This window comes from Lygodium microphyllum, chromosome 9, assembly GCF_053477565.2.
Source record: "Lygodium microphyllum isolate KBCC chromosome 9, Lygodium_microphyllum_v1.1.10, whole genome shotgun sequence".
Lineage (NCBI taxonomy): Eukaryota > Viridiplantae > Streptophyta > Polypodiopsida > Schizaeales > Lygodiaceae > Lygodium > Lygodium microphyllum.
In genome coordinates, this window is record NC_141143.1 from 88,894,316 (window position 1) to 88,966,404 (window position 72,089).

General features: G+C 41.0%; 2 protein-coding genes across 3 annotated transcripts; both read right to left on the minus strand.

Annotated features, from left to right (window-relative positions):
* Positions 1-24,107: 24,107 nt before the first annotated feature.
* Positions 24,108-26,241, minus strand: LOC148031267 (endo-1,3;1,4-beta-D-glucanase-like). 2 transcript variants are annotated; one of them, XM_087685715.1, is made up of 7 exons: positions 26,035-26,241; positions 25,633-25,654; positions 25,255-25,390; positions 25,066-25,156; positions 24,618-24,707; positions 24,427-24,548; positions 24,108-24,349 (listed from the first exon to the last, which is right to left on the minus strand). In XM_087685715.1, the coding sequence occupies exons 1-7, from the start codon at positions 26,183-26,185 to the stop codon at positions 24,209-24,211; spliced, it is 753 nt and encodes a 250-aa protein (XP_087541841.1). In that variant the 5' UTR covers positions 26,186-26,241; the 3' UTR covers positions 24,108-24,208. The 2 variants fall into 2 exon arrangements, with proteins under 2 accessions (XP_087541841.1, XP_087541842.1); XM_087685716.1 differs by having other exon boundaries at positions 24,427-24,527; positions 26,035-26,240.
* A 1,940-nt stretch (positions 26,242-28,181) lies between these two features.
* Positions 28,182-29,198, minus strand: LOC148031268 (uncharacterized). The gene has a single exon (XM_087685717.1). The coding sequence runs from the start codon at positions 29,196-29,198 to the stop codon at positions 28,182-28,184; it is 1,017 nt and encodes a 338-aa protein (XP_087541843.1).
* Positions 29,199-72,089: the final 42,891 nt, after the last annotated feature.

The following is a 72,089-nucleotide window of genomic DNA, read 5'->3' on the forward strand; positions in this document are numbered from 1 at the left end:
CTCAGCAGTGTTATGTTGGCTAGCAATCCTATCTACCATGCTAGGTCCAAACATATTGAGATTCACTACCATTTCATGAGAGAAATGGTTCTTACAAGGCATATTGCCTTGATTTATGTGAAGACTAAAGACCATGTAGCAGATATATTTACCAAGTCTCTTGGTAAAGAAAAATTCACATACTTCATACAGCTACTTGGAGTTTATCAAATGGTTTGAGCTTGAGGGGGAGTGTTAGAATATCAAGCTCCCGTTACTCTTCAGTCAGTCTATCTTTATGTGTGTGACCAACATTAGTTGGATACAGATATACACGTGTGTGACATTCAATAAGTTGGTGTAGTCAGTGACTTAACCACAGTTAGTCTTGGTTAGTCATACCTATGTGTGTAAGTCTCTTTCAGTTGATGGAAGATAATGGAAGAACAACAACAATGGGCTGAGGCTCATCTTCTATTCTACTCTGTCTCTCCCCCTATCTTCCAACACACAAGCCTTGCTCGGTGAACTAAAATATAGCTCGACTTTTTAAAATTGCACTAATGATGATGCTCAAGCCTAAATCTTCTCAATAAGTTCATCCAATGTAAAAGCTGCAACAACAGACTCAAAGAAAATAATGGATACATGTTGATACCCATACCCAGCCCATGATCAACGGCAGCCACCTAGTAAGGATAGAAAAAAACCTGGAGCTTTGATGGTACAAGCCTTTAAACTTCCAAAGTTTTGCCATTGTTCACAACATAAGAAAATTTACGGTGAATCATTTCCAATGACACTAGTAGATTAGCACCAGCAAATGGCCAATTATGTCAAACCTAGCACTAGCTCCATAATCAAGCTCCTCATATGGTTCTTACCTCCCTTCCAAGCCTTGATTAAATCTTTTGCGGATTCAATCAAACTAAAATTTCCTTCATGTTTCTTCCGTGCAATGTGTCCTAAAAATATGCTTTGGGAAAGAACTTCGTGCCCAATCACTCATAATTTTAGATCAAATGCAATGTTGAATCCATGATATGCAACCAATCAAACGATCTTCACAAAAATTGTGAATGCACTAAGGAGAATGTGCCTAGCCTAACTATAGGTGCTCGTGTGTCATGCAAATGCAAACACAAAAGATACACACACAATAGAAAACAAAATCCTAGTGACACTGACTAATATGTTCAAATTCTTGGCAAAAAACTCCGCCCTCAAGTTTGTAGTGGTGGATACAGCATCACGACACCGTGCATGTGAACAACCACTAACACGGGGCACACACTCACGAACACAAAAACACTGCGCATGAATAGGTGCTAGCACAAACATGCAGAAACGCGGCAGCATAATCCAGCATGTGAAGGGGCACGAGGGAGCCGACATAGGAGCAATTGCATGGAGGGTAAGAAGAAGGCATGCATGCGGTGGAGAAGGAAAATGAATTTGGGGGAAAGGGGGGGGAGGGTTAAGGGTTTTGTGGGGGATTAATTAGGGGTAGGGGGTAAGGTTTTGTGGAAAGGGTTAATTAGGGGTAGGGGGAAGAATGGTTGGGAGGCAGGAGGGATAGGCGGGGTAGGGGAGGGTAATTGGGTGGGGACTGGGTGGGTGGCAGGTGGGATGGGCAAGGAGTGGGGAGGGAGGGGTAGCTAGCTAAGTGGCAGTGAAGGAAGTGGGCTAGGTGGCAACAAAGGGGAGGGAGGGGAAGGTAAGAAGCTGTGCAGGAGGTAGGTGAGGCAGCCAAGCAAGAGGGAGGCCAAATAGGTGGTTGTGTCGCAGGATAGCGGTAACAACGGGCGGTGATGGTCGCAAGGGCATCAGGTGACTTAATGCAAGTGAGCGGGAATCTTGGCACTAGCAACATCCACCTAGCAAACAACAGTGGTGACCTACAACACAGTTGCAAGGTGGTGGAAAAGGGGAAGAGAAGGGAGAAGGATGGAGGAGAAAAGGGAGGAGGTAGGAGAAGGGAGGGGAAAGAGAAGGAGGGAAAAGGAGGGAAGGAGGAGGTAGAAGGGAGGGGAGGAGAAGAATGGAGGAGGGTGGGAGGAGGTAGACAAGAAGGGAAAGCATGCTCAGGGAGAGAGAGAGAGAGAGAGAGAGAGAGAGAGAGAGAGAGAGAGAGAGAGAGAGAGAGAGAGAGAGAGAGAGAGAGAGAGAGAGAGAGAGAGAGAGAGAGAGAGAGAGAGAGAGGGGGGAGGGAGAGAGAAGGAGGGGAGGGACATGGTGATGGTTGGGAGGGTAGGTTTTTTTTTACGTTTTTTTAAGTTGGATTATTTAGGTTTGGTTTTGATTTTTTTAAAGGAAAAGAAAAACAAAGAATGGTAAGGCATGCCCCCTATCCCATGCACAAACACAGGCGAGGGGTAAAAAAAATTGCACCGACGGGAATAGCCAGGGAGGACAGGTGAGAAGTAGAGCAAGTGAATGCACATAACAAAAGCTGGGCATGCATATTGAGGCAAAAACTAGCAATTTATGTGGCATGTAGGGGGGGCGAACATGCAACAATTGAAAGGAAAATTTAATTTGGAGAGATCTGAGCATCGGATGAAGATGCCATAAAAAGAAAAATTGGGTAGGGCGACGCGAGAAAGGGCATGAACAACACGTCCAGGGTGTTTGTCAACAAAGAGGGTGTTCACGTTGAAAAAGATAAAAAATGGACCATAAAAAATCACACAAAATTAATTTTGCAAAATTCATGAATAAAAAAATGGAAATTTAAGAAAATTTATCCGTAAGGAGTCAGATAGGCTTGTCACATCATAACAGAGTTTTGACAAGAATACAACCCGTTTGCATGAAAACAAAACCCAAAAATCTAAAAACAAATTAATCGCAAACAATCTATAAGGTAGAATAAGGGGAAAAAAAAGGAAAAATGTTTGAGGAATGGTGAGTGATAGGGCTGTCATGTCAAAATGCAATTTCGGGGCAAAAAATGCATGTTCACATGGAAAATGAGTAAAAATGCATAAGGAAACACAATTAAAAATTAATAACAAAAAATTGGATTCTTAGAACGAGGGGGAGGAAAAAGAAAATATATCCGAGGGGGCTAATAGCTTGAGAGTATCCAAACAAAATGCCATTTCAATGAGAAAGAAGCATGTTCACATGGAAAAAATAGAAAAATCGCATAAAAATAAATCGATAAACACGCAAAAATATATAAGGGCCAATCTATGTATCGAAAAGAGGGGTAAAAATAAAAAATATTTATAAAGGGAGAAGATTAGGGCTATCACATCAAATTGCATTTCCAACACAAAAAGGTGTGTTTGCATGGAAAAATATCATAATTAGAGAAAATTCTTCAAAAATCAATAGCTCATGAACTGTGTCTTGGAACTAAGGGCTCTAAAAAGGAAAAATGGCCAATGTGAAGGGAGAAATAGGTCTATAAAGTCATATTGCAATTTTGGTGAACATAAGATGCATTCACATGGAGGATCAGCAAAAGGATAAATCCACCAAAAGGGCAAGCAAAGACCGTATAGAAACGAGCTAAAATAGGGCATGTGGGTGAGGAAGGGATCTCAACAAGGCATAACAAAAATAGGAGATCATGTAAGGATCAATCAATCGGATGCTTACGGAGAAAGGAAGTGGGAGAGGGAGAAGGAGAGAGAGAGAGAGAGAGTAGAGGAATAAGAGAGAAGGAGAAGAGGAGAAGGAGAGGGAGAGAGAGTAGGAGAGTAAGAAAAAAGAAGAAGGAGAGAGAGAGAGAGAGAGAGAGAGAGAGAGAGAAAGAAGGAGGAGAGGAGAAAAAGAAGAAGAAGAGAGAGAAACAGAGTAACTTCTACAAGTCACCCAAACCACTCTCTCGGCAACGAACCCCATCCAGTGGTCTTTCCCCAACTAAACATGTCAACCCAAAACCCGTCAAGGACGCGTCCCCACACACTTACGACATGAGTATATCAATTTGACTAATCAATTAGGGACCTAACACGTGACCACGACCCATACTTGTACATCCCCACACTTAAGACATTGCATGCATATAAATGAACCCAAGAGATAGGGTTAGAAACACTTGAACACTATATTAGGGAATTTGGGAATTCTCATATAGTTTGGGAATTTCTAATATAATTAATATTTGGCCACATGGTCAAATATTTTCCCCTTATTTGAAAGTGGACTCTACCCTAATTACTATATAGACTGTCTTTCCAAGTCCCACTTTGAAGAATGGGTTAATATTTAGCCACATTGCCAAATCTTTACACCTTATTTAAAAGTGGGACTTGGGAGATTCCCAAATTCTCTAATATGGTGTTCTTGGCCCATTCACTTGATTGATGGAGATCGTCATTGATAGAGGAGTCGAAGTCATCCACAGGAGATACAATGGCTCACCAGAGCATGCTTTGGGACACAATGGGGACCATGCAGCAACACCCAGGGAGGTAGCGTTGTCGATGAAGAGCTGGTTAATTCGTCGATGGCGAGGTATTGGCATCACTCAATCTCGACAATCACTCATGTTGGAATGATAGATCTATCACTCGCTCCATAACTCACGTCACTTGATGGATAATAATTGAAACCCATATCTCACACCCGATTTAGAAATCAACAAGAGGAATGGTTCAAAAGGAATATGCTAATGTGCATAGTTGATGGTGTATCAATGCATTCCAACCAATCTAGCATAGATGCAAGAAGGAAGGACAAGGAACCTTCTCATGCAGCGCACCAAACAGAGTGAGGTGTGTAGTGATGATAGTGGAGGCCCGTCCCAAGCATGTATAGGGAAACGAGAACATATCTGACTCCAATTGTCGTAACGTCCCTCAAATCTCAACTCTCAATAATTGATTGAAGAAAATACCAGTCACATTGAGTCCCCCCGTCTCATGTTCTGTTGATAAATACAAGAGGATAACCCATTCCTAAAACCATTGATATAATCTTCATCATCACTTGTGCAAAGGTTGTATGCCTTGTGCCAAATTGATGGTGCAGTACTGCATCCGGCCTTGTGTCATCATATAGTGCGAGAAGGAAGTCCAAGGAGCCTTATAGTACTGTGCACGAGAACAAATTGTGTGTTGTGCATTGAGAGGCCCATCCCATTCGTGCAACATTCCATTCACACATCTCACCTCTCATTTGAATATAAAGGGCAAGGATTGATCACTCAATCCACCCTCTGGCTCACACTCATTTAATAAACACAGAGGGCACTCCATACTCACATCCCAATATGGTTAGGATGAAAGCTCACATCACTCAAGGGTTGTCGATGAATATCACTTATTGCTAACATCAGGATGTTGAGGATGAGACATACCTAAGGAGGTGGCCATCAAATTTTTTACTTGGATTGCATATGGAAAATGTCGTATGATGTAGGAGTTAGATGCATTGATGAAGTTACAAGATACAACACACCAAGGGAGGCAGCTTTAGAACTGCATCCTAGAAGTTCAACTAATGATTCAGCTATCCTGGACTGTGGAGTGTTGCCAACTTTTCCACAGCTAGCTTATTATCCAAGGGTGTGTGCCATCTTTTCTTGGAACAATGCTTACTATGACATGAAATTTTTTCATTTTCTCCCATAATAGTTTTGATTTTCATTTTCTTTTTTTTTTCTATTCCCGAGGGTATTTTCACCTTTTCTCGAAGAATAGGTTAGCATGATAGGGATCGAAGTCCTTTTCTCAAAGAATAGGTCAGCATGATAGGGATCGAAGTCATTTTCTCTAATGATTGATATTTTTTATTTTTTTCTTATTTTTTCATAAAAATAATGGCACAAGTATAATGTATCAGAACTATCCTCACCACCTCTATTGGATTAGGCAGGAAGGGAACAAAGGAGGGGTGGAAGGTGGCTGTGAGTGGCTAGAAGAATGAGTCCACCTCATCAAGATAAGTAGGAGGGCTATCAGAAGCAATAGGCAAAGCCTTACCAATCGACGTGTAAGGAATGAAGGGGTTATTGTTGGCAGTGAGTGTCAGGATCCCCCAGGGTAATACTTCTTTAGACGATATCCATTAATTAAGAAGGGATTATCAGAAGCATCAATAGCCTACACTTGGACAGAGCCATTAGATTGACAGAAAGTACCTTATAGGAGCCCATCTAATGTTGTTGAAGCTTACCTAGAAACTTGTCAAAATGTGAATTGTAAGCAAGGACTAAGTCACCTTCCTTAAACTCCTACTTGATGAAGCTATCATGATAGTCCTTTTATCGAGCTTGTGTGGCTTCCATACACTGTAGGGCCATCCTCCTACAAGTCTCATCTAGACATTGTAGGGATGACACTATAGGGACTTGTCATCTCCCAAGCACTCTTTGATAGCCATGTGTTAAGAGGGAAATTTGAGTTCAATAGGGAAAATGACATCTATACCATGGATCTATCCTATGGCAGTCTTATAGGAGGTTCTGTATACCTAGAGAGTCTCTGTAAGTCGATCATCCCAATCAGGCAATGTGCAACAATTGTCCTTGTCATAATTGAGCAGAGGATGCAATTGGTAACTTCAACTTGGTCATTGGCTCTTGGGTAGTAAGACATGAACTTGCGATAGCGGATCTTGTACAGCTCTGTTAATTCTTCCATAATCTTGTTGAGAAAGTGAGTACCTCTATCACTTACTAGCTCTAGGGGATTTCCAAAATAGGTGATGATGTTCTCATACAGGAATAGGGCCACGCCGTTTCCATCATTCCTCTTCATAGCTTTGGCTTCACATCACTTTTTCACATAGTCCATACAAACCAAAATGTATTTGTTCTACTTCCTTTTAGTTGGCGGGTTAATGGAGCCAATGAAATCGGTGGCCCATTTCTCAAACGACTTTAGGGGAAGGATGGGTTGCAGTGGCATAGCACTAAATTTAATAGGCTTTCCCATCTGTTGACAAGCATCACAATGTTTGCATTAGTCATAGGCATCCTTGTGGAGGGTTGGCCATTGATGGGATCTAAAATGGGCCGACACTAGTTATGGCACTGGCCGGACCTCATGCACACAACAGAAAACCCCACCACATGACCTCGCGGGCCAGGAGCATCTAAGCCTCACTCTATACTAATCAATTTTGTGTTTGTATTGAATCATCGTCCAACGTTTACAATCTCTTCTCCTCAAAGGGAGATCCCATAACATATAGGCATAGTGCCTCGTAACACAAACATAAGGAAGCACCTCTCGTTTTATTGGCATGGCTCCACTACGACTCTCCTACACCTCGGGGATTGGCCCCAAGATGCGACGCTTCAATATAAAGTATACACAAGAAAAGCTCCACTTTTTCATTTTGAGCATATTCTAGGAGATATCTTTTCATTTTGAGCATATTCTAGGAGATATCGTGTGTCCTTACCAAATAATTCCCAAAAAACCCGATCGGCTAGTCTATGGATTAGATTGTCTCTCACACTCTTAAGCATAGGTCATCATAACGGAAAACACATGCTATGCATCTAGTTCTTCATATCCCGATACCATAGTTGATATGCACATGCAAAAGTGGATGATCCTAATGTGCTCAAACATAATTTGCAGTCAGAAACGTGTCCTGCACAACCAAGATTTCCAATGCTCATTCACTAACTTGTTGCGGCGATGTAAGGATAGCTCCGAGACAACACTCATGCTACTATCCTCTTAATTAAAATACAACAAACCCTATATCATGATATGCATCATGAAAATCAGTAATAATCAGTACTCAAATCGCATCATTCAAACCCCCCACTCCCTATGTTAGGTATTTCTTCCGTTGCATAGGTATAGGGGTTCATTTTGTCATGTTTTGATGTAGGAAAAGTGATAAATCACGAACTTTGACAAAGAGATAGAAAAAACTAAGGCTAAACCTCATGCTCCACTACTACCATACATTCACAAACACTCATTATATTTTTTCTTATTTTTATAAAGCGTATTTCTATTTTTTCTTATTTTTTAGCATTTATTTGACAATAATCACTTTTATTTTTTTATTTTTTCATGCCAACCATTCCAGCATACTATAGTTCAATTTTATTTTTCATTTTTCCCCATACGAACACATTTCACCCACCAAAACGACAAAACCATCATTTTACCCTTGAAAATCGCATTTCAGATTTTGCGAGATTTAAATAGCACATGTAAATCATTATGAAATTAGAATTGTTTTTATAGAGAGAAATTAAACATGATGCAACCAATACTCAAACAATTTCTCATCGCATAAGAACACCATTTCCATCATAAAATGTCAGAAAAACTTCATTTCCTTCATAAAAAATAGTCATGTAGAGTTTCTATGAAACTCGAGATGCATTAAATGACTGCGTGACCAGTGGATGGAGTGTTCATTGCTCTCAATTCCATGGTATACATCAAGCTTCAGCATCTTCATTAATCTCCATCATCATTTTCTTTAATCTCCTTCCCGATTCTCCCTTCAAGATAATACGCATGAACAACCCATAGAGGGGAGAGAGAGGGAGGAGAGAGAAAGACTTAAAAATGAGAGTTTTAAATCCTCCATTAGAACGGGCAAGCTTACAGCCTTCTTGTTCCTCTCTCTACCCTGATCGAGAATCTTCCTCTCTCTCTCTAAACGGGTTTGAATAGGAGAGGCATCCAGTAAAAATAAGGAGGCGCATTGACACTTCCCTCTGTTTCGATAGTTTTTGCATTAGTTTCAAGGCTTTTATTAAGCCTAAGGTTTAAAACATTAAAATAACCGGTTCATCTTTTTGTGTTCACACTGTCCCACAAGCGGATATTTCGGTTTTGAGGGGGCAAACAAACTCCGATTTGTAATCCGACTGGATAGGCGGCTTCGTGGAGTCGAACTCCATCAACCTAGCCTCTCCCACACACTTTATGGATTCTCGATCCAATAGCTACTTTATAACGCCGAACCTTGCGGGGATTAAATGGGAGGTCAAAACAACCTTCAATTGATGAACCGAGACTTGCATTGGATTCCTGATGTCAAAATCCATCTAGGAAAACTCTAGCTCGGCCATCCGCCTCCATTTGATTTTTCATGAAAATTGGCTCCTTGACTTGTCCTAGCCATGTTTCTGCTTTAAAATGAGCTCAAACCGCTTCTAGATCGGCTTAAAGTCGGCTCCTAAAATGCAGCTCTCATTGGCAACCACAGGATAGGGTGATTCAGCCCGTTGAACTCCACAAATAGATCTACACATCAACACAACCACAAAGAGCATCAAGCTGATACAAAATAGATACATAACAAAACACATCACAGCTCTCATCCTACCCCCTAACAAAACCAAGGCATGAAATCCACGATGAGTAGGCCTAGCATAATCCAACAGAAGGCCAAAACTAGTCACTAATCGATTGCTCCAACATGGCCAAGCTAAAAAGAACTATCAGAGAGCTCATCCTAAGTGGTGGTCTGAACTACCTACCGAACTGAGGACAACTCAATCATAGGAGCTCCTCCTAGGCAAGGACATAGCCTGATCAAGAAATATTATCTTTTAGCACATTGTCCATTTAGTCTTCAATTTTTCATACTCAGGTGTGTAAAAAGGAGGGAGCTGAGTGTAGTGACCCAAGGAGAACAGGGCATCGACCTCAGGTCCTGACTTGGTACCCCAGAGCCTACCAAGCCCTCGCAAGAAGGCGACACGTAATCCTTTTCTAATGCTCACTTTTATTTTCGCTCCAACCTTCTCTTATTCTTATTTTCAGCTAAATGCCACCCCTAGGAAGACAAGGCATAGGGTCTAGGTCTTGTCTTGTCCCCATGAACCTACCAAGACGTCGCAAGGTAATGCACAACTGCTCAAGGATTTTCTTTCTTTCTTTTGCTATTTTTATAGGGGTTAGAACCCCTTTTTACACACCTCCGTATATACATATATTTTCTTCGAGATATTTAGAGATTTTTAATTTGTATTATCATTTTGTTTGGCAGGCTTTTACAACTGCCTCACAACTAATAAAAAATCCTAGAATGGTCGCCTAGTAGGTCAACAGTACAGGGTCACTAGAATTTCCTTCTAAAATAGGTCTTTCAATGCCTGACAATGCCTTTGCAAGATTCAATGACTACTCAAACCTCCCCCAGAATACTAACCTATATCTAGGACTTCATGCCTTGATTGCCGGTCCCCAACAAGAAAAGAAATCCCTCACAAGTAAGCACACATATATAGTATAAAAACAAGGTACTCATAAAGAAAAGATATCACCTAGATTGGGCCACGAGAAGTGTCGGCGCAACAAAGGCTCCCCCCATGTTCGACGTAATCTGTCTGGCACAGCATTTAAACAAAAACCGTTTACACTAAACAAACAAATGGCCCTCTAAGACCTGGGTCATAGGCACCTTCTTTTCATATTCATCTAAAAATTTATCATGCAACTCCTTGAATGATTTAATTGACCTTCTTGGAGGCTCTAATACCATTTTCTATCCTCTCCCTTCAGGGTGCTAGAAAATACAAGCATCCGATGAATATCATTCAACCCACTTGCAAGACAAGTTAGGCCGTATTCTTTTAAGTGCAACATTGGTCCTCATTTAACAACCCATGAAATACTAGGAGATCCCTATAAGGAGGAGGGCATTTAGTCCTCTCCTTTGGGATTAGCACTAGGCAATTAAAATCTTCATATTCATGACATAACTCTAGTATCTTAGGGTCTCCAACCTCTTCCATTTCCACCTTTACTAGTGTAGGGAGGTTAATATTATCCTTGCCATTCCTTTCTGCCAACTCACAGAGTGGTCTAGGGAGTCATATAGCTCTTAGTATGTCATTCTGATCCTTTCTTAGAGGATCTTCCATATCTTGCCCCTTCCTAGGCAGTTTCATGATGGCTTTGCTTTATCTAGGAGCTTCTACCCCTCATCAAAAGCAAACTTATCCTTAGCACTTAGGACCTGGGGACCGTGCCTTTTAAGCAACAGTTTTCCCTTTACAGCTAGGGCTTCTAGCATCCTTTTGATACCTAAAATTTTGGCATGATGCCCCACCACATGGGATGTTTCAGCCATAACTGCACTCCACTACTGTATGTTGAGGTTTTCCCCATGGCACTATGGCTTTAGCATAATCACTTGTTGATGCCATGACCGCCATAGCTTCCAACATACTTGTTCCATGCCCTCTAGGTTGATGGATGGTTATACATGATTTCTCTTGGGTAGAGACCACACCAAGGCGAACCTCGGCCCATGCCATCGCATTAGAGGATGGGATAGCCACTATAACTGGTTACTCTTCTCATCGCATTAATTATCTTATGTAGAGGACTCATGCTCTACATAACTAACTAAATCCATAAGTAAGTTTTGTATAGGGAAAGCCAAGGTTTCCCATCCTTGAACGAACCCCATTTTATGGGCAGCTTAGCACACTACTAATGGAAATTATAAACTTAGGTCCCTTTACAACCTAGATTCAAAACTTATACTTGCATTGGATTCCTGATGTCAAAATGCATCTAGGAAAACTCTAGCTCGGCCATCCGCCTCCGTTTGATTTTTCATGAAAATTGGCTCGTTGACTCGTCCCAGCCATGTTTTTGCTTTAAAATGAGCTCGAACCGCTTCTAGATCGGCTTAAATCTCATACAATGCATCTCTCAGCCACCAATATTTTGCGAGCAAGAACTTTTTGGATGTCACTTCTCCTACAAAGTGTCATTCACAAGGCTCTTCATGGGATGCTTTGGTACTATTCCAATCTCATCTCCTACAATACATCTTCGCAGTATTTCATCTTTGCCTTTCCTATACAGAGCACCACCTAACAAAGTGTAGGGAGATGATTCCAATAGAAGCTTCTTCTTCTCATGGTTACCCAACTAGAGATACCAGCCGGATACTGTTGAGTAGCCAAGAGGTTGGCTACATCTGCATACCATGGTGTCACATTTTTTACTAGAAAAAGAGAAGCATCAAGGAGGTTAGGGTCATCCTACTCCTTGTCATTTCTCTAAGGGATCTACAATAAATGATCAACTAGGACATGGGAGCGACCAAGCTTAGTAACCACTTCAAAGTCAAACTCTTGGAATAGAAGGAGCTATCTCATCATTATTTCCTTCATATCTACTTTGTTCATCAAGAAGGATAGGGAATCATGGTCCATATAGAATTTAAAATGTGTTGACAATAGGTAGTATGAAATTTCTCTAAGGTAAACACCATTACCAAGCACTCAAGCTCTATCACTATATAGTTTCATTCTCTATTGGTTACTTTTTGGCTTGCATAATAGATAGGTTGATCTAACTTTGAGGAGCCCTTTTGGCATAAGATTGTGCCTCGGCATTTGACTGATGCAACAATGTGCACATGAAACTCCTTTATCCAAACAAGAGGCTACAGGATGGGTGCTTCAATCAAACACTACTTCAAGGTGTTGAATCCTTCATCACAATCAGCAGTCCACATAAACTTTGCATCTTTCCTTAGAATCTTATGCAAAGGGGTTGAATTTTTTTCAAAGTGGGCAATGAATCATCTATAATACCCCACATGGCCAAGGAATCCCCTCAATTATTTGAGGTTGGTTAGCACTATTAGAGCTACAATCTTCTAAATCTTGGCAAGGTTTGTTGATATCCCCTATGCAGAGATAATGTGGCCCAGAATAATTTCTGACAAGACTCAAAAGATGTATTTTTCATGGTTGAGAGAGATCCCATACTCTTGACATCTATCAAAGCACTACTCTAGGTGTCCCCAATGCTCACAGATTAAGCTATAGACACAATGAAATCATGCAGAAAGCAGCCATCACTCATTAGAAGGTAGCAGGAGTTTTACAGAGCCCTAATGGCATTACTCTGTAAGCATGAGTCCCCCATTCTATTTTGAAGGTTGTTTTGGATTGGTCTTCTTCTACGATCTAGACTTGGTTGTATCCATCCACTGAATCCATCCAAGAGGAAATAGAGTTCATGTCCACCATCCCAACAGTTGGTCTATGAAAGGGATAGAAAAATTATCCTTCTTAGTTTTGGAGTCAGCTTTCAAAAGTCCACACATATTCATAGCTTTCCATTCTTCTCAAGTACTACCACGATGGGTGAAACCCATTCACTATTGGCCATTGGATAGATAAAATCAGCTTCAAGGAGCTTCATCGATTCAGCTTTCACTAGGGCGGAGTAATTTGGATTCATGCACCTCTATCTTTGCCTCAAAGGCTTAGCATCAGGCTCTAGGTCAATATGATGTTGACACACCATGGGATCAATCCCCTTCAGATCTTTGTACGACCATGCAAAAACATCCAATTTCTCTTTTAGAAGGTCATGTAGGACCAACAGCTCTCACCTTTAGGTAACGTTCAATACAATTACCATCTATGAACGTTAATCGCTTTTCACCTTCCACTTCGCATGGATACAGATCAGACTCCTTCAAGGGAGGAGTCTCCTCTTCTGATGCTTCACTAGAACCAACTTTCTCTTTCAATGAGGGCTAAGTTAACTCCTTGGTATGCTAAAATGGTATAATTGTTGTTTTGGGTTTGGTTTGGAAATTAGTGGCTTGACGACTTGTCTTCCGAGGATGCATCCAAGAACATTACATAACAAGGACCTTTGAAGTTCTCCTTGGGCTATCGGACTGGTAGTTGTTTGGCAAGGTGATTCCTTGTCATTCTCTCATGAGAAGCTAAATTTGGGTGACAAGAGCCATTGCTGAAGGAAGGCTTATTCTACTTAATCCTTTCCTTGTGGATATTTTGCATATGAGAATATCCATTTACTAGTCCAAAGCATACCATAGTCATTTTTTCTAACAACATGGGATCTTCAGCTTCTGTAGCCGCTGGAACTTCTTCCTCATTTGTATCCTATTCAAGCTGAATGGATTCTTCCAATGCACTTTTATAATCTTCTTTTGCACTATCATCATTGTCCTCTTCAAACTCTATTTTCGTCTATGTAGGGGCTCTATAAGAGAAGAATATATTCTCTATTGTATCTTCTACCTCTGTGCTTCTACACCTGTCTCTACGCTTATCTTTGGCTCTACTTCTATCTCTATTTCTATTTCTGACTCTGTTATGGCCATGTAATAAGGAGAGCAATACATCCATGCCTCTATTTCACTGTCAAAGGTTTCCAAAGTCATCATTCTTGGTAAGGCAACATGTATTCACCAAGTGACAAAGACTTTGCATCTTTTGAGAGTTGGCTTACAGTGCCCATTGTCAGGGATTGTGCCTCTATTTTCTTAGGAAAGCTCTCTTTGACAACTTCTTTGTCTCTTGACATACCATCTATTATTTCATTGAAAGAGTTTGTTAAGAATTCAAGGGAAGTGGATCCATTACCTTTTTGCGATCCATACAACTTTAGCACCACTTTATTATGTCCTTTGCCTATGGTTAGGCTTTGAATTAATCCATTTGTGCTTCAAAAAGCCATGGTCTTCCCAGCAACATAGGATATGAGGTCCCCTAGGAATTTGGTTTTACCACTAGATAGGTTAGTCAATAATCTCTTCCTGCGAGGGTTATCTTCACACATGGGAGAATCCCCAAAGCCTTAATTCTGCTTTGGTCTACTAGTTTGATAAGCCACTGCGCAAGCTGCATACCTTGCAAGCCTAGATTCTTCATTGTCACATCTATCATTATGTTCATTGATGAGCCTCCATCAATCAATGCATCCACTATAAAATAACCTTCAATCCACATGCTGATCTCTGGGATACCAAGATCTAAGAAGGTGTTAGCCACATCTACTTCTTTTATAGGCTCTGGGGCTTTGTTAGACTTAGGGACAATGGTAAGAGTAATTCTTAGGCCTCTTCTTCTAGTCATTATTCTTTTGAATTTCTTTCGATAGCTAGGAGGCAACATCAATAACTATTAGAATGTTAGGTTTGGTTTGAGAATGTGTTTAAGTCTTTGACCAAGTCAAATTCTTTAATAGGATCCACGAGCTTCTCCATTCGGCTAGGAAATGGGGCAATGCCTAGTCTTACCTTCTCTCTTTCTTCCAGAAGTGGCAACATCTACACTTCTTCTACTACTGGAGGTACTTCTATGGCCTCTACCTCTCGGACCTCTGGTCCTATCTTAGTAATTATCTCTATATCCTCCTATATTGTTGGATGGCTCTATACTATACCATTCTATTCTGTATTGCTCTTTTTCTCCTTCAAAATATTGAACTTCACCATTTTGGTAGAGACAATATTCTATTTTGGGACTATGGGTTCTCTTTTCTTGGCAGGCATTATTGTGGCAATGTCCAATTCCACCAATTTGGAGACAGGATTTTGGGTCCTCTATTAGGTATCAATGGTAGCTTTCATAGGAGCTAGACTACTGGGACATTCTTTTGCAGTGTGGCCTTCTCCTTTGCATCTACTACATAAGGGTTTGTAGTCCATGGACCTTCTAGGATTTGGGTAGTTTTGTGAGATATGTCTCTTTTTTCCAGATCTGTAACACTCCACTTGATTGTGTCAGATGACATAGTGACAAGAGTCACTAGATTAGTGTCAACAAGAGACACAATGCTTGACTATGCTTCAATCTTGCCAAAAAAATCACCAAGACCTCCCCTCCTCAATGATTTATTGTGAGAATGATGCCAAATGTAATGATATTTGAGTGATAACACTATGGCTTGAGTTGTAGAGGAGAAAAAATGAAGAAAATGAAGTAATATGGATGATTTAAGAAAGATGGCTATGGAGGTCCTGAGTTTAGGGTTTCTAGCCCGTCTAGTTTTGCGGCTGCAGTAGAGCATACAGTGAATTATTTTGAACAAGATTTGGTGAGGATAAAGCTTAGGTGATAGGCTTCATTTTCCCCATGAACAGCAATAGATTCGCGTAGCATAGGAGGAGAATAAATAATACGACCACACACGGATGTGCAGATAGGAAGCAACTGCGAAAAAATGCAATGCTAATTTAGAGAAGGGTTAACGTTGTTGATTGAGGTGTCAAGGCAAAGCGCCTAAGTGGAGGAATGTTTCCCTAGAAGAAAGCCCAACCTAAAATGGCCTGGTTTGAGAGATTCAAGCCCTCCAATGAAGGTGGGTGGCTATGGAGGTAGATGAGAGATTCATGGAAAAGTGGAGGGAGCCAGAAATTCAAACTGGATTTACCCAATCAATGGCCTAATGACTCATTAACTTGAAACCCACTCTGATACCATGTAAAAATATTGAGGACGCATGCTAAGGATGATCACCGATGAGCAAATAGATAATCATAATGAGGCATAAGCAATGCCAAATAAGAATAGCTGATATTATCCAAGCATAATGCAAGTACAACGAAATGATAATGATTGATGAAATGAGTGTGGGGATGAGTGCCTTTTATAGGCTTATAGTAGGTGATATTGGTAGTAGGTGGAGAAAGGTGGAAAGTGACCATGGTATTAACCAACTATGGTTTTAATAAATAATGCATACATGACTTAGTCTAAGGCTTTATTTGCAATGTGTTTCCTTGCCTTCTTGTTCCTTACAAAGAGGCTATAGTGGATGTGATTGCACATTTCTCAACATTATTGACCCTCTTGGAAGGCCCCAATACCATTTCTTGGCCTCTCCCTTCGAGGTACTTGAGAACATAAGAATTGCATGTATATTATCAAACCCACTCACAAGACAAGTTAGGCTCTATTATTTTAAATGCAACATCGGATCCTTATATGACAACCCATAAAACACTAGGAGATCCATGTAAGGAGGAGGGCATTTAGTGCTCTTCTTTGGGATCAACACTGGGTCCTCGAGATCTTGATATGCATCTTGACCTAATCCCATCATCTTACGGCCTCTAATATCTTTCGTTTCCACCTTTACCAATGTAGAAAGGTTAATTTTTCCACTGACATCCCTTTTTGCCAACTCATTGAGTAGTCTAGGAAGTCCTATGATATGCAACATGGAATCTACCCCATCCCCTACTAGTGGTCTATCCTCATTTACCATTGTTTTCCTAGAATCGAAGATAGATCCCAAAAGAACCTTCCTCTCTAGCAATGGTTTCCCACATACGTAGATATCATCCAATGCTCTATGGATCTTAGAAATTGCACTTTGGTACATCCAACTACATCAGGCACTAGCATCGAATGTATCTTTTGATCATAGTTATGTGTTACTCTGGCCATTGCCATCACAGTCTTTTCCTCTAAAAATTTATCACTATCAAGGATTAGAGCCCCAAGAGGAACACCAAGGAAAGAGAATTCTTGCAAGAAAATCTATCGTGTAACATCAACAAGCTTTTATTTTATTCTTTTGATCATCAAAACAAAGAAAACAACAATTCTTCACGCAGCATCATAGTAGATATCTCCCACGGATTTGATAGAATCAACCATATTCTCCAACATCTTCACAAAATCCATCAATAGAACAAAGAACACAAAGGAATACACCATCTTTGAATGGAAATACATCACATAGTATTCATCTTCAATATCTTCATAGTTTTCTTTCAATCTCTCACATACAATCACACTGTTTTGATAGATTTGACTATCTCTGATTCTCTCTCTCTCTCTCCATCAATAGTACATCATATCCTCACTACAATCACTCAATAATAACCCTCAATAATCCTTCTTATGTCGTGGATACACCTCCCAAGAGGTATGTCTGATATGAAGAGGCACCAGAGCCACTACATTGTCTTTTCATAGCTCACCACTGTCACTTCACTCCAGTCTTTACTTGAGTCTTCAGCAGCTACTTCTTTGACTTCTTTTAGCTCTTTTGCACTTGTATTCACCTCTTTCCAAGGCTAGAAAACTTTCCCAAGTTACACTCTCATCCAACAGAACACATACAGAGGCATACAGAAGGTCTACAGAAGCTCATCAGAAGCTCAACAAAAACTCAACAGAGAGTTATAGAAGGTCAACAGAAAGCATCAGAACCACATAACTCATACCAAAACCATTCCAAACCATCAAAAAGCATTCAATAAGCTTTCAAACAATCTCAAACCCTATCAATCAATAATCCATCCTTCCTTATAGAGAGAAAACAGAACAAAACAGAAGCTCAATAGAAGCTATCAGGACCAAACAGAACATATCAGATCATCAAAACAGAACTTCACATCTCTACTAATAAACATCATGAGCTTAATAAAACCATTCCAACCTATCAAAACACTCTCAAACCACTTCCAAACCAATCGATCATTTCATAAAATCAACCATTCAGCTCTCAAAAACAACAAAAATCAGCCAAAAAATAGGTCATTTCAACACTCAACATATCCCCACACTTAATAAGGAAGCATCCTCACGACCCAGGAAAAAGGGAATACAAGTTCATTCAAGAGCTCAACTTTGATCTTCAATAAATCTTCAAAAATAGTCCATCCAACCACGACCCCAACTTATAACATGTATCTGATATAAAGAATACAACAAAAGGAAAACCCTTTATACATTAACACTTCTTATCAAACTGGAAATCACAACAAACTTGTAAAGGATATAAGAGGTTTCTTCTTCTTCATCAACATCATCAACTATCCAACCAACAACACCATTGCCGCAATTTTCCAAAAATATAGCTCGCACGAAAGCAAATCGAATAGGCAACCACCACGATCTTATTACATAAATTAACCCACAACACAAACACTACACACAACACAACCATCTAAATGACTCCTCCAAAAAGAAAGATTTATCATTAAAAATCATCCACCATACATGGGAAAGGTATTAATGAAGATGATCCCTCTTGAAGGATTGGTGATTTCGAAAACGATCCATGGACAAGGATTCATCTACAAATGTCTTGGGAGGATTCTGAAAAAACTGAAGGCAATACATCCTTTCCAATAAGACAAGGTATCTGCTAGGCAAACAGAGGGCATGAAAGTACAATACATCCACTTGCTGGGAATCAATGCTCACATTGACATTCATGCACAACTTGATGGGAAGATTTTGGGCACGAGTGGTGTGGGATGGCCCACTAGTAGAAAGGTGGACTGTTGTAGCCATGGAGGCCCTACAAACTGTTGTGTTTCTCATCGACTTGTTTGATGATACACAGCTTGCAGCCATTCATGCAAAGCATATTACAATCACAAACAAAGATATGAACTTTATCATTCGGCTTTGACATGGCAAGGGGACCCCGCCATAGTTTACTAGATTAATGATGCAAGGTTTATAATGGGTGTTACAGCGCCATAACATCTTGGAAGCCCAAAAAATTTTGTACTCTGCCACATTGGAATATTTATTTATATATACATAATATCTCGTGCGATGTGTACTGAATTCAAATAATTGAGTAAAGTTGTTTGTTTTGTTTCTTGAAACGCATGACTCTTAATTTTTGTTTAACGTACAAATGCATCAAAAGTAGTAATACGAACGCATCAAAAGTAGTAATACGCGTTGAATTATGTTAATATATGCAGATGCGTCATTCACGGTACCACAACAAACTAACTAAGCTAATCTCTCTCTCTCTCTCTCTCTCTCTCTCTCTCTCTCTCTCTCTCTCTCTCTCTCTCTCTCTCTCTCTCTCTCTCTCTCTCTCTCTCTCTCTCTCTCTCTCTCTCTCTCTCTCTCTCTCAAAACTAAATAAACACAACCATAAACAAAACTAACTAACTAAGCTAAAGTTAACTAACTAACCAAACTAAACTAAGGTAAAACCTACCAACTAACTAACCCATAACACATATATAAACCAAAACAAACTAACAAACTAACACAAATAACCAATCAATCTAACTAAACTATTCAATAGACAATAAACAAAAATAATTTAAGCTAACTAATCTAATAAACTAACGTATCTAACCAAACTAATCCTAAACTATATCTAAAGTAACTACTAACTTACTATTTAACTTAATAAACTAACTAAACTAAATAACCACAAATAACTAAATTAACTAACTAAATAAACTAACTAAACTAAATAAACAACCAAAACTAACTAAACTAACTAACCACAAACTAACTAAACTAACATATATATATATATACATATATATATATATATATATATATACATATATAGATATATATACATATATATATATATATATATATATATATATATATATATATATATATATATCTCTCTCTCTCTCTCTCTCAAAACTAAATAAACTAACATATATATATATATATACATATATATATATACATATATATACATATATACATATACATATATATACATATATACATATATATATATATATGTATATATATATATATCTCTCTCTCTCTCTCAAAACTAAATAAACACGACCATAAACAAAACTAACTAACTAAACTAAAGTTAACTAACTAACCAAACTAAACTAACCAATCAATCTAACTAAACTATTCAATAGATAATAAGCAAAAATAATTTACACTAACTAATCTAATAAGCTAACGTATCCAACCAAACTAACTAACAGTAAAAAATTTACTAAAGTAAACCAACAAAACTAACAACCTATTTAACTAACTAACTTACTATTTAAACCAATAAATACATCAAAACAAATTTAAAACCTGAGAGAGATCACCGACCTGAATACTGGCTAGACAACCAATCCTCACAAACAAACTACACCAAATAAACCAAAATACCAATAAATTAAACCATACCAAGCAAACCAATCTCTTCTAACTCGCCCTATAGCAACTAAACTTACTAATCAATCATCAATTTATCTACTAACTTACAAAAAACAAAACACAAAATCTAAAGTAACTAAGCAACCCATAACACATATATAAACTAAAACAAAAAAACAAACTAACCCTAAACTAACACACAATCTAAAGTAACTAAGCAACTAATCTAAGGTAAAACCTACTAACTAACTAACCCATAACACATATATAAACTAAAATTAAAAAAACAAACTAACCCTAAACTATATCTAAAGTAACTACTAACTAAATAACTAAATCCATATATAACACACAAAAATAATTTAAACTAACTTATCTAATCAACTAACTAAATAAACTAACATATGCGTTCCCATTGAGAAGATCAATCAAGCAAGGCTTGCCTCTTACCCCTCTTTGGTTTGCTATTGAAATTGATGCAATATGGTGGTTGATTGACGACAAGGTACACAAAGATAATATCCAAGGTATCCAATTACCAAGTAATAAACAAATGATTCTTAATCAATTTGTGGATGATACAAATGGAACAATAGAGAATGAGCTTGCCTCAATAATAACATTTTGAAACTATTTAAAAAATTTATACCTTGCATCTGGTTCTATTTATCAATCCCACCAAAACAAGTATCAAAACTCAAATAAAGGATCCCCCTAATTGGATACTTAGAGAAGGGTGTAAAATCATTGAAGAAGGTAAAGTATCATATTACTAGGAATCCCTATGGGATTTCAAGTCTCCATGAAACAAAGATGGGATAAGGTCATTAAAAAATTAAAGAAAAATTTGGAAAAATGGAAGGGATTACAATTCAATTTGGCAAGTAGGGTACTAGTACCAAAGCACATAGCCATCCTTGCTACTTTGTGCTTCTTCTCATGTTGGAAAACCTTTGCAACTAGTCCAAAGCAATTAGACAACCTATCCAAAAAATTTGTCTAGTCAAGAGATAGTGATAAGTTCAAGTTGCCCAAGGTTGCATGGAAAGTATGCACAACGATTAAACAAAAGAGCAACCTAAGCCTACTCAATCTAGAATTGATAGGCTCTCAAATGGCCACCAAATGGATTGTCAGAAGTTTTCAATTCCCTGAAGAGAGTTGAGCAATGTTAATTCATAGCAATGTGAGCCAATTCAAGGCTGAAGGGTCCCCTAAACGGAAAGGACTGAGCCCCCTTTCTATAGCCTTTAGCAATGTCAAAGTGCAATTAAAGGACTTCTTCTAGCTAATCAAAAACCTTTGGCCAGCATGGTTCAAGTACTCCCAACTCCTCACCCTTTCTACCCATCAAAACTTCATCCTCCCTTAGTGCTGGAAGGACTTAGTCTAGTTGAACTGCTTTGTACCACACATGCAACCTCTTCACTACCAAATTGACCACAAGATTTTTAAGAAGGGAATAGAAAATTGGGGAGATATATGAAACAACAATAGATATCAAGTGCCCTACTTTACCAAAAGCTCAATAAAAGATAGCACGTGAACTAGTTTGGCAAACAATGGGATTGTATATTCAAGAACCTTTGGCTCAAATCCATTCAAGGGAAAATCCATTGTTTAGGATGGCTAATAATTCACAAAGCACTTTGGACTAATAAAAGAGCATATCAAATAGGTCTAAGGAATGGAGTATGTTCTAAATGTGGTAGAGAAACTAAATATATATGTCACTTTTCATGAACTACAAGTCTAATAACAAGCTAGTGGATTTTTTGCAAGTAATTTTCCAATGAGTGCATCCCACATAATTTAACTAGAAAGAAGTCCTACTAGGAGAAATCTATGGAATCCCACCAACAATCTAGAACTAGATTAGAAGACTATTTATGGAGCATTTGGACTAACAAGAACAAAAGCCAATTTGAAAACCTACAAAAAGATCCACTAAATATTTTCTTATCTAAATTGTGGATGCAAGTTAGGCACGAGGATCCCTTCTTCAACAACATGAAAAATGGTTGAAGAATCATGAATGGAAGAGAAAAGGAAAAGGGGGTGAAGTTGAGGAACAAATGAATAAAGCTCAATTGCTTATGGACAAGCTCAAAGCTAAGATGGCTATCTACGGATCCCAAGCTCCCACGTTGCCCTAGTCCATTCAGAGCAAGAAAGAAAATGCATATTTCTTGGAATGAATTGTAAACTTTACTCACCTTGCATATGGTTGTGCTTTATACCAAACCTCATGAGTTTCCTCGGAGTTTATCAATACTAGGGCATTTTGAGTTTGATACTATACCTCGAATTTTCTTTTCTACCTTGTCAATATATTTTAACGCCTTCGGTGTGTGCGTGTGTGTGTGTGTGTGTGTGTGTGTGTGTGTGCACGCGTGCTATAAATGGCAATACAATGTGAAAAAGAGGGGGATAGCTTTGAAGTTAGAAAACTATTTTAAATGTTTGGGGCCTAGAGAGATCACAAATTCACATGCCAATCCAACTACTAATGCTTTACATTAGAATACTTTACATGCCTTTGAAAAATAAGAACCTTTAATTATCAAACCCAACTACTAATGCTTAAAATTGGAATACTTTACATGCCTTTGAAAAATAAGACCCTTTAATTACTTAAAATTAGAATACTTTACATGACTTTGAAAAATAAGACCCTTTAATTATCAAACCCATTTATCTAATTAAAAGTTCAGGATCTGTTTTCAAACTAGTGCATTCGTTACTCAACCTCCTGCTCGCATTTTTCCTCTAAGACACTCAAAGGCTGTTCATACTTATCTCCCGTTATCCTTGCATGAAATCACCTTATCTTAACACAGATAGGCAACCACTAAAGGCTGTTCATACTTATCTGCCGTTACCCTTGTATAGCATCACCTTATCTTAACAGAGATAGGCAACCACTTATGTAGGTATAGAGCTTTAGGCTCTTGATTGCATGAACATTGGACCCTGTTTAGTCTATCAAGGCTTGCATTTTAGAACATTGATCAGACATTATTTTGCATGACTTCCGTCTTAATTCCTATATCGAAGGCTGTGTCCTAGTTATTGATGAGTCCTCCTTGATCAGCCTCTAGCCGTCCTTGTTTAGCATTATGAAACCCTTCATAGTCATTGATGCATATGGATGTCCTTTGAGATTGAAGTGAATAAACACATTCCAACAAAATTGTCTTTGCCCTGACAAATGGCACTCTTTGGAGCTACACAAGGTCGTGTAACCCAATCTTCCACAATTTGAAGGTGTTATGCACTAGCTCACTGCTGGGAGGGAGGCAGCCAAGTCCATGAGATCTTCTCATAAATACCATTTCAAATCAAAGGCCACCTTACCGAACAATCACATTGACTTGTTAATGCTTCAAAGAGTCTCCGCTTGGTTTAGGGTCGACAATTGCAGTGATATCCATTACAGGGCTATTATTGCTCCGCTTGGTTTAGGCATGCAATCGTAACGTTATATTCATCACAGGGTTAAACTGTTGGGATTGGGGGAACAAAGTTTTATTGGATACAAATAACCCTTCAAAATACACCTGCTCATGAATATTAGTATTATTAAATAAGCACTTCAGGTGAATATCTTCTTATAATTAGATGAGTAAGCCTTTCTATTGCTGTGAATATTTACAGTAGGAACTTCCCGACCCATTCAAGAATTTTGGCATGAACCTCTTCTGCCTTTTCAACAGCTGTTTTATCATTTGTATCATAGCGAATAATCCAGCCATGGACCGCACCTGGATATATATGAGCAAAACTCTCCACCTGCACATTTCAATACAATCAGAGTCACAGAAAACTCATGTCGTACGACTATCAAACATAATCTTGATAGCCATGACCTCAGTCTTTGACTCCAGTATCTCTATGAACTGTTTGGCAAGGGTGATTGGAGTTGCTTGATCGATTTCTGCTGCCAGAATTGCTATTGGAGTTTTCACATCTGACCAAGCCCAAAAAAACACTGTCGAATTAATGGATGATGATACTGTTTTAGGCAGGAGTAAAAGCAGGAAACTGCATTATGCTCTACCTCGAATATCCTCAACGGTCACCAAAGCAGGATGGCAAAGTACTGATGCTTTCAAGACATGCTCCTTGGCTAGCTCCACGACTACTTTTGCTGTATAAGAAGACGAACAAATATGTTCAAGCCGGAATCCAGATCGCATTCACAGTAAGAAACAGTGTCTGACAGCCTCAATCGTAAAGGATGGAATCAATCATCACTGTAGTAGAACAACGCACGGTGCTTTTAATTCCTAAAATACAACAGGGCCATTGAATTCTCTCTTTTATGAAATCCCCAAGTGCCAAACAAAAAGAACTTCAAAGGCTATGCTACCAGTAATCAAATGTATGCAGTAAGCCTCAAAAGTACACTCATTTTCCCCTCCCCAAACTAGTGAAACAAACACCCAAATCAACTTTTTTTTAATCACAAGTTCATGGAGAAGACATAACACAGTTAGCAAACTTACCTCCCCAGCAGAAGCCAACAGCTCCAACTGACAAAAACCCTTCCTTCTTAAGGCTGTCTATAACTTGCTTTGTGCCTTCAACCGCATCCAGCTACATAAACATCAAAATCACCACATCAGATATAGCACCAGAGATAAAAACATCAAACTGTAACTACATAGGCACCTTATTGTTGAGTGTCTACATACTGGCTGGTGTTTCTTGATCCAATCACCAAATGTAGCAAACGGATCACCATCACTGGCTGGGACAAAAGGATCTTTATTGAAATAATCTGGGACAACAACATAGTATCCTGCAACTGCAATCTTATCCGCCAACTTCCTGAAACAAGATGCTAAGTACTATTCAGGTCACAAACGGGAGAGAGTGCATTAACAATCACAAGATTTCTTTATAGAAGAATGTTGAAAGGTGATGTAAGAAGTCCACTCAGATGGCAATCTGAACAGAGTAAAGCTACACTTTTCATGGTAATGTTCAAATTACACCACACGGATATGTCAACTGATGCTTGCAGAATTTTCATCTCAATGTCATACAGAAAATGCAAGACTTGTTTGTACCTGAAAAGCGGAGGCTCGAATCCTGCACATGCAATAGGAACACAATATATTAGTTTACAACGAAAGCTGGCATATCTGTGCTCCCGCACAGTTGTTTATGGTTTTTCAATGCATCATTCGTAGTTCCTTCATATGATGATTATTAGCCGCAGTTCGAACAAAATGTCAAGCTACAGCTAGGAAGATAATGTCCGTCGCATTGTCACTCTCAAAAGACTGTTTCCTTCATGTATCAGGCTCCCTGATCGTTCAGGCCAAACCAGCCGGCAGATTCTGAGCAGACGATGTTAGAAATGCTCAAACATGGAGCGATACGAGGTAAATACAACACGTTTGTAGCCAAAACATCAAGCCAAGCCAAGAGGAGAAGGTCCAATGGATTGTCGAGGTGCGAGCCCCTACCGAGGATATCCGAGACGAGGACGACGGCAGCTTTGGGAGAAGAAGCGGACGGAGCAGCGATGTAGGAGGTGAAAGGGCCGAAGCAGTCCTCCTTTCCGAGGCAGGCATGCTCTGAAGGGGGGGCCGGCACGCAGCACTGAGGGCCAGCCATCTCTCTCCTCCTCCTCCTCCTCGTTCTCTCTATGAATTTCCGTGTAAAAAGACAAGCCCTTTATTTGGATGGCAAAACTTAGGGCGGATTCACAATGGGGCGGCGGAAGTGAGTGATGTGGAACTCCTTGTCCGGGTGGAAGACTTTACATTTTTCTCCTGCCGCCGCCCTTCAATTCACACGGAGACGGCGGTAGAATGGTATTCACACTGCCGCCGCCCCTTGAATTCACACGGAGGCGGCGGAAGCAAACAAAGTGATTTGGTAATTTGAAGGTCAAAACTAACAAAAAAATAGCAAATCACAATAAAAATTAACTGTAATGAGAGACCAGGATTACAATGCTTATAGACCAAAAAAACAAACAAGGTTTAACCATAATGAGAGAAAAGGATTATAAGGCTTATAGACCATAATAAGAAATAAAATACTATGTCCACCAATGTCAGTCAATACTGATGAGAAGTTATTACAAATCATGAAACTTGAGCTTCAAAGGAAGATGAGGATGTATCTGCATCGGAAAGATTATCACCAAAGAATTCTTGAATTCGTTTCTTTGAATGTGTCCTATACATTGATCTTGCAATGTTGTTGCGTCATTTAGCACCAGATCCGAAATCATGTTGTGCGGTTCTTCCTCCACGGTCGTCCCCTTGTTGTGCTCGTTGAATTGCATCTTCTGGTTGGAGGGGACGGATAGCTTGAATTTCGGCCATAGAAGTTATTGCTGTTCTTTGATCCTCTTCCATCGAACTGCCAAGTTGTAAGCACGCTTCTGCTTCACGCACCCAATCCATGTCAAAAGAGTCACCATGACGGATACAAATATTATGTAAGACAAGACATGTAGCTACAAGACTAGGCACGTGGTGAAGGTCCATATCACATCTTTTGAGCAAGATGCGAAACCTTGCCTTCAACATGCCAAATGCTCGCTCTACAGGCATCCTAGTGCTAGATTGTATGAAGTTCCAATAGTACTTCATGTGTGATAAGCCTTCCTTACATCCCTTAAAGGGCACCAACATGTATGGTCGTGCAGGATAAGCACAATCGCCAACCAAACAATAATTGCCCAACAAACCCCTAACACATCTTCGCCCGAGTTCACTTCTTGTGAAGTTCAAAGAGTCATGGGTGGAGCCAGCCCAACCCACATCATAGTCCCAAATTGAGCAATTTGATGCAACCGTTAATTGCAAAAGGATTGAATGAAACCCTTTGCGATTAAAGTAATCCTCATGGTTCTCTCTCGGTGCAATAATAGGAATGTGCGAACCATCGATAGCTCCTACAACATAAGGGATGCCTCTAATGGCCTCAAAGTCTCTTGATAGTTTCTCAAATCTAGCTCCAGAAGGCCACTTGATATACATATCTTTTAGGCCTGATGATAAGAAAGCTCTACAAAAATCTAAGACTATGCCACAAGCTGTGCTAGTGGCACATCCATAAAGGTCACCTAAGACCTCCAAAGTTGTACCACTAGCTAGCCTATGCAAAGCAATAGATACACGAGTCTCAATGCTCAAGGTTTCACGCATATTGATGCGTTTTTTCTTCAATTGTGGAGCAAGTTTGCCACACAAGTATTGGAAGGTCTCTCTACTAATGCGAAGGCGTTTCTTGAACATGCTTGCTGAGTAAGAACCTAGCAAGAAGTGCTCAAGAAAATGTTTGGCCCGTGGATATGCCCAAGCTTTTCTACGGGTATGCCCTATCCAACGATTTATACTTTTTTTTGCATGCATACATCGACCCATACACTCAACTAAGTACAACCACATTTGTAACATAGACTCTTTATCACTCATGGGGGGTGGTGATAGAAGCTCAGTAATCGCAAGAAAGCATAACCATGCACAAAACAATGCAATTCTTCTTGGGATGGCCATGTCCACCTGCAAAAATATGCAACACACATTATTTAGATTTCTCATTGCTTACAACATTTCACACCAACACACTAGAAGATATAAATAACATTGCAAAATCATTTTGATGCATTCAAAAATTCGACCATGGTAGCATGGAGGGCAGCTAGTAGATCCAAACGTTTGTTTTCGGTGGCCTCCTGACGAATAGAAGACTCCTTCAAATGATCAAGTAGAGCACGGCCTGTGTTGGCCATCTCATTCAAGGAGTCCTCTATTTTGGCAGGTCCCTGACGTCCTAATGGAGGTGTAGGTTGAACCTTGGCAGTGGAGTTTTGTGGCTTCCCCTCCTCATTTTCCTCATCTATTTGTGTGTCTAGGGGGTCATTACATGACACAGAGCTAGCATGTGATACACTCTTTACCTGTGCTCTATTGTGATAATATTCGTCTACGACATCAAACCATTTACAAGTGTATTTTCTATTGTTACCAGACACACTATTGTGAGCTTTGTCTACCCTGTATTGGCCTAAAACATGTGCCCACTTCTTCCTACATGCTTCGCTATCTTTGTCAAAATCATGATAAGTAGCAGATAGTTTATCTGCCACTTTTGCCCATAAATTAACCCCCTGTTTTTGAGGGTTGCTAAATTCATGGCTCATGCCACCTCGCACGTGGATTAGCTGATCCACCCAAAAATCTTTCCATTTTCCTTTGCTTTTGTTGTCGAGGTCGTCGTCTTCGGTAAGGTCAATTGCTGGCGCCTTCTTCTTGGATGCCCTTGGCCTCTTGGATGAAGTAGACTCTTGCAATTCGTCCCTGTGGTCAGCCCCATGCTTCTTTGAAGTTTTGGCTCGTGATGGTGTAGTTTCTTTTGTTGGATTTGGAGGTGAATTTTTTGATAGTTCGTGATGAGGACTTGGTGGCTTAAAAGCCACATTTGGAGGTGGGGGTCTAAAGAAGAAGGGAGAGGCGGGAGAGGGAGAGGTTAACATGGCCGTAAAGCCATGAGGAGGCATTGGAAAATGTGCGGATGAGAAGGGGTATTGTGGTGGCGATGTAAACATTTGGGAGAGAGGTGTGTCATCCTCCATTTGAGAATCAAATGGTTGAGAGTGAGTAGGGTCCATAAAATGTACCTGAAAGAAAACAAAAAAGAATTAGTCATGATCAAAAATTTATCCTTCAAACAAAATTACAAGCATCAAAAAGAGAGGCCTTTGGTGGAGAGATGGGAGAGAGAGAGGCCAAAGAGAGGGCATATGGTGGAGAGAGAGAGAGAGAGAGGCCACATGGTGGAGAGAGGGAAAGGCCATATGATGGAGAGATTTGCCATATGGTGGAGAGAGAGAGAGAGAGAGAGAGAGCAATGCCATTTGGCGGATAGAGGGAGAGAGAGAGAGGGTGTATGGTGGAAGAGTGAGAGGCCATTTGGTGGAGAGTTGTCATGTAGAGGATGTAGAAGCCAAAGAGGGCCAAAGAAATTGGCAAGTACCTTCGAAACCTTGTTGATTTGCACCTGCACATCACAATTGAAGCAAATGTGTTAGTATGCTATGAATAAATCTATTGTGCAATCAATAAAAGCTTGAAAAAAAAAAGCTCAAACTTCAAAGGTGGTCACCGAAATTGCTTGATAGAAGGGCAAACAAGTCTTGATTTGGACTTCACAGTGGCAAAGGAAGTACAACACAAAGCTTCAATTTATAGGAAAAAAATGCAAGAGCTCCTTGAACAATGTGTAGACGTTGGAAAATGCAAACGTTCATGAATGAGCTGTGTGAACGCCGAAATCAACGCTTACGTGGCATCTTTGTCAGGCGGCAGCGCTCTTGGGCGAGGGGGGGGGGGGGGTCGGTACAATTGCACGGCGCACCTGCCGGGACGTGGCATGAGCAGGCCACTGCTGCCGCCGCCCACTGTGAAAGGGGGCAAGCACGTGGCGTGCTCTGGTTCGCAGGATCCGAGCGGCAGCTGCTGCCGCCGGTCCTTGTGAAACCAGCCTTATTTAAAAATATAAATCCATAAAACTTATTTTAAAAATAAAGTTTCGTATAACATAAATTGCTAAACTTAAGAGAGAATCTCAAATTTTAAAGAAGCAATTTCAAACCCTTGATCTATACATTCTTCGTTGCAAAAATCGCAAATGTAAGTAACTTGCTTCAAAGACCCCTTTACAATTTAGAGTTGTTAGCCCGTTTTTTGTATTTATTGACAAAAATGTTTTCTAAGCACATTGCATCCAACCTCACTCAAAGTGTGGGCACAGGCGCTTTGTGAGTTGCCTGGGCACCCTTGCCCATCGCTTTCTAAAGTTGAAAAGGATGGAGATTCCCTCTTCGAAAGTGGGCATGAGAGTTTTTCAATTTTGAAGGTATGCAACAACTTATAGGTCATGTTATCTTAAGTATGTAAAGCAGAAAGTATGCCCAATCCCCAAATAAATTATATCTATTAATTAGTTGCTTATCCATCATTTTCTAAAGTTGACAAGGATGGAGATTCCCTATTGAAACATGGGTCATAAGTGTTTTTCAATTTTGAAGGTACATGACAAGCTTATAGGCCACGTTAACTTAAGTATGTAAAGGAGAGGGTATGCCCAATCCCCAAATAAAACACCTTGATTGATTATGTCACCAGCCTTAGTTTATATGCCTACAAAACATAGTCTCTTTGTCATGCATGACCTTACCACTTGGGCAATGCTTTTCTAAGAACATCTTCCTCGTAGCAAAACAAGAGCCAAGGATTGAGTATGGTAGTGCCACATATAGAATGACAAATATTAAAAAGATATCAATGGAAAATCGTTATGGCCTTCAAAAACAAGAAGTTGAAAAATAAAATGTGCACCTATGAGAATACAAAAATCTTATAAAAAACATTGCATGAAAAATGAGAACCAACGAAGTATCAACTCTAAGTGTAAGAGCATTCAAAGGTAAGCCTTACATGTGCAAACAAAAGATCTAAAGCACAAACCCACAAGTAATTGAAGAAATTAATTAAATCTTCTATGTATTATTTCGAGCTTTGCCTTGGGGTGAGTGAGTGAGAGCTCTCTCTCTCTCTCTCTCTCTCTCTCTCTCTCTCTCTCTCTCTCTCTCTCTCTCTCTCTCTCTCTCTCTCTCTCTCTCTCTCTCTCTCTCTCTCTCTCTCTCTCTCTCTCTCTCTCTCTCTCTCTCTCTCTCTCTCTCTCTCTCTCTCTCTCCCCACATACACACACACATATAAGCCTCAAATAACCATAGATGAATTGGTACCACAAGCACTTTTAAAGCAAAAGAGACAAAAAGGGCAAGCCATAACAAATTTTAACATCATTCACTAAATTATGTAGTTAATAATACATGTGAGTCAGTAGTTCCTACTTGGAAAAAATCAATATAATAGTTAAAAACATAAAGATGGGTCCAAATAGAGTGTATTTTAAAATATATATACTGCTCATATCTTTCTTTATCTAAAACTCCAAACTCCTACAATAAAGGGAGAGTAAAAAATAGACTCCTTAGTTTACTTTAGGAAATAGGCCAAAAAAAGGCTCTGATGTGTGTGTGTGTGTGTGTGTGTGTGTGTGTGTGTGTGTGTGTGTGTGTGTGTGTGTGTGTGTGTGTGTGTGTGTGTGTGTGTGTGTGTGTGTGTGTGTGTGTGTGTGCACAACCTCTCTCTCTCCCTCTTTTTCCCTCTCATTATACTTATATATATATATATATATATATATATATATATTCCTTCCTTCATTCTCTCTCTCTTAAAACCTAAATTTCTTTCATTGAATGTAAGATTTGTTCTCTCTCTCTCTCTCTCTCTCTCTCTCTCTCTCTCTCTCTCTCTCTCTCTCTCTCTCTCTCAAAAGGGAGCAAGGCATACAATAAATTTTTATCAAAGCGTGCATACAATTAAATGCAATATTATTTTAAAAGTCAAGCATAACACACGTGCAAGTTGTCATAAATTCTGTCGGGAAGAAAGACCCTAGCTCAGCAAGGGTATGGGTACTAGCCTTCATTCACTTTTGTGACAATCAATGGAATATAATATATATGCATAAAATCTAGACAGACTAATCAAGTGTCAAATAAGAGAGATGGGTTCCCAACTTAAGTGGAAGCCCAACCTCAAAATCCCATGTATAAAAATCAAAAAGTGAGTGGATAAGCTCATTCTTGTGGTATGCAAACTTGGGAGCATGCTTCTTCTTCTTGCTTCTATTCTATCTACTTGTGCTCCATCTTGAGAGTGAAGAGTATGAGAGTAAGGGAGAGTGTGAGGGACTTGAGAGGTGAAGCTTATTCTTTGCATGCACGCTTCTCTTCTTCCCCTTCTTGGGTGAGAGGCAAATTGAAGAAGAGATTGGGTTGCTTCTCTTCTTCTTCACATTTTGCTCTCATAGATCAAGTGCTTGCGGATCGGATGGGGAGCTATAGAGTAGAGGATGTGGATTGTGTACTGTCATATGGATTGTGGAGCCACCATCATCAAGCTTTCACTTCATGGCATCGAGGAGAAGGTGAAGTTGTGAGTTTACTATAATAGTCAATTTGTTTGTTCTTGTTTTCATGTGGTTTGGGAGAAGAATGTATTGACTGATGAGAGTACAGAGAATGTATAGGCTATATGAGAGGTAGTCATTGCCAAATCAGATGAAGCATTTGAAATAATAAGCATTTCGTCAAGTCTAACGATCAAGCTTGCGAAAGCTCCAATAATTTGGTTTTGTTGCCGAGACACAATGGAATCATCAATGATGGCATACATTCTCTTCATCATACATGAGAATAGAATCATGACTCCAAAATGGGATAGAAGTGCATACTCTAAAACAGATTAGGAACGAAGCTCAAAATGAGTGTGTCAAGCTAGTGTATGACGAATGGGGTAGGAGAGACAGTATGATTTTGGGGTTGAAAATTTATATTTGAATTAGAGCAGTAATTTTGTGTAGCCTTATAAACAAACCTAAAAATTAAAAACAATTAAACATATAACTTTAGTACAGCAATTTAATGTAGCCTTATAAACAAACCTTAAATAATAAAAATCATAAAACATCGAACTTTTTTTTGTCTCTATATTGCATCTTGTGGGATTTTTTCAGGGCATATGCGCAATTCATAAGCTAGAGGGTTTGATGGACAAGGGGACTATGAGAATCAATAGCTTTTCACTCTATTCCTCTCCATCCTCAATTTCACCTCCCAAGGGTCTTTAATTTGATTTCATGGCATTGAAACTTCGACTCATTCAATCTAGTGGAAGCATTCCCTATTTTGTTTGCCCGAAGCAGTGTAGGCAAGAGGAGAGAAAGGTGTATAAGGTTTTCTCTTGGAGAAAAAGTCATAGAGAGAGAGAGAGAGAGAGAGAGAGAGAGACAAGGCACTTGAGAAGGCCATTAGGGCCAAGTTGCATTCAAATGGACCTATTAATGCCTAATAAGTCTTAAGGCTTTTGTGAGATTATGTGTCATAGACATGCCATGATCAAGTGTATGGATTAATTCTTGCTCGTACCATATGAAACCACACCCCATGTGAATGCACCCTTAGCAGGACATTCTTGAACCAACCATGAGAACCCACCCTTGTCATCATAGAGCCTTCTAGAAGATATGGCATGTCATCACCTACATCATCAACGATGTTATCGTGGAACATTCTAGAACATCTTTAGCCACCCTCCAACACCTATAAAAGGAGAGGCTCACCATAGAGCTTCTCAATCTTGCAAATGCTAGACTTGGGAGCTCAAGGAGTCGAGACCTCCAAGTAAGTAACTTCAAGTTCCAATTCTAGTTCTTGTCTTGTCTTCAATTATACTCCTATTGTCTTTTCACCTTGTAATCTTGTAGTATGAGATCTTGTCTAGTAGTGTCTTGTATCTTGTTTATCCTCGTCGAGGAAGATCTTGTAATTATGATATCTTGTATCCATACCTACGGTCCCTAGTTGTGGGATCGTTCATATCCTATTGAGTCATGTTGTCTATACCTATGGTCCCCGGTTGTGGGATTTTGCATATCTTGTGAAGTTATCTTTGTACCTTGTGCCCCTATGTGGGATTATATTGTAATCAAAATTCTTGTAACAAATCTTGCATCTAGTCTAGTCTCTCAAGTACAGTCTAGTGCTCCCTTAATAGTTTGGAAAGACTACTTTCTAGCCCTATTGAGCACCATGGAGGCGACCCTTGAAGGAATCATGGCCTCCCTTCAAAACCTCTAACAGCAAATTTAAGACTTTAATGAACAACAAACGCAACTTCAAATAGAACACCAATGCATCTAGGCCTTGCACTTCAAGAGATGCAAGACCAAATCCGAGACTCGTAGAATAAGAGAGGAAGTGGTCAAATGATTCATCGTGTTTATCAACCCCCAATAAGATAACCCAAGATCAGCATGACAGAGAAGTTCAATGGTGACCTTTTGAAGTTCAAGGGATTCCTGCAACAAGTAAAGCTCTATATCTACATGCAACCACATAGGTATCTAGATGATGCTTCCAAGGTGGGATTCATTAGGACTTTTCTTCGTGTTCAAGCTTTATCATGGTTCGCCCCAATCTTAGAAAAGAATATGCTAGTATTTTATAACTATGAGGCATTTCTTTATGAGCTCACTTCCACATTTGGAGATGTAGACACTGGTTGAGTAGTAGAAACAAAACTTTGGAAGCTATGACAAGATAACGGCCATGCCTCTGCTTATGCATTTGAATTTAGGCAATTAAAGTGTGACCTCACTTGGCATGAGGAGTATTTTATCATCCAATTCAAATGGGGTCTTTGAGATGACATCAGGGACCTCATGCTCACTATGCCTGAGGCAAAAGCACTCAATGATTATATCATGCAAGCGATCTAGTATGATAATAGATCGTTCAAGAGGAAGCAAGAAAAGCAAGAAGAATTAAGGCCTCACATGGAACCCAACCCCAATCAAAGAAGAAACCAAGCCCGAACTGATGCAAATAGATAATACCAAATTCTAATCCTTGATCCCATAAGAAAAGCAAAGATGAAGAGAGAATCATCTATGTCTATATTGTGGAAACCCTGGACACATCACCCTAAAGTAACTGCAACCATCCTCGAGCAAGAAAACAAGGATGTCCGGTTGTAAATGAGATCGTACAACGAGACCTTGATATAAGAAAGGGTCTCTTGATCCCAGCCACACCCATGGAAACTTTCCTTATCATAGTCCAGATGATCCTACTAAGAAAGACCATTTCCCTCAAGGCCCTGGCCCACTCCGGAGCCTCCACAAGTTTCATTGATGATGGCTTTGTGAATAGATACTAGATTCTAGTACTCTAAAAGACCAATCATGCAATAACTGAAGTCATGAATGGAAGACCTCTAGCATCTAGAGATATTATTAAGGAAACCTGACCACTCATGGTAACTCTTAGTGATCACAAATCTCTTGTATGCTTTAATATCATATCCAGTTCCACAAATCCAATCGTCCTTGGGATGCCTTGGCTAAAGAAACACAACCTAGAAATTGATTGGGTTAAGCAAAAGATTACACGTCATGAAAATCAAGGAAAGTCAATATATCTAGGAGCCAAGGCCTTTATGCACACAACAAGGCAGGAGCTGACCTACATGATATATCATATACTAGCTCAAGAATCTAGTAACGATGAGTCAGTCAAGCTACCGAGCTAATATCAAGAATTCCAAGATGTCTTTGAAAAAAAGAATGCAAATCTCTTGCTCAAACACAGACCACATGATTGTGCGATAGAACTCCATGAGGGGGCTCAACCACCTTTTGGACCCATCTACAAGCTATACCCTAATGAACTAGCTGAACTACGCAAGAGCAGTGATGAGAAATTAGCCAAGGGGTTCATTAGGCACTCAAAGTTTCTTGCTAGAGCCCCAATTCTATTCATGAAGAAGAAAGATGGGTCACTTTAAATGTGTGTGAATTATTGAGGACTCATAACAGGTAAGAATCAATACCCTTTTCCGTTCTGATACAAGAGCTCTTGGAATGCCTAGAAAATCCAAGTTCTTCACAAAGATTGATCTACGAGGGGCTTAGAATCTTGTACAAATCAAAGAAGGAGACAAATGGAAGATGGCCTTCTGCCGCACAAGGTATGGTCACTTCGAGTATGTTGTCATGCCCTTTAGTCTCACCAATGCTCCTATAGTGTTTCGACATATGATGAATCATATCTTTTGAGAACATCTAGATGATTTTGTAGTTATATACTTGGATGATATTTTGATATTCTCAAAAGATCCAAAGGAGCATAAGCACCATGTAAAATTTTTTTTGAAAAAGCTTAGAGGAAAAGGACTATATGCAAAACTTGAGAAGTGTTTTTCCCATAAAAAAGAAGTGGAATTATTGAGATACAATGTCTCCCAGAGAGGAATCTTCATGGACACCAAGAAGATCGAGACTATTCTTGACTGGCAGACATCCACATGTGTCCATGATGTCCAATGTTTCCTTGTCTTTGCCAACTTCTACAAGATATTTATCAAGGAATACTCAAAGATAGTCACACCACTCACAGACTCACATGAAACTCAAAGTTCTCATGGACCCCAGAAGCCGAGAAGGCCTTCTAGACCTTAAAGACTACTTTTACCCACTGCCCCAATCCTAGTCCACCTAGATCCTACCAAGCCATTTTCATTGGAGACTGATGCATCAAGCTGTGCCTTAGGAGCCATCTTATCCCATGCATGGAGATGATGGTCATATACATCCAGTGGCATTCCATTCAAGGAAGTTCTCTCCTCCAGAGATAAACTATGAGATCCATGACAAATAACTCATTGACATTGTAGATGCCTTTGATACTTGGCACCATCATCCAGAGGTGCATCCCATGAATTTATCATCTATACAGATCACAAAAATCTAGAATACTTTATGACAACTCAAATCCTCAATCAAAGACAATCCCGCTGGAGTAACTTCTTATCTAGGTTTGACTTTGACATCACCTATTGCCTAGGATGCCAACAATACCAATCGAATGCGTTATCAAGAAGATCCTACCTGGCACCTAAGAAGAGAGAAGAAGCTTTTGATCAACAACGAGCAATACTCCTTAAGCCAGAGCACCTCCAACTAGCAACCATCTCCAATTGTGACCAAGATGACCCTACCTTGATCCAGTTAATCCATGAAGCCCTATTGCATGATGATTTGGCCAACAATGTCAATTGGAAAAATCGAGAGAGAAAAGGAAATGAAGTTTTTGAGTTTTAGGAAACTAATGGATTGTTATACTATGAGGATCTACTTTATATCCCTCCAAGAAAGCCGAGACTCTAGGTACTCCAACAATGCCATGACACTCTAGTAGCATGACACTTTGGAGTTAATAAGACCTTAGAGCTTATTTCAAGAGGTTTTTGGTGGCAGGCCCCAGATTTGGAAAGAATTTATGGAATATATAAAGTCATGTGATACTTGCAATAGGGCCAAGGTAGCTCATCACAAACCACATGGCCTTCTACAACCCGTGCCCATTATCCAATGTGACCTTGGTCTTCTTTGTCCATGGATTTCATAACAAATCTTCTCAAATCAGACAAATATGGCTCTATTTTTGTTATGGTAGATAGGTTCACAAAAATGGCACATTTCATCCCTACCACAAAGACCATCATAGGCACAGCCACCATTAGACTCTTCCTTATATACATTTTTAAATTACATGGAATCCCTGATAACATCATCAATGATCAGGGTCCCCAATTCATATCTAGTTTTTGGAAGAGCCTTTGCAACCTCCTTGGAGTCCAAGTTAAGTTACCCACAACCAATCATCCATAGAGAGTGATGGTCAAACAGAATGCATAAATTGAGTCTTGGAACAATATCTCAATTGCACCATCAACTACCTCAAAACTATTGGTTTGAGCTCTTGCCCTTTGTAGAGTTTGCTTATAATAATAGTATCCATGAATCTACTAAGCAAACTCCTTTCTTTGTAAACTATGGCCATCATCCAAGGATGGATGTACATCTCTCCAATCAAGTAAAGAACCTTGCCACTCAAGATAAATCTCAACACCTAAAATATATACACCAAGAAATCAAGTAACAAATCTAAAAGGCTCAAAATCAGTACAAGCACTATGTAGACTAGCATCGCCTCCAACATCCAACGTACAAAGCCAGTGATAAAGTATGGTTACTCAAGCAGAACCTCCAAGAAACAAGGCCCTCCACCAAGCTAGACCACCAGAGATTTGGGCCCTTCACTATCGTAGCCTAGATCAACCCATTTTCTTATCGATTGCAACTCCCTTATCACCATGAAGATCCACCCAATCTTCCATGTTTCCTTGCTCGAGCCATACTAGCTCACCACTGAGGGGGGAGAGATCTAATCCCCCACCGCATGTCGTCCAGATTGAAGATCGTGAATAATTTGAGGTCGAACATGTCTTAGACTCGAGGATCTCTGAGGTCAATATGGAATACCATGTTCACTAGAAAGGATATGACATCAATGATCACACTTGGGAACCTGCAAAATATCTCAAAAGAGCACCTCTTAAAGTTAAAGAATTTCACAATAGGAATCCAACAACACTTGGATCAAACCAACAATCTTCTCCTCGTGGAACTCATTGCTACAAGGGGGTGATGTCATGGACATGCCATGATCAAGTGTATGGATTAATTCTTGCTCATGCCATATGAATCCACACCCCATGCAAATGCACCCTTAATGGGACATCCTCAAACCAACCATGCAAACCCACCCTTGGCCGTGTCATCATAGAACCTTTTAGAACATATGCCATATCATCACCTTTGAGTAAGTAACTTTGAGTTCCATTTTTAGCTCTTGTCTAGTCATAGTATCTAGTCTTGTCTTGTCTTCCATTATACTCATGCTATCTTGTCACCTTGTAATCTCGCAGTACGAGATCTTGTTTAGTACTGTCTTGTACCTTGTTCATCCCCATCAAGGGAGATCTTGTAATTCTGATATCTTGTATCCATACCTATAGTCGGGGGTTGTGGGATCCTTCATATCCTATCGAGTCCTATTGTCTATACCTACAGTCTTGAGTTGTGAGATTTTCCATATCTTGTTAGGTTTTCATTGTACTTTGTGCCCCTATGTGGGATTATCTTGTCATTAATTCTTGCAACAAATCTTACATCTAGTCTAGTATCTCGAGCATAGTCTAGTGCTCCCATAACACTATGCATTTGGGCTCATCAAGTCCTGACTAACATCAACATGAGCACATTGTTCAAAGCACCACCATGAGTCAATAGTACATGTGCTAGTTCCAAGAACATGACTCATTCTAATGTACATTCCAAGTGCTATATTTCTCCATAAGATCAAGCATAAGAACTCACACATACATACATCCTTTCCCTCAAGCACATATTGGGTACCTCCATGAACTCATATGGCGCATTCTCACCTTACGCCACAATCGTCACATGAACACACTTAGGGATTGGGAAACTCAAATTGGAAACCTAGCCTAGTTACTCACAAGCCACCTAAGGGAAGGAGTGCACGTGCAACTAATTTTGCACTCATGCATTGGTAAGCTATATTACATGTGATGATGATTTAGAATTTTTATTTGGGTCAATGGAACTAGAACCTTGATACCACTTAAGATAGGCGGCTACATGCCTCCGCAACTCTCGGCTAGAATCTGATTAACACCACATATGGCACATTTAGCCACAATAGTATTGCATTAACACACAAGAGGACACACTCAACCATACCACTTGGAAACACCTTTTGCACCATGGGTATATCACCTTAGGGCATTTAGAACATCTAGAATAGGCACTATATAGGCTTTCTTGGTGTATGATAATTTGACATCTCGGGTACATAGGGCATTAAGACACTTGGTCAAATGGTAACCTAATTGCACTAGGGCACATAAGTCATGTAGGTGCGTTGGGGCACATCAAATAGCAACTCACACAACATCACAAATAAAAGGGTTAGCTCACATGGATCTAGAAAAAAAACCCTTGCATGAACTTGTCAAGAATCATGTGGTGGGGGGATTTGCTTGAGCTGCGGCGTCAAACACGCTCTGTATACACAAGAGGAAGCTCACTCAAGAACACAAGAAGAGAGATGGAGGCCAAAACGTTTTCTTGCTGGTTTCTTCTTCTTCTTCCACACACTATACAATGTACACAAAGTATAGATAAGATACAACATAAAGGAAAGTGGCCTACTAAGTCAAGTAGTGCATAACCGACTACACTAATCGACTGGCGCTATGTCTTTGCCAGTTGTAGGTAGGTGTAACAAACTAAATATAATAAGTGATAAGTCAGTGGCCATGTGAGTATCATAATGACCACCAACGTGCTAAGTGTAGACGTGTGGACCCATCTAGCCAGGCGGTACATCATCAATGTCCGCACGTGTTGAGCTTGCCATCTCAATACTCCCCCTCAAGCTCAACTCTATCTTTGCAACTCCAAGTAAGCTTCGGAACTTTCGAAGCTTCTCTGCACCCAATGCCTTTGTGAAAATGTCAGCTATCTGATCCTGTGTGCTGACATATACCAAGTCAATCTCTCTTGCAATTACCTTCTCTCTCACAAAGTGGTAGTGCACCTCAATGTGTTTTGTCTTAGCATGGAACACTGGATTCCTAGCTAGCTGTATGCTGCTCATGTTGTCACAATGAATGACAATTGGACCATCTCCCTGCACATCCAAATCACCTAATAACTTTTGCAACCATACCATCTCACATGCTTCCATAGCAACACCTCTATACTCAGCCTCCGTACTCGATAAAGCAACTGTAGGTTGCTTTTTGCTACTCCATGTAATTGCTGCACTACCAAGGGAAAACATGAATCCACTTGTAGATCTTCTATCTGACATGCTACCAGCCTAATCTACATTTGTGTATCCAAAGACCTGTACGTCCTTACCTGCCTCATAAAAAAGTCCATAATGTAAAGTGGACTTCACATACCTCAATATACATCTAACTACATCCAAATGAGGTTTTCTAGGCATCTGCATAAACTGACTGACAAGGCCAACACCATAGCTTAAGTCTGGCCTTGTGATAGTCATGTAAATCAAACTCCCTACTATCCTCCTGAACATAGTAGGGTCTTCTATCTCATCTCCAACATCAGTGCTCAACTTCACAATTTTCTCCAATGGTATTGAAAGAGGCTTACATGCTATCATACCATACTTGGATAGCATATCCAAGCCATACTGCCTTTGGGATAGCCATATACCATCATCACATCTGATCACTTCAATACTAAGAAAGTATCTCAACTCACCCAAATCTTTCCTTCTTCTTCAAGAGGTCCTTAACTTCAGCAATCCCATTGTCACTGTCACCTGTAATAATCAAGTCATCCACATAGATGACTATGATGACCAAACCTGCATCTCCCTTTCTCACATAAAGTGAGTGATCAACATCAGAAATAGAAAATCCAATATTTACAAGATACTCTCCAATCTTGTCAGACCATGCTCTAGGTGCTTTCTTGAGCCCATAGAGCGCCTTCTTTAACCTACACACATATGTGGGATGCTCTTAATCCTCATAACCTGCTAGCTGCTCCATATACACTTCTTTATGCAATTCACCATGCAAGAAGGCATTCTTAACATCCATTTGCTGCAAACTCCAACCTTTGGCTGCTGCCAAGGCAATCACACACCTAACAGTTGCCATCCTAGCAATTGGATTGAATGTCTCTTCATAATCTATGCCATATGTTTGAGCATAGCCTTTTGCAACCAGCCTAGCCTTATACCTGCTAACTAAACCATCTGCATTATGCTTGACTTTGTAAACCCACTTACAACCAATATCTTTCTTACCCTTAGGTAAGGGTACCGAATCCCAAGTCTTATTGGCTTCTAATGCAGCCATCTCCTCATCCATTGCTGCATCCCAATGAGTATGACCAACAGCATCCTCAAAACAAGTGGGCTCAACATCCTCAACTAGTTTCACCATATAAGCATAATGGTGAGCTTCATAACCTTCAAAACCAAATCTTTTAACAGGGTATCTGACTCGGTTAGATCTGCGTACCACCGGATCACTCAATGGATCCTTTACATTACTATGAGCTCTCTGTACACCTAGTGTCCTGACAGAAGGAATACCAAGCTCATCATCCAAGCTCTCCGAACCGCTAGAATCTCCATCCAATCCCAAATGACTGGTAGATTCATCATTACCATCCAGCACTTTCTTCTTTCCTTTGTCCTTCCCTGCAACACTTTCTTCTTTCCTTTGTCCTTCCTTGCAACACTTATAGATCCACCTGAAGGTGTGGGGCTACTCCTTAGTCTCCCAGACCAAGGGCTCACTGTAGGTGTAGTACCAGATGATGTTTCTGGTCCACTAAGACTCTGTGATTCTTGTTTATCTTTCTGCACATAGCTATTTTGATCATTATCATCATCCAAAACATCACCAAGAGGTGTATACCAACTTTCCATATCATCAAAGATAACATCCTTGCTCACTCTGAACTCACCTGTGATAGGGTTATAACAACGATACCCTTTCTGCTCTAAAGAGTATCCAATAAAAACACATTTTTTTGCCTTTGGATCAAGCTTCTTCCGTAGCTCATCTGGCACATGAACGTATGCAACACAACCAAATGCTTTCAAGTGCGATACATCAGGCTTCTTGCCAGTAAAGCATTCTTCAGGAGTCATCCCATGAACTGCAGCTGTGGGAGTTATGTTCATAATGTAGATAACAATATGGACAGCCTCAGACCAAAAATGTTTGGGCATATTCTTTTCAGCCATAAATGCACGTGCAACTTCTACAATATGCCTGTTTTTTCTTTTTGCAACAGCATTTTGCTGTGGGGTATACCTGCAAGTAAATTGCCTCTTTATCCCATGAGTCCTCAAGAGGCCACTAAACTCATTAGAGAGGTACTCTCCCCCTCCATCTGATCTCAACCACTTTACTTTAGGCATGTTTCTATTTCAACAATTGCCTTAAAAGATTTGAAGTGCTTAAACACATCACTTTTTTCCTTCATAAAGTATACCCATAACTTCCTTGAATAGTCATAAATAAATGTGACAAAGTATTTGCTGCCACCAAGAGATACATTCTCTGTAGGCCCCCAAACATCAGTATGCACTACATCAAGTATTTTTCTACTCACTTCTCTGTCATGTGAGAAGGGTTGTCTTGCCTGCTTATCAAACTGGCATGCTTCACAGACTTTATACAATTCTACAACTGTAAAAGAAGTCAACCCTGTAACCAATCCTCTAGACTGCATTAATTTCAGCCTTTGCACATTTGCATGTCTAATACATTTATGCCATATTTCAATATCTGTAACTACTCCTTTTCCTTTAGCATACATAGCAGCATCCATTGCAGGAATTCCAACATCTAAGGTGAACATTCGACCAACTCTACTTCCTTTCGTGACTAACCTACACTTATCATTAAAATCTTCTACAAAACAACCGTTTGCATTGAATCGGACTTGCAATCCTTGCTCTACCATTTGGCCAACAGATACTAGATTCTTTGTAATTGATGGCACATGTAATGCATTTGTCAGACTCTTTGTCTGGCCATCATACAAGGACAAGGGAACCTTCCCAATGTGTGAAATTGGGTGGCATGAAATTTCACCCGTCTGCACATAACCTGGGTTTTGTAAGTCCTGCATCTCTCCAAACCATTCAACATGACTGGTCATATGATTAGATGCACCTGAATCGACATACCATATATCATCATGTGTCCCCTTTCCTGTAACTGCATTCATCATATGTTGTATAACAAATAAACGCTCATTTTTGTCTTCATTCTGTCGTGAAGACGATGCATAGTTTCCTTGCTGCAATTTACCACTGCGAATATCATCCTTCTTTGCATAGCAATGGGCTGCAATATGGCATGTTTTGCCACAATAATGGCAAACAATAGCAGAATTTCCAGAACCTCTATTCTGCCATCCACCTCTTCCTCTAGAGCTCCCCCTGCCTCTAAAGTTTCCTCTGCCTCCAGAAACTTGCATTTCACCAAACTTTTGATTGAACCTGTTTTGTTGGTTATCGCCAACACGTCCCATACCACGGCCTCTCGAAGAGGATATTCCACGTCCCCTTCCTGAACTCAAGTAAAATGCTTGGACCTGTTCACCATTTCTTTCAGACGAATCACCCTGCATATTGATCTCTTCAGTAATCATGAGAGAGATCAGCTCATCAAAATCTGGAAATGGCTTCCGTACATATACTGAAGTAACAAATGATTTCCATGCCTTCTCATTGTTAAGGCCACTCAGAGTGGATGAAACCAAATCATCATCATCCGGCATTGCATCAATCGCTGCTAAGGCATCTGCAATGCTCCTCACCTTCAAAACATACTCATTGACAGACATTTTCCCTTTCTTCAAGGCATTCAACTCTTTCTTGAGTTGAATCTTTCGTGCCTTTGTATTTACTGAAAACATGCTCTCAAAAATTGTCCAATCTGCTTGTGAAGTTTTTGCATTCTTGATATGTCCCAGCATAGTATTATCAATTACTGCAAATAGCCAGTACATCACCTTTTTGTCTTTCACATTCCACTCTTTCCATGCTTTTAACTCATCTGCAGTCAAAGGGATACCCAGCTCTGGCTCTTTTTCTTCACGTGAGATAAACTCATAAAGGCCCTTTCCAATGAGGAAGTTCGACACACGGAACTTCTATGAAGGGTAGCTGTTCTTGTCAAGCTTCTCAATAATGGGATTTCCACTATTCTTTGCCATTATCACAAACAAGGATACAGCACAGCAAGCTAGTCTTATGTAATCTTTCACAACATGTGCAGAGCACTACGCCAAGCAACCTTTTTCACTGATTGCTTAATAGTACATGTAATCTACAACTTGTTTGTAGATAAACCTTATGTTTGCTTCCTGCAAACACCTCAAAAAATTACAGATTCGCAATCTGTAACCTGTGCACCCACTTTCGTTCAATACAACCGAAATCACAGTGTACCCTAAAACTATTGTCTGCAACCTTGCGGGTCTAAAACGGGGCCTGAAACGGCCTCAGATGCCCAAAATAATTGACAGAAACCCCAAAAGGGAATATCTGCAGAGTATACAGTGATCTGCTCACACACCAAGTCTCACAGCAATGTGAGATTTTTGCTCGACCCTGCTTCTGGTGCCTCCACAGGCACTATCCAAGAGAGAGAGTGGAAGAATGGGAGAGATTCTTACCCATGGCTTGCTTGCTCAAACCTTGCTTCTTCTTCTTCACTTCAGCCTTCGAAATCAGCCTCTCTCACTGGCGCGGCTCTGATACCATGTCAAGAATCACATGGTGGGGGGATTTGCTTGAGCTGCGGCACCAAACATGCTCTGTATACACAAGAGGAAGCTCACTCAAGAACATAAGAAGAGAGATGGAAGCCAAAACGTTTTCTTGCTGGTTTCTTCTTCTTCTTCCACACACTATACAATGTACACAAAGTATAGATAAGATACAACATAAAGGAAAGTGGCCTACTAAGTCAAGTAGTGCATAACCGACTACACTAATCGACTGGCACTATGTCTTTGCCAGTTGTAGGTAGGTGTAACAAACTAAATATAATAAGTGATAAGTCAGTGGCCATGTGAGTATCATAATGACCACCAACGTGCTAAGTGTAGACGTGTGGACCCATCTAGCCAGGCGGTACATCATCAATGTCCGCACGTGTTGAGCTTGCCATCTCAATACTCCCCCTCAAGCTCAACTCTATCTTTGCAACTCCAAGTAAGCTTCGGAACTTTCGAAGCTTCTCTGCACCCAATGCCTTTGTGAAAATGTCAGCTATCTGATCCTGTGTGCTGACATATACCAAGTCAATCTCTCTTGCAATTACCTTCTCTCTCACAAAGTGGTAGTGCACCTCAATGTGTTTTGTCTTAGCATGGAACACTGGATTCCTAGCTAGCTGTATGCTGCTCATGTTGTCACAATGAATGACAATTGGACCATCTCCCTGCACATCCAAATCACCTAATAACTTTTGCAACCATACCATCTCACATGCTTCCATAGCAACACCTCTATACTCAGCCTCCGTACTCGATAAAGCAACTGTAGGTTGCTTTTTGCTACTCCATGTAATTGCTGCACTACCAAGGGAAAACATGAATCCACTTGTAGATCTTCTATCTGACATGCTACCAGCCTAATCTACATTTGTGTATCTAAAGACCTGTACGTCCTTACCTGCCTCATAAAAAAGTCCATAATGTAAAGTGGACTTCACATACCTCAATATACATCTAACTACATCCAAATGAGGTTTTCTAGGCATCTGCATAAACTGACTGACAAGGCCAACACCATAGCTTAAGTCTGGCCTTGTGATAGTCATGTAAATCAAACTCCCTACTATCCTCCTGAACATAGTAGGGTCTTCTATCTCATCTCCAACATCAGTGCTCAACTTCACATTTTTCTCCAATGGTATTGAAAGAGGCTTACATGCTATCATACCATACTTGGATAGCATATCCAAGCCATACTGCCTTTGGGATAGCCATATACCATCATCACATCTGATCACTTCAATACTAAGAAAGTATCTCAACTCACCCAAATCTTTCCTTCTTCTTCAAGAGGTCCTTAACTTCAGCAATCCCATTGTCACTGTCACCTGTAATAATCAAGTCATCCACATAGATGACTATGATGACCAAACCTGCATCTCCCTTTCTCACATAAAGTGAGTGATCAACATCAGAAATAGAAAATCCAATATTTACAAGATACTCTCCAATCTTGTCAGACCATGCTCTAGGTGCTTTCTTGAGCCCATAGAGCGCCTTCTTTAACCTACACACATATGTGGGATGCTCTTAATCCTCATAACCTGCTAGCTGCTCCATATACACTTCTTTATGCAATTCACCATGCAAGAAGGCATTCTTAACATCCATTTGCTGCAAACTCCAACCTTTGGCTGCTGCCAAGGCAATCACACACCTAACAGTTGCCATCCTAGCAATTGGATTGAATGTCTCTTCATAATCTATGCCATATGTTTGAGCATAGCCTTTTGCAACCAGCCTAGCCTTATACCTGCTAACTAAACCATCTGCATTATGCTTGACTTTGTAAACCCACTTACAACCAATATCTTTCTTACCCTTAGGTAAGGGTACCGAATCCCAAGTCTTATTGGCTTCTAATGCAGCCATCTCCTCATCCATTGCTGCATCCCAATGAGTATGACCAACAGCATCCTCAAAACAAGTGGGCTCAACATCCTCAACTAGTTTCACCATATAAGCATAATGGTGAGCTTCATAACCTTCAAAACCAAATCTTTTAACAGGGTATCTGACTCGGTTAGATCTGCGTACCACCGGATCACTCAATGGATCCTTTACATTACTATGAGCTCTCTGTACACCTAGTGTCCTGACAGAAGGAATACCAAGCTCATCATCCAAGCTCTCCGAACCGCTAGAATCTCCATCCAATCCCAAATGACTGGTAGATTCATCATTACCATCCAGCACTTTCTTCTTTCCTTTGTCCTTCCCTGCAACACTTTCTTCTTTCCTTTGTCCTTCCTTGCAACACTTATAGATCCACCTGAAGGTGTGGGGCTACTCCTTAGTCTCCCAGACCAAGGGCTCACTGTAGGTGTAGTACCAGATGATGTTTCTGGTCCACTAAGACTCTGTGATTCTTGTTTATCTTTCTGCACATAGCTATTTTGATCATTATCATCATCCAAAACATCACCAAGAGGTGTATACCAACTTTCCATATCATCAAAGATAACATCCTTGCTCACTCTGAACTCACCTGTGATAGGGTTATAACAACGATACCCTTTCTGCTCTAAAGAGTATCCAATAAAAACACATTTTTTTGCCTTTGGATCAAGCTTCTTCCGTAGCTCATCTGGCACATGAACGTATGCAACACAACCAAATGCTTTCAAGTGCGATACATCAGGCTTCTTGCCAGTAAAGCATTCTTCAGGAGTCATCCCATGAACTGCAGCTGTGGGAGTTATGTTCATAATGTAGATAACAATATGGACAGCCTCAGACCAAAAATGTTTGGGCATATTCTTTTCAGCCATAAATGCACGTGCAACTTCTACAATATGCCTGTTTTTTCTTTTTGCAACAGCATTTTGCTGTGGGGTATACCTGCAAGTAAATTGCCTCTTTATCCCATGAGTCCTCAAGAGGCCACTAAACTCATTAGAGAGGTACTCTCCCCCTCCATCTGATCTCAACCACTTTACTTTAGGCATGTTTCTATTTCAACAATTGCCTTAAAAGATTTGAAGTGCTTAAACACATCACTTTTTTCCTTCATAAAGTATACCCATAACTTCCTTGAATAGTCATAAATAAATGTGACAAAGTATTTGCTGCCACCAAGAGATACATTCTCTGTAGGCCCCCAAACATCAGTATGCACTACATCAAGTATTTTTCTACTCACTTCTCTGTCATGTGAGAAGGGTTGTCTTGCCTGCTTATCAAACTGGCATGCTTCACAGACTTTATACAATTCTACAACTGTAAAAGAAGTCAACCCTGTAACCAATCCTCTAGACTGCATTAATTTCAGCCTTTGCACATTTGCATGTCTAATACATTTATGCCATATTTCAATATCTGTAACTACTCCTTTTCCTTTAGCATACATAGCAGCATCCATTGCAAGAATTCCAACATCTAAGGTGAACATTCGACCAACTCTACTTCCTTTCGTGACTAACCTACACTTATCATTAAAATCTTCTACAAAACAACCGTTTGCATTGAATCGGACTTGCAATCCTTGCTCTACCATTTGGCCAACAGATACTAGATTCTTTGTAATTGATGGCACATGTAATGCATCTGTCAGACTCTTTGTCTGGCCATCATACAAGGACAAGGGAACCTTCCCAATGTGTGAAATTGGGTGGCATGAAATTTCACCCGTCTGCACATAACCTGGGTTTTGTAAGTCCTGCATCTCTCCAAACCATTCAACATGACTGGTCATATGATTAGATGCACCTGAATCGACATACCATATATCATCATGTGTCCCCTTTCCTGTAACTGCATTCATCATATGTTGTATAACAAATAAACGCTCATTTTTGTCTTCATTCTGTCGTGAAGACGATGCATAGTTTCCTTGCTGCAATTTACCACTGCGAATATCATCCTTCTTTGCATAGCAATGGGCTGCAATATGGCATGTTTTGCCACAATAATGGCAAACAATAGCAGAATTTCCAGAACCTCTATTCTGCCATCCACCTCTTCCTCTAGAGCTCCCCCTGCCTCTAAAGTTTCCTCTGCCTCCAGAAACTTGCATTTCACCAAACTTTTGATTGAACCTGTTTTGTTGGTTATCGCCAACACGTCCCATACCACGGCCTCTCGAAGAGGATATTCCACGTCCCCTTCCTGAACTCAAGTAAAATGCTTGGACCTGTTCACCATTTCTTTCAGACGAATCACCCTGCATATTGATCTCTTCAGTAATCATGAGAGAGATCAGCTCATCAAAATCTGGAAATGGCTTCCGTACATATACTGAAGTAACAAATGATTTCCATGCCTTCTCATTGTTAAGGCCACTCAGAGTGGATGAAACCAAATCATCATCATCCGGCATTGCATCAATCGCTGCTAAGGCATCTGCAATGCTCCTCACCTTCAAAACATACTCATTGACAGACATTTTCCCTTTCTTCAAGGCATTCAACTCTTTCTTGAGTTGAATCTTTCGTGCCTTTGTATTTACTGAAAACATGCTCTCAAAAATTGTCCAATCTGCTTGTGAAGTTTTTGCATTCTTGATATGTCCCAGCATAGTATTATCAATTACTGCAAATAGCCAGTACATCACCTTTTTGTCTTTCACATTCCACTCTTTCCATGCTTTTAACTCATCTGCAGTCAAAGGGATACCCAGCTCTGGCTCCTTTTCTTCACGTGAGATAAACTCATAAAGGCCCTTTCCAATGAGGAAGTTCGACACACGGAACTTCTATGAAGGGTAGCTGTTCTTGTCAAGCTTCTCAATAATGGGATTTCCACTATTCTTTGCCATTATCACAAACAAGGATACAGCACAGCAAGCTAGTCTTATGTAATCTTTCACAACATGTGCAGAGCACTACGCCAAGCAACCTTTTTCACTGATTGCTTAATAGTACATGTAATCTACAACTTGTTTGCAGATAAACCTTATGTTTGCTTCCTGCAAACACCTCAAAAAATTACAGATTCGCAATCTGTAACCTGTGCACCCACTTTCGTTCAATACAACCGAAATCACAGTGTACCCTAAAACTATTGTCTGCAACCTTGCGGGTCTAAAACGGGGCCTGAAACGGCCTCAGATGCCCAAAATAATTGACAGAAACCCCAAAAGGGAATATCTGCAGAGTATACAGTGATCTGCTCACACACCAAGTCTCACAGCAATGTGAGATTTTTGCTCGACCCTGCTTCTGGTGCCTCCACAGGCACTATCCAAGAGAGAGAGTGGAAGAATGGGAGAGATTCTTACCCATGGCTTGCTTGCTCAAACCTTGCTTCTTCTCCTTCACTTCAGCCTTCGAAATCAGCCTCTCTCACTGGCGCGGCTCTGATACCATGTCAAGAATCACATGGTGGGGGGATTTGCTTGAGCTGCGGCACCAAACATGCTCTGTATACACAAGAGGAAGCTCGCTCAAGAACATAAGAAGAGAGATGGAAGCCAAAACGTTTTCTTGCTGGTTTCTTCTTCTTCTTCCACACACTATACAATGTACACAAAGTATAGATAAGATACAATATAAAGGAAAGTGGCCTACTAAGTCAAGCAGTGCATAACCGACTACACTAATCGACTGGCGCTATGTCTTTGCCAGCTGTAGGTAGGTGTAACAAACTAAATATAATAAGTGATAAGTCAGTGGCCATGTGAGTATCATAATGACCACCAACATGCTAAGTGTAGACGTGCGGACCCATCTAGCCAGGCGCAGTCCATCATCAATGTCCGCACGTGTTGAGCTTGCCATCTCAACAAACTCAAGTATGGGCATTGGTGGCACATTTGGGAGAATCGCTCATTAATACTAAGGTGTACACCTTGCTTAGCTTGAGTACACAATATCACCATAAGTTTTGCACTTGAATTCATAACATTAAGCACTAGGTATGTGCATCAAACATAATCATCTTAGGACACACTTTTTGCACTAAGGTCCATACCCTTAGCTTTGCACCCTTGTGTAGGCTCCTAGGTTGCACAAAGGCACGTATTCCACTAGGAAACATCCACACCTTAGTGAAGCATTTAGGGCTAAGTTGCACTTCACATTACTACACACATAATTGTTGCATTCACTTGCATATTATTTACTTCTTAAGGCACGTGCCCATAGACATTAGATTGGGTATTATTGGTAACTTCTTGAGACTTAACTACTCACTCTTTAGAGCCTTAGCATGGTTGCATTGCATCATCATAGGCTTTTGTTACATATCAAAGAGCTTGCAACCCCCCATCATTAGGTCTCAGGCAATGTTTAGTGTACTAAGATCAAGTGAACTTGAGAAAGACTTCTAGGTGTAAGATGTGGGCCATCCCCAACCACTTACTAAACCAATCTTAGTTTGCTGAGAGGTAACATAGCTTTCTAACTTCAAGTGGTGAAAGGTTCAAGACATTGCAAAATATTCACATCATAAGGTGTCTTCTATCATGGCACTTTGACAATTACAAAAGTAGCATGAGGGGGGGAGGAGTTGAACCACCAGAGGTTAAGATTGAGGGAGTTCATGCAAACAAACTAAGGCTATAGAGTGGAACACCTATAATGGCACCTGAATGAGTTATTGGGATTAAAGGCTAAGTAGTAAAAATGAAGTCCTTAGGAGTGTAGACAAAGACAATCTAGTGATGATTGGAGGGGGAGCTATTTTACAAAGAGAGAATTCCATGTATTGTAGCCAACACTCAAAGTTCATTGTGAAGATGGCATTGGCAAACTAGAAAGACTAGGAGACTTTAGACAAGATTGAGTTATCTTGTACATGTGGCACAAGTCAAGCCCTCACTCAATCTCTAGGCACCTCAATTGGGCATTTATTGCTTCTACATGGTAGTACAACATGCTCTCATCAAGATTGGCACTCATTCGAGGATTTAAACTTGGAGTTTGGGGCTATGAGCTTGGGGCAACAAGAATAAAATTGGCACTCTTGGTTCATTCCTAATCACAATAATTTCATAAGCATGGTGCTTTGGGACCCCACAATTTGACATCATAGCTAAATGATTGATAACCAAAAGAGTTAGATTGATTTCTCTAGGCTTGGCAAAAATGCCATCCAAACTTGATAGAGGATTCCTAGGGAGGGTTGACACAAAGAGTGTCTCAAAGATGTGTGCACTTTATGCCACCATTTCATGGGCAATGTATTACCCCATCATGACTTTGTCTTAAGAATCAGTGCTATTGGAACTAAAGAAGAAGAAAAAACCTCTATAAATAATCAAGGTTACTTGATAGGGCACACTTACATCAACAATCTACATCTCTACATCATGAATGCTTTGAGCCTTAGTCAAAAACCTTATGAATAGCCTACATAGAGTCAGACATAGCAAAGAGTTGAGTCTTGACAATCTAATGACCATTGCAATTACAAAGTAACAACTAAGGATTCACTCATAGAAAACTAGAGAACTCATCAGTAAGGGAATTGTTAGGGGTGTGGAGGGCATTGCAAAGATGCAAAAGAGATCGGATTGACATTCCCAACATCCACAAGAAAACTAGAAGCTAGAACTATCACTTGAATTGACTCAATTCTACTTGGGACTACTTGCACAAAGGCTAAGAAAACATCTTGCCTTGAATCAACTCTAAGAAGTCTTAGACTCATTACCTAACACTAATACTAGAGCTGGTGACCCACAAGATTGCCAACCAAGTCTAGTGCACACATGAGAGTTTTGGCTACAAGAGCTCTACTTGCAATAAGTGGCAAAACCTCCATCAACTTAAATAGTCCCAAGACTCCACACCAATGACTTGCAACAAGGCACATTAAAAGTTGCCATGTGATATATGGAGCATTAGAGGATTCCTAAAACTAGCATAATACAAGATTGACTACAAAAATTTTGTTTTATGGAAGTTCAGGATGTTGAATTTCTTAATTGGAAGAGGCTATCAGAACCTAGTCATATGTCTTGAAAATGAGCCCAAGCTACCGGAGGATAGACCTCCAACATGGGATCAATTAAAGGCACATAGAACATGGCTAGAAAAGGCTATCAAGGTCTTGCATTGGCTATCCTTATGTGTGTTAGACACAAAAGCTATGCAAATTGCAAAATGTACTTCACCAAAAGCTGCTTGGGACTTATTGATGAAGAATTATGGGCATGTCATTCATGAGAGAAAGACACAATTGAAGCAAAAATTCAGCCACATATCTAGAAATGGAAGATCTATTGAAGACTATGTGAGTGAGATTAGAACCATTGCATAACAACTAGGCTCAATTGGAGCTAAAGTTGAGGATGATGATTTGGTGGCCACTACCCTCCATGGTCTTGGAGAGGAGCATAAGTAATTTGACACTTCCATTTTAGTGTGTTAGGAGAAGCCTAACTTTTATGAACTTGTGGCACTTGTATTGCATGAAGAAGTGAAACTTGGACTCAATACAAGTTTCAGTGGGTCTAAAAACAATAGGAATAGTGTGGTCTACTCAAATCAAAGGGGTAGAGGTGGAAGAGGAAGATCAAACTTTAGAGGAAGAGGTGCTAGAAATGCATATGTAGCCCGTGGATAGCAAGGTATTGGATGGCAAAATAGGCAGCCTCAAGAAAGTAGAGGTGCCTCAAATGCTTGTGGAAGAGGGGGTTACTCACCTAGAGGAAGAGGCACTTGGCAGCAGCCCCAAATGAGTCATAGACGGAAATCAAATGAAATAAGGATTGTCACTATTATGGCAAATATGGGCATGTAGCTAAGGATTGCTATAAGAATCAAAATGATCAGAGAGCAAGAGGAAGAAACATGGTAATTGTGCCTCTTCTAGTGGTATGCAGGAGGATGACATGTTGTTTGTTATGCAACATGTGAAAAAGGGGTTTCCTACACAAGGCAAAGTAGATGATGTATGGTACATAGACTCAAGGGCATCTAACCACATGACTCCTCATGGAGAGTGGTTTAACAAATTGGTAGAAGGTGCTCATGGATATGTTTGCACAAGGGATGATATGCAACATGACATTAAGCATACAGGTATTGTTCCTTGATGATGCATGGTGACAAGAAAAAGATTCTCTATGATGTGTTACATGTACCCTCCATAACCAAAAACTTGATTTCTTTGGGACAAATGGCTGAACAGAATCTACAAGTTATATTCAATAAAGATGGATGCTACATTGAAGAGTATGGTCAAGGATGCAAACTCATTGCTAAAGGCAAAAGAAATGGTAGGATGTTTACATTGGATACGAAAATTCCAGCATTGAATGCTGCTATGTACTCACATGACAATGTTGTAATAAGGGACATTGAGATATGACATAAAAGGATCAGTCATGTAAATGTTCAAAAGCTGAAGAATATGCAGCATAAACAAGTTGTACTTGGAATTCCTAAGTTCAAGCATGTGAAATTGGGACATGTATGTCAGCCAAGTCAATTTGGGAAGCAATCAAGGCTTCCATTTATGAGGCATGTAAGCACTACTACTAGACCATTACAGATTATACATTTTGATGTATGGAGGCCCTCACAGAATACATCTCTTGGGGGATCACATTACTATGTGTCATTCATAGATGACTATAGTAGGTACACAGCACAAGAGTGATATCATGGATGCTTTTTAGGACTTCAAGAGACATGTGGAGAAAGAATTAGCTTGCTACATCTCATGCTTGAGATCTGACAGTGGTGGAGAATATGTCTCTAAAGACTTTGATCACTTCTTGGCAACCCATGGGATAAAGAGGCAATTGCATGTAGGTACACACCACAACAAAATGGTGTGGTAGAAAGGAAAAATAGGATCATTATGGAATCGGTTAGAGCCATGTTGAATGAGAGGAGCCTACCAAATGCATATTGGGCAAAGGCTGTAATGACTATTGTGTATGTCATTAATTGTACACCAATAGCAGGGATACATGAGGTGACTCCTCATGAGAGGCTTTATGGGATAAAGTTGGACATTAGCCATCTTAAGGTTTTTAGATGTTTGGCATATGTACGTGTTCTAGATGAAAAGAGGAAGAAGCTTGATCCAAAGGCAGAAAAGGCCATCTTTACTAGGTATGCACAATATAGGAAGGCTTACAAATGCTACAATCCTTCTACTCATGAGACATTTGTCTTAAGAGATGCAGTATTTGATGAGATGAAATCATGGCATGAGAAGAAGACCATCCTGATGAATGATGATGATGTTTGTCAGGAGACTTATGTACATGCAGGTACAAATGACAATGCATAAATTTATGGGCCTTCTCAAGATGCTACTACATCAATTAGTCCTTGGACAGGTAGATTGAGGACTTCAGCATCTTTGTCCATAGACACCGGTATGTTAGTAAGGGGGAGAAATGTGGATATGTTACAGGGCCACTCACTTGTGGTTATGATTCACCTAGCACTGATAGCTTGGATAGTGAGTTTGGTATTCCATGAGTTGTGACTCCTGGTGTGAGACATAGATACATACCACCTCATAATAGAGAAGAGTCTCATATTGCACCTCAGTTGAGGAGATCAGAAAGAGTCAAGAAACTTGTGGATAGGCTTACATACAGTGGTTACACAGTGAGGCACTATGCATATATGGCAAAAGTCACTAGCTTTAAGGAACCCACAAAGTTTTCTAAAGCTATTTTGGATGATCATTGGTGTAAGGAAATAGATGAGGAATATTCAACATTGGCTGAAAATGACACTTGGGATTTGGTTGATCATCCTGAAGGCAAAATGCCTATTGGTTGCAAATGGGTATACAAGGTGAAGTGCAAATCAGATGGTATATTGGAAAGATACAAGGCAAGACTTGTGGCAAAAGGGTATGCACAACAATATAGTATTGATTATGAGGAGACATTCAGCCCCGTTGCTAAAATGGCAATAGTGAGAATAGTGATTGCATTGATAGCATCTAGAGGATGTAGTATGTATTAGATGGATGTGAAGAATGCTTTTCTCAATGGTGATTTGGTGATGACCGGGAAATCCGTGCAAACATAGGCACAAAAATGTGCTAAACATGGAAACATCCTTTGCAAATTGACACTTTGCTTTTGTATTCCTTTGTAAAAAAATCAAATAAGAAGCAATGTAAAATGTGTAGTCCAAAAGAGACACACTATAAAATATTGAAAGGAAAGGAAAGGTCAAACCCTTTTGTCTCATTCCAAAAATTGAAAGGTCCTTAGACCTTAGTTCATGTATGCAAATTTGAATTTTATAATTCAAGGAAAGGAAAAGGAGGTGGTTGCATCCGTGGGATTTGGGGAGGTGGGAGGTTGAGGTGGTTACACCCTCTCTCTTCCTTTATCTTCTCCTCTCACGGTTCATTTCTCCCTCTCTCATTTTGGCACAACACTTGCCTTCTTGTTCTTGCTTCCCTCTCTTGTGCTCTTTTGTCAAATCTAATGGAGAGTGAGGAAGAGGAAGAGGGTGAGGATGGAAGAATTGTCAAATTTCTTGTGTGCTTTCCTCTTGTGTGTTTGGAGAGTATGGATTCTTGGTGAGAAGAAGAGTTTTCTTGCAGGTTTTCATGGCCAGCAATGTATTTGCAGCCTCTACCTAGCCGGTTCGTGGTTTGATTTGTGCCGTGGCAGGGTGCTCTTCATTTGGTGCACTGGCCGGGAAAGAGGTTGCTATGGAGCTTGCAAGAAAGAAGGGTTTCAAAGGCTTTCTTTTCAATAAAAATTTCATGTTTAATGATCTTCATGGAAGAATATTAACGACTATCCAAGAATTGCATGGAAAAGAAGATCTGAAGTGAGAATCAAGAAGAAAGGAAGAAGGTTTAAGAGACTTTGGAGTGCTTTCTAGGGAGCTCCCGAGTCGATGGTGGTATCTCTTCTTCATGCTATTCTCTCAGCCCTTATTGACCACACAAGCAGTCGTCCGCATATTTTTGCAAATCTGGTGGATCTCAAGTGAGAAGGATTATGAAGTAAAGCTCACGGGCAGTCCTTCTCGACTTGATGGTCTGATAATGATGTGTGGCCATGGGCCTGTTTCGCGCTAGCAATCTAGCGGACTCTGATGATGCATTACTTTATTAGAACGAGCATCGTGTGTTGATTTGCGCTGGAGGCAACTCACGATGGCGCGATCATCGTCACGGTAACTCAAGGCAGGTAGCGAATCATGCGAAAGGCCCGACTTCTTCAAATCGCTCAGAGGTGTTGATCCCCTTCCTCGTGGCCGATTCATCAGCACCACCAACGTCCTCCTCAATAATCTCGGATCCTCCATGCAATCTCGAAGCCATGACGACACCTTTCTTCTCATGGTGAGATCCAGAGACAAGGACGACCCAAAATGGCACCTTATCTACTCACGTGGAGGGGCGTCAATTCTTCTTGAGATGATTTATTTAAAAAAAAACCCTTTTAACCTTTCATCTTAATAGTGAAGATAAAACCTTTTTTTTATGGTTTGCATTATCCCTTTTCAACGATTGTTCATATGCTTATCTTCTATCCTTCTTCAACCAAGAATACCCTCCAACACACCAAGATATACTTTTCTTTTTCGTTTGTTATTTCCTTTGATAATAAAACCTATGTCTCTTTTCCTTTCAAAACAATTGGGTGGATGAACTCCAATGCAATATCTCTTGCTAGGGTGTGCTTTCTTGATTTCTCTTTTTCAGGTTTTCTTATGGGCTTCATGGTGTGGTTATTATTTCTTTTCTATCTTGAGTGTGACGTCGACCTTGCATTCAATTTGTTGAAGAACCCTATCCTTTGTGTTTTGCTTGTGATTTTTGTTTTGGGTGTTTCTAAACCTAGGCAGATACGACCTAGTGGTGTGTTTTTCTTTTGGTGTGTTATTATTTTTTCCCAATCCAATGACAACCCAGAAAATCAAAGAAAGAAGATGAAGATGAAGATTTTTGTTCAAGTGTTGATCGTGGTTTTTCTTCAAATTTGTTCGCGGGGACGCTTCACACTTAAGCGTGGGAGGAATGATGACCGGGAAATCAGTGCAAACATAGGCACAAAAATGTGCTAAACATGGAAACATCCTTTGCAAATTGACACTTTGCTTTTGTACCCCTTTGTAAAAAAATCAAATAAGAAGCAATGTAAAATGTGTAGTCCAAAAGAGACACACTATAAAATATTGAAAGGAAAGGAAAGGTCAAACCCTTTTGTCTCATTCCAAAAATTGAAAGGTCCTTAGACCTTAGTTCATGTATGTAAATTTGAATTTTATAATTCAAGGAAAGGAAAAGGAGGTGGTTGCATCCGTGGGATTTGGGGAGGTGGGAGGTTGAGGTGGTTACACCCTCTCTCTTCCTTGATCTTCTCCTCTCATGGTTCATTTCTCCCTCTCTCATTTTGGCACAACACTTGCCTTCTTGTTCTTTCTTTCCTCTCTTGTGCTCTTTTGTCAAATCTAATGGAGAGTGAGGAAGAGGAAGAGGGTGAGGATGGAGGAATTGTCAAATTTCTTGTGTGCTTTCCTCTTGTGTGTTTGGAGAGTATGGATTCTTGGTGAGAAGGAGAGTTTACTTGCAGGTTCTCATGGCCAGTAATGTATTTGCAACCTCTACCTAGCCGGTTCGTGGTTCGATTTGTGCCGTGGTAGGGTGCTCTTCATTTGGTTGAGGAAGTATACATGGATCAGCCCGAGGGCTATGTCCATCCAGATTTTCCTGCATGTGTGTATAGATTGAAGAAAGCATTATATGGGTTGAAGCAAGCACCTAGAGCTTGGAATGCTAAGATAAGCGCATGCTTACAGCAACTTGGTTTCACCATGGGCAAAGGCTTATCATAGCCTATTCACAAAGAAGACAAGGACTAGTTATGTGATGTTAGTCATCTATGTGGATGACTTGATCATTACAGGTGATGATGTCACGGGAATTGGAGAGATCAAGGAAATGTTACATGCTAAATTTCAGGTCAAAGATTTGGGTGAATTGAAGTATTTCCTTGGGATTGAGGTTGTCTCTACACCTCATGGTACTTGGTTGTTTCAAAAGCAGTATGCACAAGACATGTTAACCAAGTATGGTATGTTGGATTGTAAGTCCTTGAGCACTCCATTGGAGAAAAATGTTAAGCTACTTGCAGATGTTGGACATGAGATTGAGAATGTCACTATGTATATACAAATGGTGGGTAGCTTGATTTACCTTACCATTACTAGATCAGACCTTAGCTATTCAGTTGGGCTGATTAGCCAATTCATGCAGAAGCCTATGAAGCCTCACTTGGATGTAGTGAGGAGGATCTTGAGATATGTGAAGGCTACATCAGATTATGGTCTATTCTTAGCATGGTAAACCTTTGGAGCTTACAGGATATACAAATGTTGATTGGGCAGGAAGTACCTATGATAGGAGATCTACTAGTGGGTATGCATTTTCCCTTGGTAGTAGTATGGTCAACTGGAGCAATAAAAAGCAACCTACAGTTGCACTCTCTAGTATTGAGGTAGAGTATAGAGGTGTTGCACTAGCTGCATGTGAGGCAGCATGGCTCATGAAGCTTCTTAATGATTTGGGCATGTAGGAAGTCAGGCCTGTCACACTCTATTGTGACAACATGAGTAGTGTGCTCCTAGCCAGCAATCATGTCTATCATGCTAGCACTAAGCACATTGAGGTACACTATCACTTTATCAGAGAAAAAGTGATTACAGGTGACATTGATTTGGTCCATGTGAGGACAGAAGACCAAGTTGCAGATATCTTTAGCAAGTCATTGGGTAAAGATAAGTTCGTGCATTTCAGAGAACTACTTGGAGTGAAGTACCACACTTGAGCTTGAGGGGGAGTGTTGAGAGTCAAGCTCATAGTTGTCTATCTTAGTTGAATAAGATTAAGTAATACTGACTTAACCATGGTTATGTTAGATATGATCAATGCCCCCACCCTCATTAGGTGCTACCAATGATCCATGGTGCTCAAAGTTGTAAGGCCCCCATTATGAGGAGAAGCCAAATGTGAGCCCGGACATTGGTTGAGTCCTGACTTGTATATCAGATGAGGTCTATGTGACCGGATGGCAAAAAGGTGACTGTTGTGGGTCTAATCTTTGGGTTAGACAGAGTGGTTAAGCTGGTAGCAACTCGAGGCACATTGCATTGAGTTGCGTGGTAAGGAAGTTAAAAGGGGCCCCTATTGTGGGGTCCGGGGGCCGCGGAAGCGGCCCCTGGCTGGGGGGTCCCAGGGGGGCCAGCGGCCCCCCTGGCGGGGGTCCGGGGGCAGCGCCCCCGGCCCGATGGTAAAGGGAATATTCCCTGGAATATTCCCTGGCCGACTAGTGGAGGCTCATATGGTAGGTCGGTCAATAGGCCGACCTAACGACCTTCGCAGGCTATAAAAGCTAAACCCCTTCGCAGCCATCTTACACTCATCTTTCACCCAGACAGAGTTGTTGTTCCAGCTAGCCTTAAGCTCTTCACCTATCTTCTGTCTAGATCGCCATCTAAGCTTCACACAGTGGAAGCGCACGGGTGGACAGAGCCATCTTTGTATCAGTTGTTTGGAGTTAAAGAATTTACTGATTCTCCTCTTATCTGTTGTGTACTCTCTATCTCTTTCTCAGATTCTGTTCGCTGCGCCGTGTAATATTTTACATGGTATCAGAGCCCAGGGGGCTCTAGAGATCGGAGAGCGTGCAAGAGGCAAAGGCTTCAACAGCAAAGAGAAACGATGTCGACTCCGGGAAGCAGTTCTGGCGCATCAGGAAGCGGTGCAGGAGGTGGTGCTGCTGTACCGGCTATTCAAACACTGAGGATTCGTCCACCAACCTTCAGCGAAGGCAAGTTAGATGGTACAAACTACACCTTGTGGAAGTTCAAAATTACAACTATCCTTGATTCTTATGAGCTTCTGGAGACTGTGCTGGGGACTGACGCAGAACCACAGCCTACCCCCGACCCATCAAATCCTAGTGTGATGATTCCTCCGAATGCAGATCTTCTACGAGCTTGGAAACGAAGGAATGCAGATGCATTGTGTGCCTTAGTTACAAGCTGTTCTGACAGTGTTTTGACTCTGATTCAGCATACAACCAAAGCGTCAGAGGCTTGGAATGTACTAAGGAGTCAGTATGAAACACGAAACCAAACAAGGATTCAAAACTTGGAGAATCAACTAGCAGCGGAGAAGTTTGCTGAAGGAGAGACGGTTGAAGCATTCATCACTCGGATTAAGAATCTGCGCGACCAGATGGCTGGCGCTGGGATACAAAAGACTAGCGAAGAGCTAGCTCGGAGGTGTCTTCGGATTTGTCCACAAAAGTTTGATGGACTAGTAACTGCCCTTAATACTCAGGTGAGACCTCAAGCTTTGACTTTTGAGGAGTTTTGTGCATTATTAATGGAGGAGGAGTTGAGGCTGAAAGCCCGAGAAGGAAGCAACAATGGAGATGCTGCGTTCTCTGCCAATGCAAAAGGCAAAGGTGTTTCCTCCACCAAAAATGATGGTGACAAAAAGAAGAAGGGCAGCAAGAAGAAGTTTCAAGGAGAGTGCTTCTACTGTAAGAAGAAAGGACATGCAATTGCAGATTGTCGTATCAAGAAGGCAGATGAAAAGAATGGTACCCTTAAAACTAAAGGGAAAGAGACAGCCAATACGGCTGAAGCAGAGTTGGAATTATTCATGGCGACCATTGAGGAAGTGTGCTCCTCGGCGCAAGAAGAATCTACCACTGACTCTTGGGTGTTGGATAGTGGGGCCTCCCGTCACATGACCAACAAGAAAGGTCTATACAGTTCTATGCAGCCTCTACAAGAATCCATCACTGTGACGGTTGGAAATGATGCTAAATGCCCTGCTGCGGGCACAGGTACTATTTCTTTTGTTGCTGCAAATGGTGAAGTCAAAAAGCTTTCAAATGTGTTGTATGTTCCCGAAATCAGGAGAAATCTCTTATCAGTTGCTGCCATAACTGATCTTGGTCATGAAGTGAGGTTCAAGAAGACAGGTGCAGAAATTATTGATAGTGCTGGCACAATTGTTGGCAAAGGAGAAAGAAGGAACAACCTGTATGAGCTAAGTGCTCTTACAGCCACCGCTGGAGTGGGCACAAGTAAGCTTTGGCATGAAAGGTTTGGACACATCGGATTTGCAGTATTGAAGGAGATGCAAAAGCAAGGTATGGTTGCTCACCTACCTACAATAACTGAATTGAAGGAACCATGTGAAGCTTGTATGATGGGCAAGCAACAGAGAAAGGCATTTCCACAAGAAAGCAAGAATAGAGCACATGCTCCTCTAGAGTTGGTGCATGCTGACTTGTGTGGTAAGATGCCTACACAGGCCTTGGGGGGATCTTCTTATTTTATGTTGATTGTCGACGACTACAGTAGGAAGATGTGGGTGTACTTCCTTCGTGATAAGGCTCAAGCTTTTGGTAAGTTTAAAGAATGGCTAATACTTGTTGAGAATGAAACAGGGAAAAGTGTGAAGAAATTTAGAACAGATGGTGGTGGTGAGTTCAACTCAAAGGAGTTTGAAGGCTTTTGCAAGAGCAAAGGTATCAAGCGTCAATTGACAACGCCTCACACACCTCAGCAGAACGGTGTTGTGGAACGCAGGAATCGCACCATTGTGGAGATGGCAAGATGCATGCTAAAGGGCAAGGGATTACCTAACCATTTTTGGGCTGAAGCTGTTAATACTGCAGTCTACATTCTAAATCGGAGCTATACAAAGGCTCTCAAGGGAAAAACACCTCATGAGGCTTACACTGGTAAGAAACCATCTGTCTCACATTTCAGAATTTTTGGATGTGAATGTTATGCACATGTTCCAGATGAGAAGAGAAACAAGTTACAACCAAAAAGCAGAAAATGTATCTTCTTGGGTTATAGTGATGAGCAGAAGGCTTACAAGTTATATGACCAAGAGGCAAAGAAGATCATCGCGAGCCGTGATGTGGTGTTCAAGGAGGAGCCGCATACAGTGGAGGAGGAGAAGGCAAGGTCTTCCACTTTATCATCAAGCGAAGAAGTAGTCCACTATGAACCTGTCCCGAGAGCTATCCCTATCCTTAAGGAGGAGGAAGCATCATCTTCAGACGATGAGGAAAAAGTTCACCAACCTGACATCACCCCACCGGAAAAGCCATTGCCGCGCTGGGTGAAGCAACTCTATGACCACAATAATCCTATGCCTGCATCTGTTGAGGAGAAGGCAGACGGACCAAGGAGGTCTCAGAGAATAGAGGAGCAAAGGAGGGCTTCTGCTCACATAGTCAACATGGCCTTGATGGTTGAGATTATGAGAGAAGTAAAGGAGCCAACTGACGTAGAAGAAGCACTTGCAGATCCATCATGGAAGGCTGCTATGCAGGCGGAGTATGACAGCATAATGAAGAATGACACTTGGGAGCTAGTGGATCGGCCAGCAAAGCGGAAGATTATTGGCACCAAGTGGATCTGGAAGGTAAAGTACAAGGCTGATGGTACCTTAGAAAAGTACAAAGCTAGACTGGTTGCCCAAGGATTTTCACAAGTTGAAGGGTTTGATTTTCAAGAGTCATTTGCCCCAACTGCCAGAATGACCACTATTCGCACGGTACTTGCAGTGGCTGCCCACAAGAAGTGGCCAGTGTACCAAATGGATGTTAAGTCAGCGTTCTTAAATGGTGACCTCAAGGAGGAGGTGTACGTGGCTCAGCCACCAGGGTTTGAGGCCCCCCATTCTGAGAACAAAGTGTGTAAACTGAAGAAGGCATTGTATGGGCTGAAACAAGCCCCCAGAGCATGGTACCAGCGGATAGATAGGTTCTTTTTAAACCTAAACTTCAAAAGATGTGCCTCAGATGCTAACTTGTATGTTTACAGGGATGGTAAAAAGTCTGTAGTGATTGTCCTATATGTGGACGACCTTCTTATTACAGGTGACTATGAAGATATGATCAACCAAACTCGAAAGGCTTTGAGTTCTGAGTTTGAAATGACAGACTTGGGCTTGCTGCACTATTGTTTGGGGATTGAAGTCTGGCAAGAGCCAGGAAAGATCTTCATCTCTCAGAAGAAGTATGCATGGGAGATCTTGAAGGCATTTGGCATGACCGAGTGCAAGGAGATAGCTACACCTATGGAGGTGAATGTAAAGTTATCCGTTGAGGATACATCAGCACTAGCAGACATTGGGAGGTATAGGAGGTTGGTCGGCAGTCTAATCTACTTGTGTAACACCAGACCAGATATCAGTTTTGCTGTTGGTGTTTTGAGCAGGTTCTCAAACAAACCTCATGAGAGTCATTGGAAGGCTGGGATGCGGGTGCTCAGATACTTGAAGAGAACTCTTGACTATGGTATCACATACAGTTTCGGAACTTCTCTTGTGGGGAACTGTGACTCAGATTGGGCAGGAGACATTGATTCCAGGAAGTCAGTTTCTGGTTATTGTTTCTCTTTGGGTTCAGGAATTTTTTCTTGGATTAGTAAGAAGCAACCAACAGTGGCATTGTCTTCTACCGAAGCAGAGTACAAGGCAGCTTGTTTTGCTGCATGTGAGGCCGTATGGTTGAGAAGGATTCTATGGCATATGGGAGTGCAGGATGAAGAACCAACTGTGCTGAGATGTGACAATCAGAGTTGCATCGCCATTGCCAAAAATCCAGTGTTTCATGCACGCACCAAACATATAGAGATCCAGTATCACTATGTGCGTGATTTGATGGAGGATGGGATAGTGGAATTGGTCTACTGTCCAACAGAGGAGAATGGAGCAGATATCTTCACCAAAGCACTTACGAAGGATCTGCTTCAAGTTCATCTTCAGAGACTCGGCATTGGGCCGAGGAGATAGTTCATCTATGGGTGGACATTGAGGGGGGGTGTTAGATATGATCAATGCCCCCACCCTCATTAGGTGCTACCAATGATCCATGGTGCTCAAAGTTGTAAGGCCCCCATTATGAGGAGAAGCCAAATGTGAGCCCGGACATTGGTTGAGTCCTGACTTGTATATCAGATGAGGTCTATGTGACCGGATGGCAAAAAGGTGACTGTTGTGGGTCTAATCTTTGGGTTAGACAGAGTGGTTAAGCTGGTAGCAACTCGAGGCACATTGCATTGAGTTGCGTGGTAAGGAAGTTAAAAGGGGCCCCTATTGTGGGGTCCGGGGGCCGCGGAAGCGGCCCCTGGCTGGGGGGTCCCAGGGGGGCCAGCGGCCCCCCTGGCGGGGGTCCGGGGGCAGCGCCCCCGGCCCGATGGTAAAGGGAATATTCCCTGGAATATTCCCTGGCCGACTAGTGGAGGCTCATATGGTAGGTCGGTCAATAGGCCGACCTAACGACCTTCGCAGGCTATAAAAGCTAAACCCCTTCGCAGCCATCTTACACTCATCTTTCACCCAGACAGAGTTGTTGTTCCAGCTAGCCTTAAGCTCTTCACCTATCTTCTGTCTAGATCGCCATCTAAGCTTCACACAGTGGAAGCGCACGGGTGGACAGAGCCATCTTTGTATCAGTTGTTTGGAGTTAAAGAATTTACTGATTCTCCTCTTATCTGTTGTGTACTCTCTATCTCTTTCTCAGATTCTGTTCGCTGCGCCGTGTAATATTTTACAGGTTACACCTAGGTTACTTGATCTTTGTATGTGTGTGTGTGTTGTACTTACTGTTGACTATGTGAAAGATAATGGATTGAGCAGGGAGCATGGCTGCTACTCTTTTGGCCTAAGCCTTTGTCCATCTCTCTCTCTCTGGTTTCTTTCAACACACACACACCGAGTGAGTCTAATTGAGGACTGTCTATAAATAATAATAAACTCACTCAAACCTAACAATCAGAATGAACCCACTAGTAGGAGAAGACCCTAAAATGTAGTCGGGTGATCGAGGAACCCAATTATAGGACCAAGTGAGAACATGACCAAGGAGTTAGGGACTGACATCATCGGAGGACTGAATCTACTTGACTTGATCAATCTCACTGACAACCTAGTGGAGCACGAGACTGTGAATATGGCAGAGTTAGGCACTAACCATGGACATGATGAAGAGCTTGACCTAGGTGGTTTTTCGACAAAAATCTAGCAGCTAGTCACCAATTATGACCTACAAACGTGGACAGACCACCACGGTAGGACATTTGAGGATATCATAGTGGACCTTGAAGAGGAGAGGAGACTAGCACGGGAAGCCTTGCAGGGCATAGTGGCCTACAATTAGGAACAGCAAGCCAGAAGCTTGCGACAAAACAAAAAAATGTGCAAGATTCAAAGAGTGCTAGCCTTAGGAAGTAGAAGTAGGACAAGACTTGACGCATAAAGGGAAAGAGCATTAGAAGTCAATCTCTCGTTGAGTGAGCTCCTTACGAAGTGACTGCTAGATAGCTCTCAACACAACAGAGTGTCGTTGCAATGGCAACCTCATTGCTTACAAGTTTAGGAGCCAACCAGGGCTCTAAGAGCCAATCAAGAATCCCTATCATGGCTAAGCAACTAGACAAGTACTAGCCAAATGATGACCCATATAGTTTCGTAGAGTAGTTCAAGCAAGTATGCAAGGAAAATGGCCTCATCGACATTACTCTGTGCTCACAAGCTTTCAGTCTATGCCTAGGAGATAAGGGTAGGACCTGGTACACGCTGTGGGCGGACTAACTTCAACAGCCTCAAGAGTCTCTTCATTAAGAGATTCTCTGAGCCAGGGTACTCTGACAACCTTCTAGTGCGACTGATGAACGTAAAGAAGAAAGACAAGGAGGACATAAGAGACTACATCACCCATGTGTAGAGTCTCTTCAAGAGGATCCCAACTGGTGAGCGACCCACTGAAAGAGCAGTCTCCATAGTCTTCATCAATGGGATATACAATAAGGAACTCTATAAGACCTTGGCAGGCAATTCAAGCTTGCAACGAGATGCGCTAGCTACGAGGCAATTAGAGTGGACGACCAACTCAAAGAGAAAAGCTCCAAGAGCTCAACCCGAGAGGAGACAAATACTAGAAACTCTGTGAGAGTTTCAACATCAAGTGAAAGATTAGGCCCAATTACTCAGGATAAAGGGAAGGGCAAGGATGCAAGTCAGGAGCTAGCGGAGATAAAGACAGAGCCAGCCAAATTATGGGAAATGATGAGACAACTAACACGCCCTCATGTCCAATGCATGTATTGTGGCAGAAACCACCTGTCAGTTAAGTGTCAAGACCTGATGTCCCAACCTTGTGCCAATTGCAGTAGGTTTGGTCATGATATCATGCACTGTAGAGACTACCGAGGAGACTCCAATACTTGCAATCATACGGACAGCCTTACCTAGTGAATAGGTTGCAAAACTCTTTAAGGAGGGGAGCCCACCTAGACCCTATGTAACCCATCCACCAAGCGATGCTCTAGTCCACTATGTGGAGGAGGGGAATGACAAAGAGCCTTATGTGCACACTTACGTCTCATAATGACAAAGAGGGCAATGCAATCCTTATGGATTACCGACCTATATCGATGATGGCATTAGGTAGAGGAATAAGCAAAGGCTCTGGAGGACAGATCCAAGAACCAATATTGTGTTGGGACTTGTGGACATCTAGGACATATCTCCTCACGTTGTCTCGAAGAATAGGAGCAAGCTAAAAGGAAAAATGCCGATCTTCGATGCCTAGAGTGTGGAATCACTCACCTGTTTGTCGAATGCCCAACAAGATCAAGACCACCCTCTAGTGCGGCAAATGAGCCATCTGTGCCATTGGGGTTGTTTGAAGTTGAGACATTTAATGAAGAGGACATACCCATCCTGTTGCATGTCATGATATGCGCGTAGACAAAACAAGCCCGCATATCATTGCCAGGGCCCATCAACTTAGATGCAACCTCAATCAAAAAGAAAATCCATAGGCAAAGGAGAAAGAAAGCTGATGCAAAGGTCACACTAAAGACCAAGAGTGCCACGATGCTACCTACTAGAAAAAAGGTAACAAATGTAGAGGCATAAACGACAACTCCAAAGATGGCCGAGGAGGGGAGTGCAAAGGTCTGTGAGTACCCCAACCCGAATTGCCAACTCAACGCCATCGAAAAGGTTAAGGACTAGGTAAAAGAAACCCAGGAGGACCTAAAGGATGTTAAGCTCATATTGGAAGATGAGCTAGATGATCTATAAAGCATAAGCACACTAATCTTGCCCCCATGACCAAAATCAAGGAACGCGGCTGTACCACAAGCAGTGCCGTTCAAATAGAGCCTACACGCTATGACCCACCAAACCAATTAGGCCCGTTGGGCAAGAAACACAGAGTTAGGAGAGATGCAAGCGATCAATGACCTCCTCACCACACTAGTGACCACCCTGATGACTCTAAGCCTAGGAGATCTACTTAGGCAGCATCCGATGCTCTGGAAAGAACTAAAGTAGTGGATTGAAGGACCAATAGAGCAAAGGTCAGCTGATCTACATGATCATGATGTGGTAACTCAAATACCTAGTCTGACACTGCACTTGGTGCCCAGGTCTTTGCATGTCAATGCTTTTTGGAAAGGCACCGAAAGGCATGCATTCTTACGAGTCCTAGCCTAGGAGACACCACCAGAAAGGGAATTGTAGATACATGAGCAGATGTAAGTATGCTTAGCCATGCAGTGCTCTAGGCTTGGGGTAACCCGCCTATCAAGAATGTTAGGTTTAATATCACATTGGCCAACAGAATAAAGGCAAAACCATTTGGAGTATTGAAGAATTGACCACAGAAGATTGCATGGATCCAATTCTTTGTTGGCTTTATAGTCATGAAGGGAGTAGATTATGACATCCTATTAGGCTGACCCTTGATGCGCAATGCACAAGGGTCATAGAAGATTGGGGTAATGGTCTGCTGATCTTCTTAGGCAATTGAACGGAGCAGTACAAGTAGACATGGATACATGGAAGACCACACCAGTCAACCTAGATGCCATCTTCACCATGCTAAAGGGTGATGTGCAAGTTACAAACTTGTACGGGCCACTCACTAAGTATATCCCTTGCCTTGAAGATGAGCAAGATTGGATGCATGTGCTAGCCATGATTGATATGCCATTCTCAGATGACGAGGAGTACGAGCAAGCCACTAAGGTAATTGATAAGCCTAGTGACACACCTTGAATACCAGTCTACAGGATGGCTAGGAGCTCACACAAACAACCTAACCATGTCAAAGTATGAGTGGCCACTATCATAGAAATTGAAGATGAAAATGAGGAAGCTATAGCTTCGGCTTACCTGCACAGGACTGCCACTGCCAAACAAACACATGCCATTGATGCATTGATTGATGAGGGTGTTGAGTTTAATATCTTGACTCATGATCATTGGATGCGAATTGGCAAACCACAATTACAGCCCACTCAGCCAAATTCAGTCCATTTGGGGGTTGATCATATGCACTTCTTGGAAAGTGCAAGGTTGCAGTCTCTATCGAGTCTAAAAGCATACCAATGATCTTTTATGTGTTGCCGAATGCGAAGGATGCAAGTACAGAATCATTGTTAGGATGTATGTTTAAAAAGAAGACATTTTGCAACGTCAACTATGGCTCACAACATATTGATAGAGCAACCCACCACCAAGGCTAAGCAGAGGGGGTTGTAACTCGTCACAACTTGCCAAACCTCAAAGCCAACAAACCACTAAAACCAAAGCCAAGGCCCATGCACCATAGTTCAAATGGATGCCTAAACATCAAGGTCCACCACTGAAATGCACACAATCACGACCTCACAAGGCTAGGAACTCATATTTGAAACCTAGGAGGCAGAGAATGAACTATAGGCATCGACGAACGGTCAAGCAATGATGGGTCCCCAAGATCTTATTGCGAGCGCAAGGTTATTATGAGGGTAACACCTGGATATGGATAACTAAAGCCAAGATGGCCAAGGGCACTACTCAAATTCTGCCCGCAACCTTGACCACACTAAGCCACATGACAAACAAGGCACCAATTCCACAAACGACTCAAATTGCAAAACCCACAGAGCCTCAAATGCAGAAGCTGGCAAAGACTCAACAAGTCTATTGATCAAAGCCACATCTTGCCACTCACACACTGCCTCAACCCTATCCTACTAGTACCCCTAAGACCTCACTAGCATCTAGTAGCGTGGCACCCCCAACTCTAACCAAGCCCATCACACAAGGAGCCCAACCACACTCTCGGGAACAACCAAAGATGTAGTCATTAGCTGCCAAATTATCTAGTTCAATCAAGCTTGACCCACTGGTAGTTCTTAATCCATCCTACAAACAATGATCGATCCTCACATTGGCTAAAGACCTGGCTGAGAATACAAGAGATGACTTGATCACATGCATCAAGCGCTCAGATACCACTTTCACTCTACTTACTAAGGGCTATGAATGCTTAGACCTAGGACTACTTGATCCATCCTTAGCATTGGAAGTCCTTGCCATGCCATGCACCTGGGAGGAATATGAATTCGTGATGGTAGAAACTCCCATGATCATAGAGGAATTGATCGATGATGCCAAGATATCTCGAGATCAAGCCCTCAAACAATGGTTGATCACCTCCTACAGCAAGACTAGAGTCATTGCCACTAGCCACTCCACAAGCTATCCAATAATGACTCATCTTTCTTGAGGAAGTGGTATGCTCTCAGACTCCAATGGGAACAAGAAGGCTGCCAAATCATGACTAATGTTGAGCAACGATGCACCATTAAGACCTCTGAGTATGATCCCACTTACGTGGTTTCTACCTCTTTTAGGATATTGGCCATCACTCACAATCAATCACTAGAAGATCATGTCATGAGCCACCTTTACCTAGATCAATTCCTTACTGAGGAAGAGTTATACATTGCTAGAAAGATCAACTTTGGTGACTTTCTCATGGATCTTCTCACCTACATCACTCAAGTAGACATCTGTCCTTCTAATATGGACCGCTATGCTAATCTTGAATACAATCTGAACTTCTATGATTGGTGCATGCGGAAGTAAACCAACTCAAGCCAGCAATGAATGCCCTTGACCCCTCAAACCTTGGGCTAGGAAGGATTTTAGGGCAAGGTGGAATCAAACATGTGAATAGGTAAGGTGAATGAAATGCACAAATGAAACCTCCATCAGTGACCAAGAGCGGAAGAGAGTGGATAAAAATCAACTCATGACTGATGAAAAGTTGTAAAATCTTTGAAATGAATGGATTGCTTGAAGAAAAGAAAAGAAAAAATCTCTTCTTTATAGTTAAGCATGTTATTCTTCCCTAGAAAGCATAATCAATTCCTACTCACCTTTCTACAAGAAATTACCTTGAGAACACTCATGGTGAACTATGGCATGATGACATGTACCCACTATGGTAGGTCAAGACAAAAGCATCAAACTTCCATTCTTAGAGGAGGAGCAAGCAAAATAGGGCCTCTTGTTGGAGACAAAGGCTAATAATCAACTTATTTAGGTATATCATGAATCTAGAAGACACAATCATGGAGGAACCAACTATCCCACAACTAGTGAAGCAGTGTAGGATATGGAAGTACATGGAAAAGGTGGACCAAGCCATCGACTATGAGAAGTGCACTGAGTTTCTTTAGACCTTCAGCTAAAACTGGGGCACTGTCATGGTGCACCAAGAAATGAAGCCTGCCAGGTAGATATCGAGCTAAGCATGCTGAGCTGGCACAGAAAGTATTGGCTTACTAAACAAAGTGGAAAAAAAACCAAAGGAGATGTGTACGACATGCTGTGGATGGATAAAGTCATAGTCCACACAGACGATGGCATTAACCTAGCC

Bases quoted from the DNA above. Each gene is read 5' to 3' on its own strand.
- LOC148031267 (XM_087685715.1), bottom strand. From the start codon at position 26,185: ATGGCTGGCCCTCAGTGCTGCGTGCCGGCCCCCCCTTCAGAGCATGCC. The intron at 24,549-24,617 runs GTAGAGCATAAT...TTAATTCGACAG, and splicing joins GACCGTTGAGGATATTCGAG to TGTTTTTTTGGGCTTGGTCA. The intron at 24,350-24,426 runs GTCATGGCTATC...TGAAATGTGCAG, and splicing joins TACTGGAGTCAAAGACTGAG to GTGGAGAGTTTTGCTCATAT.
- LOC148031268 (XM_087685717.1), bottom strand. From the start codon at position 29,198: ATGGACCCTACTCACTCTCAACCATTTGATTCTCAAATGGAGGATGAC.